The sequence below is a fragment of the Hyla sarda genome, chromosome 2, assembly GCF_029499605.1.
Source record: "Hyla sarda isolate aHylSar1 chromosome 2, aHylSar1.hap1, whole genome shotgun sequence".
Taxonomy (NCBI): domain Eukaryota; kingdom Metazoa; phylum Chordata; class Amphibia; order Anura; family Hylidae; genus Hyla; species Hyla sarda.
In genome coordinates this window covers 141,593,430-141,665,518 of record NC_079190.1, presented here as the reverse complement: position 1 = coordinate 141,665,518, position 72,089 = coordinate 141,593,430, and the positions used below count along the sequence as shown (strand labels likewise).

At 44.8% G+C, this 72,089-nt stretch overlaps 2 protein-coding genes across 2 annotated transcripts; one reads left to right on the top strand and one right to left on the bottom strand.

The window, feature by feature from the left end:
- Positions 1 to 11,774: 11,774 nt before the first annotated feature.
- BORA (BORA aurora kinase A activator) lies at positions 11,775 to 51,702 on the bottom strand. The gene is given in 14 exon segments (XM_056555500.1): positions 11,775 to 12,658; positions 13,034 to 13,190; positions 16,365 to 16,394; positions 16,396 to 16,497; positions 19,571 to 20,139; positions 21,354 to 21,507; positions 21,697 to 21,926; positions 26,935 to 26,991; positions 28,112 to 28,174; positions 29,511 to 29,592; positions 29,699 to 29,744; positions 31,846 to 31,952; positions 49,032 to 49,217; positions 51,683 to 51,702. Coding segments are annotated over 14 exon segments (1,857 nt in total). The 5' UTR covers positions 51,701 to 51,702; the 3' UTR covers positions 11,775 to 12,602.
- A 159-nt stretch (positions 51,703 to 51,861) lies between these two features.
- On the top strand, positions 51,862 to 65,028 carry MZT1 (mitotic spindle organizing protein 1). Its single transcript, XM_056555502.1, has 3 exons — positions 51,862 to 52,272; positions 57,857 to 58,002; positions 64,497 to 65,028. The coding sequence occupies exons 1-3, from the start codon at positions 52,053 to 52,055 to the stop codon at positions 64,518 to 64,520; spliced, it is 390 nt and encodes a 129-aa protein (XP_056411477.1). The 5' UTR covers positions 51,862 to 52,052; the 3' UTR covers positions 64,521 to 65,028.
- The last annotated feature ends 7,061 nt before the right edge of the window (positions 65,029 to 72,089 follow it).

Sequence of the window (72,089 nt, the reverse complement as noted above, 5' to 3'; positions counted from 1 at the left end):
GAAGGAAGAACACACCCTACCAGGGAGATTGTGCCAAGTGGGGAGGAGAGCAATGGCAGGACCCAAACGGCAGACGGTGGCTAGACAGGCTGTCGCCGAGCCATACATGATTGCATAAACCCCACCAACAGAGGAGAGTGCCAAGGCAGCATGAGCAGCAGTAAATAACCAAGAAACTGGAAGGAAGCCTGGCTGCAATAGTGGGCAGTAAGCTCACAGGCAGAGACAGAGAAAAGCTCTTCCGAATGCAAGAATTCAGCGAAAAACAAGGGCCCAGGCAGATACCCCACGTATATATTAGGAAGAGAGAGATAGCTCCATCTCTGCAGTAGAAAGTGCCCAGCAAAAAAGTCCCCCTAGTGGAGGGGAAAACAAGGGGTGGACGAGATGAAACTCAGGCACTGACCATGCCAAGCCCCCTGATCCCCATACCCCTGTAGAAGGGGGATTGTCAAAGTGCACCAGGCACTGTAGGAGCAGGGAAATGCCGCCCTACAGCAATAGGACAAAGCACTGGGTGGACGTAGCCCCAAAGAACTCTGCGAGAACATCGAGGAGCCAATTTGTGTCCCCAGAGGGCATCCTGGACACTGGAGCTGGGCAAAGATGCAAAGACAAATGCATGGAAGAAGCACGCGCACACACACGCAGCAACCAACAGCGTTGAAACCCTGGGCCAGATGGGAGCCAACAGAGCCAGTCTGGTCGTGTGTAAAGCAACGAGCAGGCACCTGAGCCGCCCTGCACAGGAATCCAGGAAGATACCTGGAGGCATTGGGGGGAGGGGACGCTGAACTGACTGCGATGCCCCACCAGGCTCCATGCCAGAACAAGAGGTGTTCAACCGCCACAGACTTGTGGAAACAAGATTACTGGAAGGCCCAAAGGCACACCCCACCAACAGAAGGGAAGATGGGCTCTACACTTGCAGAGGGACCGTAGCATGCGTAGGAACTGAGACATGGATACCTCATGATAGTAGTGGGGTACCAAGAGTGCTGACACGAAAGAAACCACAGACATCCAAAAGTCCGGCATTATGGAATACAGGCTCAGCACCCAACAATGTGTCACAACCATGCTCCTAGCAGACCAACGTGGCACTCTTAGAAAGGGGAACAGGGAGTGCTGCTGTTGCTGTGAAAGGCCAAGGAACCTGCAGGAAATGCACACACCCTATCTCCTAATGGACTTCACATGGAAAGGGAGTCACCGGGCTGCAGTCGCGGGAGCTGCAGGAAAGGGGGAGGTAACCTGGTGGATTAGAAACCATGCAGAAAGTCTGGCTATATGGCATAGGGACCATGGCCCCCGTGGGTCCTGCATTCAGAACCACACATTGGAAGTGGGTCACTAGCCTTCAGCCATGAGAGCAGCAGGCATGTAGAGAGGGACCCGGAAAAGCAGTGCAAACCAGTATGTGGTGCATTGTATAAGGCCTATGGAGCAACATGGGGTGACTCACTCAAAACTATACCCCAGTAGTGGGTTACCTGAACTTCCGTCCACGGAGTGGAAAGTGTATGGTAGTTGACCAGATGTAGATGTAAATCATGCAGATAACAGTCTGGCTGACTGGTATAGGATTCCCAAATGCACAGGATCACTCCTCCGAACCACCCCACAGAAAGTAGGGTACCGTATTGCGGCCGGGCTAACGGGCAACCTGGCGGTGTAGGAGACCCAGCAAATAAAAGACTGGCATCAGTCTGACTGACTGGCATCAGACCAGTGTTACTGCAGGGACCCTCATCCAGATTCCTCACACCAGCATTGAGGTATGGTAACCTGACCATGCCCACGGCAGCCCTAAGATGGGAGACTGACTACGGCAGAAACCATGCAGACAACAGTCTGGCTGAACAAGTACACTTCCAGGCAGTGGTTAAAATGAGGGGTGATAGGCGATCACTGTGCTATTCTGTCACACGTGAGAGGAGGCCTAGGAGCCATGGAGAGTATCCCCGTCGTCCTGTGAGAATGGAGGAGGCTGAGGAGCCGTAGATTGTATCCCCATCACCCCATATAGGGTCCAAAGAACACGCCAGGTCACTCCTTCGTACACCTCGCACAGCAGCAGGGTACCAAAACTCCAGCTGCAGATACATCAGCCTTGTGATCAGTGACAGTCGGTAGAGGAACCATGCAGACCACTGTCTGGCTTACTGGTATGGGTCCATAGTATACAACAGGTCACACCATCGGACACCTCGCACTAGTAGTGGGGTACAGGAATTCCAGCCACAGATGACTGGAGGAACCACACAGACCACTGTCTGCCTTACTGGTATGGGTCCACAGTAGACAACGGGTCACTCCTTTTGGATACCTCCCACTATCAGCAGGGTACCAGAATCCAGCCGCAGCAGCTTTGAGATGAGTGACAGGCAAGACTACTGTCTGGCATACTGATATCAGGTCCCCATCCCTGCCCACACAGACATTTCCACGGAGACCTCGCACTGGACATGGGGATCCGGAGCACTAGCCACGGATGCGGCAGCCTGTGGAGGACAGACATACTGAATGCACATGCCAAGAACACCCCCTTGATGGGTGACCAGTGGACATGACAGAGGGGGAACTGCAAAAGTGTCCTTAGCATCCGCCAGGAATGCAAATGCCCTTGCGAGGGCATTCAGCCAGTGCCATCCATGGTAGGGGGGCCAGAATATGGCAGAGCGCGTGACAGACATGGCACCGCACCCAGCCGCGGCGGGGAACAGAAATTGACCGTATTCCCAGAAACTTCCAAGGGATCGTGAAATCCCTGGCAACGACCCGCCATGGCGGATCGCATACGTTCCCAAACAGATTAAGAACAGCAGAAAATACATATGCCAGAGGCGTACCTCAACTGATTAAGTGAAATTTGCTATATCAGGTCCCGTACAAGGTGACGGAAGCAAGTAAAGCGGTCCCCATATTCAGTCCCTAGAACAGATATTAATCTGATAAGAACAGATATTACAGACCTGTAATAGCTATTGGATATCACAAGAGGAACCCTAGAAATTAAGGGCACAATTCAATTATTGACCACGAGAGGGCACCAAACGCCACCAAATGGTCTGAGTGACCAGTAGTTGAGAAGCTCTTTTTATTTTTTTAGTGTGGTAAACATGGCAGGAAGGAAGCATGGGGAGCAAGTCGCCCCACATGAACCCCTCAGTAAGATGGGCTAGAACGACCACAACATGAGCAGAAAGCATGCAGGCAGTCCTTGGAGCGGCAGCAGGATGAAACAGCGCGCTATAGAAGCGCCTGCTAAGCCTCCGCACGGCTCTGAGCCAGGAAACAAGAGCGGGCTAACTGGAAGAGCTCCCACCAGGCTGCTGCTTCGGGAGCTGAATAGGAGCAGCTCCGTCTGCAGAGCGCTGCCGACCCATGCAGCAAGAGAAGCTCCAAGGTAATATGAACAACCTTTGCAGCACGCAAACTTTGAGGAGGCGCATCCTGACCTCCCAGTTCGTGTACTGCCAGCTGAGCACCCCAGGTACGCACACCCGTCGGGTTTGCAGAGCAGACTCGGGCGCAGAGGTGAGGTAGTGGCTCCTGACACATGCTAGGAGCTAGGGTAGAGCCGGTGGGTCTATAGCAGACCAGTACACATGTAGGTGGCTCCGGCGCTGGCTTAGCGTGCGGAGCCACAGAAGGTGAAATGCTGGCGGCTCGGCGATGTGGCAAGGTGACTGCCAGAAAATGAAAACTTGCAGAAAGCTGGGGGAGAACATTGTAGTAGCTCCATCATAACCCCCACCCTAGTCTCTGAAAACCGGGGATGCAGCAGAAGCTGCCTGAATAAAATAGTGAGGGTAAACACCTCACTGCCCAGACCCCAAAAGCAGGGCTACTATTTCTTGTTCGTCGGGAGGGTGGTTAATGGGGGCATACTCATCCCTTGATGGCTTCAGCCACCATTAAAGGAGTAGTCCAGTGGTGAACAACTTATCCCCTATCCTAAGGATAGGGGATAAGTTGCAGATTGCGGGGGGTCCGACCGCTGGGGCCCCCCGCGATCTCCTGTACAGAGCCCAGACAGCCCATGCGAAGGGGGCGTGTCGACCACCGCACGAAGTGGCGGCCGACACGCCCCTCAATACAACTCTATGGCAGAGCCGGAGCGCTGCCTTCGGCAATCTCCGGCTCTGCCATAGCGATGTATTGAGGGGGCGTGTCTGCCACCGCTTCGTGCGCTGGTCGACACCCGCTATCTGGCCGGAGAGCCTGGCCCCCGTACAGAGAGATCGTGGGGGTGGGGGGCCCCAGCGGTCGTACCCCTGCGATCTGCGGTTGGACCCCTGGGATACGTTTTTCACCACTGGACTACCCCTTTAAGCCACGCTGCATCATGCCAGGCTGCCAATACAAGGAGAGCAGGGGCTGTGGGGGACCCGGACCCAGGGTACAACCCCAGGTGCTGGCCGTTGGCGATAAGGGGTTAACGGCCTAAAGTCTTATGTTCCGTGCCCCTTTGTCGCATGTAGATGATCAGGCAGCACCATGCTCCTGTCACCCAAACTAGAAAAATAAAAGGAAAAAGAACCTAAACAGACATCTTAACTAGAAAATAATAGACCAGGTCTCGGAGAGCTGTGTCTTGCCTCCTACTGACACTAGCTAAAACCCATTACCTCACTGCCAGTGGGTGGGTATATCTTAGAAGGGAGGAGCACTTTTTTTTCCCCTAGTGTCAGCACCTCCTATTGGCAAGAGCTTATACCTATCAGTATAAGTGTCCCCCAAAGAGCGACCGAGAAATTGGGTATTTTATGAAAAGTGCACTGCATAGAAACTGAAGCTGGTAAAAGTTACCCACAAATAATTTTTGGTTTCACCGTAGATTTGGTGGTAGCATGAGGACATAAGAGTTATGGCTATAAGAAGCAGGAGGAGGAAAAATCTTAAAGGGGTACTCTAATGGAAAAAAATAAATAAATTTCATATCAACTGGCTTCAGAAAGTTAAACAGATTTGTGAATTACTTCTAATAAGAAAATCATAATCCTTTCAGTACTTATCAGCTACTGTATACTACAGAGGAAGTTGAGTTGTTCTTTTCTGTCAGACCACAGTGCTCTCTGTTGACAACTCTGTGTTCCAGGAACTGTCCAAATCCCCATAGCAAACCTCTCCTGCTCCGGACAGTTCCTTACTTCGACAGAGGTGTCAGCAGAGAGCACTGTGGTCAGAATGAAAAGGACTACACAACCTTATATGGAGCATACAACAGCTGATAAAGGGGTACTCCAGAATTTAAGTGGAAAAATGAAAGGCACTGTTAAGACAGGGCGTACAGGTACTCCCTTAAGGATGCAGGGCATACTTGTACGCCCTGGTATAGTTACCGGCGTTTAAAACACACTTACAGTCTGAGCGTGCGTTAAGCCCAGTGGGACCCAGGGTTAATGTCGGGCATCACCGATCGGGCCGATGCCCGGCATTAACCCCTTAGACACCACGATCAAAGTTGATAGCTGCGTCTAAAATGAAAGTGAAACCACTAGCGATAAAAACTAAAGACCACGGCGCAAAAAAATAGCCCTCATATAGCCCTGTATGCGGAAAATTAAGTTATAGGGGTCAAAAGAGGAAAATATTAAACATTCTAATTTTGGTGTATGTATTTTTTTTAATTAGTAAAAAAATATAAAAAATAAAATAAAATAAAAATTTAATAAAAACCTACATAAATTGGGAATCCTTGTAACCGTATGAACTTAAAGATAAGGTGTCATTTTTACCGAAAAGTGTACTGTGTACAAACGGTAGCTACAAAGCTAAAAAGTTACAAAATTGTGTTTTTTTTATTTTACCCCACAAATAAAGTTTTTTTTTTGTTTCGCCACAGATTGTGTTAAAAAATAAGTGGTCATTACAAAGTAATGTTGGTGACGCAGAAAACAAGCCCTTTATGGGTCTGTCTGTGCAAAATTTAAAGAGTTATGAGTCCTTAAAGGAAATCTGTCAGTGTCACCTGCACTAACCTGTCGGTACCAACATGTAGTGCAGGTGACACTGATAACTGCTTACATTGTCCCGTTCCGTGCAGGGGATCTTCGGTAGTCTTCTATGTTAGTTTAAAGGGGTACTCCGGTGAAAACCTTTTTTCTTTTAAACCAACTGGTGGCAGAAAGTTAAACATATTTGTAAATTACTTCTATTAAAAAATCTTAATCCTTCCTGTACTTATTAGCTGCTGAATACTACAGAGGAAATTCTTTTCTTTTTGGAATGCTCTCTGATGACATCACAAGCACAGTTCTCTCTGCTGACGCTATTATAATAATAACGCATTATTTATTGTTGTCCTTAGTGGGATTTGAACCCAAGTCCCAAGCACTGCAAGGCAGCAGTGCTAACCACTGAACCACCATGCTGCCCTTAGCATATATCTGCTATGCATGGTTGCTAAAATGGACAGAGATGTCAGCAGAGAGCACTGTGGTCGTGATGCCATCAGTGTTCCAAAAAGAAAGGAATTTCCTCTGTAGCATTCAGCAGCTAATAAGTACTGGAAGGATTAAGATTTTTTTAATAGAAGTAATTTACAAATATATAAAGCAAAGAAGTGATATTCGGCACTGCTATTGTAGGCTCTGACGGGCAGTCGTGTATGACGCTTATACGGAGAAGTATAAATAGAGATGTGGTGGTGCTCTGATACTTGACAAAAAGTTCATATCTTCAAAAGGCAATGAAGGAATGGAATGAATCGGCAACTCACCAGTCTTCTCTTCTGAAAAAGTTCCTTTATTCAAGCATACTCACAGCATGAAATGCAAATAGGGAGAGGGATCGGTGCAGGGGGGGGTAAAATGTAGTAGGCGACAGATTCTGTTTCACTCGTTATACGAGCTTCATCCGGCCGGATGAAGCTCGTATAACGAGTGAAACAGAATCTGTCGCCTACATTTTACCCCCCCTGCACCGATCCCTCTCCCTATTTGCATTTCATGCTGTGAGTATGCTTGAATAAAGGAACTTTTTCAGAAGAGAAGACTGGTGAGTTGCCGATTCATTCCATTCCTTCATTGCCTTTTGAAGATAATTTACAAATATGTTCAATTTTCTGCCACCAGTTGATTTAAAAGAAAAAAGGTTTTCACCGGAGTACCCCTTTAAGCTCCAGGCCTGGCTTGGGGAACAGGTGGAGCTTGGTGACGTCTCTGCTGCTGTTCTCTAGCAGCGGGACCCAGCAGAGTACCAGTGGCTTGGGGCATGGGCAGAGCTTAGTGACATCACTGCTGCTGCTCTCTGCTGGGTCCCACTGCTAGAGAACAGCAGCAGAGACGTCACTAAGCTCGGCCCGTGCCCCAAGCCAGGCCCGGAGCTTAAGCTAACGGAGAAGATTACTGGAGATCCCCTGCACGCAACGGGACAAGGAAAGTACCTTTGTCATCAGTGTTACCTGCACTACCTGTCAGTACCGACAGGTTAGTGCATGTGACAATTGTGACAGATTTCCTTTAAAGGAAATCTGCAGCAAAAGATAACTTATCCCCTATCCACAGAATAGGGTATAAGTGATCGCGGGGGACCCGACTGCTGGGACCCCCACAATCTCCTGCAAGGGGCCATGGCTTTCTGCAGTGTGACATCGCGACTGACATGCCTCCTCCATGAAGTTCTATGGAGGAGGCAGTGTTCGTGCCTCCCCGCCTCTCCCATAGAAGTGAATGGGGAGGTGGTGTACCGTCGATCTCAGAAAGGTCGACGCTAGGCGCATTAGACACAGCGATCAGACACTTATGCCTTATCCTGTGGATAAGTTGTCTTTTGCTGCAGATGTCCTTTAAGGTAAAAATGGGCTGAGTCCTTAAGGTTTTAAGGGCATAAAACTCTAAACTGTAAACATTACAAAAGTAACTAGACAAACTGTCAAGAATAACAAAACAGCAGCTCAAAATAAAAATAACATTTATTATCAATAATCTTACATGGCTTTAACAATGATGCCTAAAACATATTTACACTGAAAGTGAAGCAGCAAGAGACTCAATTTTAAAAATTGTACAATGATTTATTTTTTATTTTATTTAGAAGTTGTAAAGAAGTTTTCTGGGACTTGTAAAGAAATAAATCGAATTATTAGTCTTATTCTGCCCCTAGTGGACACTATTTTAGGGTCTTGTGCTATGACCAGAACACAATGAGATCACTATATAAAAATATTCAGTGACAAAAGCTGCCCATATACAGGGTCTAGTGTGCATGAGGACAAGGGGAAAAGGCTGAAGACTTCTCTGGAAGCAGCTTCCCCCCCCCCCCCCCCTCAAGAACAAAAGGTTTACACTGTTGAAATTCAACATATCTGATCCATATCTGGGGCGCCATTGTCTTCCATACACCTTAGATGGTTGGCTGGCCCCACCAACATTTATCTGATGTGTATGACCAGCTCAAAGCCATTGGACCATATGTCAAAGATCTAATAACACTAACATGGGATGAAGGTGGGCAGACAGCAAAATCCTTAGAATTCCAGCTAATACAACCCCTCTTCCCTTTCAAGGCCCAGAAAACCCCTTGAAGTGTATTACAATAAATGATCAGTTCAGCAGCATTTGGCAGTATTACATAATGTACAATTCTTTCAAGTATCTTATTAGTCTTAATGGAACCAAAAACACTTCCTGTCTTGCCTGTAAACACAACTTACAAAACATTCTTAACAAAAAAAAAAAAAAATGTAAAAGTTTATTTTGAAGTAATGGGTCCTAATAGTAAATTAATATTAAGTATTTGTCCTGTTTTGGAAATAGAAATATTGCACATTTTACTATGCTGAGATATGGCGGTGATCTTCATACAACACATCAACGCTTCCATTATTCTATAGTAGGTTTAATGCAGTGTGTTCTGCTGGTGTTGAAAGGGTTTGTCCAGCCACATTTTATTTTTATTTTTTTAAACGAAATGTGCCCAGGCTGTCTGCTGTAACAATAAATAAAAAAAAAGCGCCTCTATTAACCTTCATAGCCTCTTCTGGCGGCACCCGAACCCCGGCACTTTACTACCTCAAGCTGCAGAATACAATTTGCCCCTCAGCTAGTGGCCGAGGCTGAACAAGGCTGTGACCAGTGACTGGCTGAGCAGCAATGTGATGTATTGTTTGCAACTTCACGAAGTGCGGCGCAGCGGAGACCAGGCACTGCAATAATTGAGGCTACGAGAAAGGTAAGTAGAGGCTTTTTTTTATTTTGTAATATACAAGAGCAGAGTTTGTGTGGCACTTCTGCAGGATATACAACAGTTCCACAAGTAATATTAGCATCTTAGGATAGGAAATGGTTATCGTCAACTGGAGGTGCAAGACTGTCCTATAACTTAGTTCATGCATGAAAAAAGACAAATAATGAAGACAGTCGGACCTACCACTCTGACCGAAATCTTCTTTATTCAAATGGCTTCAGGTACAGTCATAGCAGATGCAGGGGTGCATCCAGGGGACAGTAACCATTTCGCATGATGTACACGCTTTGTCAACAACTGTCTTCATTCTCTTTTTGTTTTAAATAGGCAGCCTGGGCGCATTTCTTAAAGCGCAACTGTCATGAGTTTTTAGCCCCCCAGACTACTACAATGTTGTTACAGATGTCCATACCTTTATGGGTTTTCCTCCTTTTACAACTTATAAAATACATTTATCCATCGGTCTGGCACAGTCGGATAGGCGTGGCTTGGGGTTCGCAAAGCCCCGCCGCCACCATGTCTATCCTCTCCTTTCTGTGCTGGGATCGCTGTGTAGCAAGACTCAGTGCATGCGCCCCTCCCTTCCTCTAGTACTGCACCTGCGCAGTGAGAGCATAGGCAGCAGGAGCAAGCACTCGCTCTGTCAATGCAGGGCGGTGGCGCGCGCATGTCAGGAGGGGCGCATGTGCTGTGGATGCGCCGTGTCTTACTACATAGCGATCCCAGTGCTGAAAGGAGATGATAGGTGTAGCGGCGGCGGGGCTTTGCGAACCCCAAGCCACGCCTATCCGACTGTGCCAGACCACTGGATAAATGTATTGTATAAGTTATACAAGAAGGAGGAAAACCCATAAAGGTTTGGCTACACTCATGTTATAGACATCTGTAACAACATTGTAGTAGTCTGGGGGGGCTAAAATCTCATGATAGTTGCGCTTTAAGCATTTGTTTTTTTGCTAGACAATACAAACAACTTGTGCTTGTCTGTTACAGAAAAACTATAAAACAATTCTTAGAAAGTGAAACAGTTTACAGTGCAACAGCACAATGTAACAGTACAACCTTCTGGGATCGGTCACAGCACAATGAGGACAGATGATACTCAGTGCTAACACCTACCTAAACTAGGATGCCACCTTTATTTAACATATACTTGAGAAAAGCTACTTTAGGAAAGGGTCAGATGTCCCACATTTGCAGTGTATTTTGCTGAAAAATTTCTGCTGCCGATTTTCCTACACATTGACTTCAAAGGGTAGGAAAATCAGCCGCAGAATATATGGAGCAAAATATGCTGCAAATACTGTACATATGACCTACCCTTAGAGTATGTACACACGGGTACGACTTCTGCGAGATTTACGCTGTGGAAAATCTGCGGGTTTGGCAAGGGAGAATTTCAGCAGATTTCTTTGACCTCAATGGGGAAAACTGAAAACTGGCAGAAGAGTTTGTCCGTGTGACCGTAGCATTAAGAATCTACCCCAGGGTACAGAATAAAGGAATTTCTATGGCTGATACAAATAGGTTTGCACCATCTGGCCAAAGAACAGCAAATAGAGATTAAGTACTTCACAGTATAAATCAATCTTACAGAATGTCTTAACCCCTTTCCGCAGGATAAGGGATAAGTGTCTAATCGCAGGGGGTTTGACTGCCAGGACCCCCATGATCTCCTGCACAACACCCGGCGCTATCCATGCAAGGATTGCTGTCGACCACTACATGAAGTGGCGGCCGATACGTCCCTCCATGTATCTCTAAGGGATAGCTGGAAATACAGCATTCAGGTATTTCCGGCTCCCCCATAGAGAAACATGGAGGGGTGTGTCGGCCACCTCTTCATGCGGTGGTCTACAGTAATCTGTGCACGGAACCCCCCCCCCCCCCCCCTCCGGAATCAGACCCTTACCCCTCTTATAGATAGGGGATAAGATGTTCTGCAAGCAGTACCCCTTCAAGCAGTGGTGGTTCATTTGTTTGAAAGTAGTAACCCTTTCCAAGCGCTCAGATTCCCTAAATAATTCATCCGAGAACTTTCCAGGGAATTAGAGCCCTGGAAAAAGGGAAACTACATCTAGACAAAACAAGTCAACCAGCACTGCTTGAGATTCAGATTTGCACTGTCAATGTGATCACTATCCAAATTTATCAAATCTGTCTGATGACAAAAAGTTCTAGGCCTATAACAACCAATCACAGTTCAGCTTTGATTTTACCAGGGCTTGTTAAATTATGAAAGATGTGCTATGATTTGTTGCCATGGTAAAACCAGACATATTTAATCGTTAAATCTGGGCCGTTATGTACACATGTGCAACTAACTGTTTTATTTCCTGATTAATCTAAGAGGATAGTTGAATCAGCTTTGCAGCAGGTCTTCATTTCCTACTTTGTTTTTACGGCTCCTATGCAGACCATAATTCTCCATGGTAACAAGACATTTACTATAGTGGTGGTCTCCAAACTGTGGACCTCCTGCTGTTGGAAAACCACAACTCCCAGCACGCCCGGACAGCCAGCGGCTGTCCGGGCATGCTGGGAGTTGTAGTTTTCCAACAGCTGGAGGTCCACAGTGTGGAGACCACTGTTCTATAGTGTAATCCTACAGTTTCATACCTTCTGTCATTTGTGCCAACATACATTTATACAGAAGTAGAGGGCATATAGGAGGGAATATGCCTGCAGGATCAGACCACACAGTTTGTTTCATGTCTGCACAAGAGCTGTAGAAACGAAAAATTTAGGATTTTTTTTTTGCTTCATTTTATACACCCCAAAAAAAAAAAAATATACCACCACCACCACCGAACGCAGCCTATACATTTTTACATTACCTGCAGTAGCCATTAAATGTACACAGGGCTGTCAGTATAACAAGAACAGCAGAAGGCCATGAACAGTGGCTCGTTCTTACAAAAGATGGACATCAGTATCCAGGTATGAGTTATGCTGGTAGATGCTTCTTGCCTCTAACGCATTTTAAGGAATGGCACAATTATGGGCATCTATTGTTTACCGCCAAGCACACCTCAATCATGGTGAAATAAGCAGACTAAGCAATGTGTTACCATCTACTGCCTCCTGTCGAGAAGCCCAGGATAAAAAGTAGTGTCTAGTGGTCAAAAGGGAATGATCAAAACGGGAACGCAAATGCTAGGACTAGAAGCAAGGTTAAAATCTACAACTGTAAACATAGCAGCAAGGTGTGCATACAGGAACTTGTCTGAAATAAAATATCTTAACCTCATTATCAAATCGATGCGGAAGAACAACAAATGGGGGCATCTCTTTAATAAATAAGTCTTTCGAGTAGTGGTCACACACCACATCTTCACATTTGGAGGTTCAGTATTCACAGAATTCTGGAACATAAGCCATTTGTCTTGTCAGAACCACAGGTATTGCTAAAAATGTGATACAGGTTTTCCATCCATGGGTTGCTGTGGACTCTGGAGACGTACTGAGGAAGAATTTAAATATAAAAGAATAAATAAATAAAGGTGAGTAGGCTTACACTTAATCATTACGCTACAGTATGCCAAAGGAAAAGTGGAGCAGTTGCCCACAGCAGCCAGATTGCTTCTTTTAGGGTGTATTCACACTGTATTCTGCGCAGATTTTATGCGCAAAATTTCCAGGTGTGTTCAGTCGTTCAGTTTACATTGAAATCTGCAGCAGAAAATCTGGGCAGAATATGTACGTGTGAATAGACCATTAGAGGTCTTTAGAAAAATAAATGATTGGTTGCTGTACACAAATGGTCGACTTTTCCTCTCCAGATTCTGATAAATCTCCCTCTATAGCTGAACGTCACAGGGGAGTAGTGTAGACATACCGTTCTTGTTTAATCTGTTATATAGTCGGTCACTGCTGAGTTTCCAGGTCCCAGAGTGAAGTGCAGGATGTGTTTTGTGAGTTTTAAGAGGACAGTCACGGTCTGGAGACTCTAGTTCTAGTAGTCTATGTCCTTTGACGTCCATTGTCAAAAAGTCCTTAAATGAATAGAAATGTACAATAAATATAACAGAAACAAGTAATTTGGTGAACAAAACCACCTTCCACCTAGAATGTTAAAGAAGTAGCAACAGGTATTATATTATGTACAACCAAATGCTAGAGGTAGGAGGGAAAACCAGCTCTAGTATTGTGCAGAGAATTGAAAGGGGTATTCCCATCTCCTTAACCATGCATGGCAGCATAGACTAATTTGAAATTGGCTTTATTTAGAAAACTTGTCTGGCCCTGTAGATATCTCTTATCTAAACTCTTGTTGATAACTGGTAGGCACGGATCCCATTCCCCAGCCCTGCTTTAGTAGCAGTGGTGACGTAACTCCCTGTGTAGTGGCTGGAGATCCCAAGTGCTCATTATCAGGCTCATCATGTCGGACAGTGTCAGGCATAGTACTTAAAGCGCAACTCAGGAAATCTGGGTGCAATAACCTGCACACAGCCTTTGTACTGTGTGCAGGTGGTGTGTACAATGTTTTTACCTAATATTTGCAGGCTTCCATGACCCCAAAAAATGATTTTGACAGCTATCACGCCCTCTCCCGTAGGCTTGCATTGAGGGGTGGAGCGTGACGTCATACGGGGGGGGCGGAGGAGTGATGTCACACGCCGTCGGCCCTGTGGTCGCCGGTAATCAGACCCGGAGCAAACACACTCTGGGGTCTGATTAGAAACGGGGTGCCGCGTGCAAGATCACGGGGATCCCCAGCGGCGGGACTCCCGCAATCAGGCATCTTATCCCCTATCCTTTGGATAGGGGATAAGATGTCTAACCACCGGAGTACCCCTTTAAGCTGTCAGATGACCAGCCCATCCACCAGCAATCCCAGAAGTGTGAGCTGGACAGCAGTAGCAGAGATCGACCAGATGAGAATAACCCTTTAAAGGATTACTATGAAAAAACTTTTCACCTGTAAGACAGACATGTTAACACTTGTGATCTTGTCTGGGTGTTCACATGCACACCTTTGTTATTGCACAATGTACACATACTTATTGCTATGCATAGGAGAACCAGTAGATTCATTTCTGGAGTCAATATTTATAGAACAAACAACTTTAAAACCTAGCATTAAAAAAAATAAAAAAATACCACCATTTCTGAAAAAAAAACACACGCACACAAAGATGAATTGTTTTCTGTGTTACTCTTAATAAGAAATTATATAACCCGCCCCCCCAAAAAAAAAATATATATATATATATATATATATATATATTATACACTGCTGAAAAAAAAAATTAAGGGAACACTTCAACAACACAATGTAACTAACTCAATCACACGTCTTTGAAATTACACTGTCCACTCCGGAAGCAACACTGATTGACAATCAATTTCACATGCTGTTGTGCAAATGGAACAGACAACAGGTGGAAATTATAGGCAATTAGCAAGACACTCCCAAGAAAAGGAGGGGTTCTGAAGATGGTGACCACAGACCACTTCTTAGTTCCTATGCTTCCTGGCTGATGTTTTGGTCTTTTTTGAATGCTGGCGGTGCTTTCACTCTAGTGGTAGCATGAGACAGTCTACAACCCACACAAGTGGCTCAGGTAGTGCAGCTCATCCAGGATGGATCAAGCTGTGGCAAGGTTTGCTGTGTATCAGCGTAGTATCCAGAGCATGGAGGCGCTACCAGGACACAGGCCAGTACATCAGGAGACGTGGAGGAGGCTGTAGAAAGGCAACAACCCAACAGCAGGACCGCTACCTCTGCCTTTGTGCAAGGAGAAGCACTGCCAGAGCCCTGCAAAGTGACCTCCAGCAGGCCACAAATGTGCATGTGTTCATTCAAACGGTCAGAAACAGACTCCATGAGGGTGGTATAAGGGCACGACATCCACAGGTGTGGGTTGTGCTGACAGCCCAACACCATGCAGGACCTTTGGCATTTGCAAGAGAACACTAAGATTGGCAAATTCGCCACTGCACCCCTTGTTCTTCACAGATGAAAGCAGGTTCACACTGAGTGACAGACGTGACAGTCTGGAGACGCAGTGAAGAACTTCTCCTGCCTGCAACATCCTCCAGCATGACCGGTGCGGCGGTGGGTCAGTAATGTGAGGGGTGGCATTTCTTTGAGTTGGCAGGACGTACAGCCCTCTATGTGCTTGCCAGAGGTTGCACAACTGCCATTAAGGTACCAAGATGAGATCCTCAGATCCCTTGTGAGACCATATGCTGGTGCGGTTGGCCCTGGATTCCTCCTAATCCAAGACAATGCTAGACCTCATGTGGCTGGAGTGTGTCAGCAGTTCCTGCAAGAGGAAGGCATTGATGCTAAGGACTGGCACACCCGTTCCCCAGACCTGAATCCTATTGAGCACATCTGGGACATCATGTCTTGCTCCATCCAACAACGCTACGTTGCACCACAGACTGTCCAGGAGTTGGCGGATGCTTTAGTCCAGGTCTGGGAGGACATCCCTCAGGAGACCATCCCCCACCTCATCATGCCCAGGCATTGTAGGGAGGTCATATGGACATGTGGAAGCCACACACACTACTAAGCCTCATTTTGACTTGTTTTAAGGACATTACATCAGAGTTGGATCAGCCTGTAGTGTGGTTTTCCACTTTGATTTTGAGTGTGACTCCATATCCAGACCTCCATGGGTGAATACATTTGATTTCCATTGATAGTGTGTGTGATTTTGTTGTCAGCACATTCAATTATGTAAAGACAATAGTATTTCATACGATTAATTCATTCAGATCTAGGATGTGTTATCTTAGTGTTCCCTTTATTTTTTTGAGCAGACTAAAGAAAAACCAAAAATACAAAACACAAGTTGAATGGGCCTTATGTCATAATCTTAGCAAAATTTTTGTCCACAGAAGATGTATTTTCAGTATATAGGATGCACTAGGTTGTGGTATCCTTGGAGCGAAGCCCTAGTGCACCATTACTGCCCACTTAACATGCTGAGAAGTATAACAAGATTTATAAAAACCTGTCCAGAGGATAAATTGCTGAGTTGCCCATTCAACCAAATTCCTCTGAAAAATAAAAGAAGCTGATTGGTTGCTATGGGCAACTCAGCAATTTATTCTGTGGACAGGTTTTAATAAATCTCCCCCATTATCTATATTTAATAAATTAATGTATGATAAAAGTGAACATAAAAAAAATGCCAGCATGAGACACATACCTTTGTTTTTATATGTTGAGATCCATTCTGAGTTTTCACAAGCTTGAGCATCATTTTCCTTGTAAACTCCATCCGTGCCAATTCCATCCATCAAACTGGAGACACATGTTTGTGTTGTGTAACCACTGTCCACCTTTATATGAACACACATAGAAAAATTAGGGCATTAAAAGTGTACAGGTTGTTATCTACTAGGGATCGAACGATTATCGGTATGGCCGATATTATCGTCCGATAATCCAAATTTTGGGGATTATCGGTATCGGCAATTACCTTGCCGATAAGCCGATAATGACGCCCCCCCCCCCGGGGGCATTCCGGGTGAAGAGTGAACCGGTCCGGGCTGTCCTTCTCCCACGGTCTTCTTCTCCACTCCGGGCAGGCTCCGGCCTAGTACGCTGCATAGACGCCGCTACGCCGCAACGTAAGGTGCGTCGCTGCGCACGGGCGTCACTGCGCAGCGGCGTCTATGCAGCGTACTAGGCCGGAGCCTGCCCGGAGTGGAGAAGATGACAGCCGGAGAAGAAGAACAGCCCAGACCGGTTCACCCTCCACCCGGAACGCCGCCGGACACTACAGGAACGATGGATGGATGGCCCGGACCACCCTGACAGGTAGGGGGAGAGAAGCTGGTGGTGGCGGCGGCGGCCTATGGCACCACAAAAGCCACTGCAGTGCATTGATTTAAAGCGCCCGCTTTAAATCAATGCTCTGCAGCGGTGTCGAGGGGGGATAAATAGCCGATAACTTATACCGGAATATTGGTATAAGTTATCGGCCCTAACCTCCACCGATTATCGGTATCGGCCCTACAAAACCAATATCGGTCGATCCCTATTATCTACATGCACTATGTATGCAGAATTGTTCAATAGTTACAGCAGACATCATCTAGAATAAAATAATAAGCTAGCAGCAAAGACTGACAACTGCATCTCTTGCTATGCACTAATAAACTAGTGATTATAAGGAGGATCTACAAGTGCTGGACACCAATGCAGAGATTTTCTACCACTGCAGACATGGAGATGTTTCCCCCCCCCCCCCCCCCCCCCGCACAAGCACCTACATTTCATTCCTTAGTGCAGGAATTAAATGGCCTCTGCTGTGCCACACTTCCCTTCATTCAAAAGCCTGTGAGATCTGTAATATTAATAAAATCACTATATACAACAAATAACTCGTCACCCCAGAAAGACAGCTCTGAAGTCTCTTGCTCGCTAGGTGTCGCACTTCTGTGAACTGATGTTCACTACCTGTTAAGCTCAGTATGTCTCTAGTGACCGATAGATTAGAACAGAACACAAGGGCGGGGGGCTTAGCAAGTGCTCTGTGCAGAAGAGAGTGGGAAAGCCTGGGCTGTGTACCTGGAAGATGACCCTCACTATTTCTGAAATAAATCAAGGCTTTCCTCATTATTTACCACCTATAAACTTCATACCACCTTCCCTCATCTTTTACCACCTTATTAGCTTGTCAGCAGCAGTTCAGTGATTAGTGTAACCCTCCCCTTGCTTAGCCAGTGTGCTAACCCTTACCTTGCTATATCACCCCCCCCCTCCCCATGCTCTCTTTAGTATGGTATAAAACATCCTAGAGTGCTGCCTGTTTAGTCCAGTGTTCTTTTACCTGTCCTAAATCATAAAATGAAGCATGTGCTGTGCCGGACAATATAAATGAAGTCCTGTGTGTACTACTGACAAACAGACCAGCTCTGGTCACAACTAGTTAAGGGGGTTATCCACCATAAGGTGATTTTAGTATGTACCTGGCAGACAGTAATGGACATGCTTAGGAAGGATCTGCGCTTGTCTTGAGGCTAAATGGCTGTCATGAGATTACCATAACACTGTGGCTAGCTTTTTGTGAACTGGTATTTCCTGTTTGACTTTTTTTTTTTTTTTACTACAAATCCCACAATTCCAAACATCAGCCACCCCACCCACTGAAACATAAATGAGCTGCATCCATTCAAAAGATAAACACCTACATAAGAGACTATACCTCTAAGAGGTAAGTAATGTGCAAAATAGAAGCACCACCAAAAATACAGAAAAAATTATGCACAGATAAATAACTAAACAATAGATGAGAGAAAGTTAACAAAATCTTTATTGAAGTATATCATTAATTAAAAGACGATAGCATAAATACAGAATAAAAACAAGGCACCAGAAAATACTGCAGATGGGTAGGTGAGGACTGGAACTAAGTATAGAAAGGTACTGATTATAGATATAAATGCGAGGTCACAGGGCAATAAAAGTATGAGTCAGAGGTGGAGACGCACCAAAATGGCTGCTAAACGCAAGCACAAGGGCAGGGAAAGAGTAAACACAAAGAATCAAACCCAGGGACCAGAGAGAACAAGTATGCCAGACCTTACCTACCAACCCCAACGATCGTTTCACCACTAAATGGCTTCCTCAGGGGCTTCCTCTGGTGCCTTGTTTTTATTCTGTATTTATGCTATCGTCTTTTAATTAATGATATACTTCAATAAAGATTTTGTTAACTTTCTCTCATCTATTGTTTAGTTATTTTTCTGTGCATAATTTTTTCTGTATTTTTGGTGGTGATCCATTCAAAAGACCTGTGGTTTTAAATCAGGGTGCCTACAGCTGTTGCATTATTTGCAGATTGATCTCTCTCCCACCAAGCAATCCCTCCACCCATTGAAGCAGACAGGCTCCCTGTCATCAGCTGACTAGTGAGTGAGGAATCGGCCGCATTGCAACCTGGGAAAAATCTGAGACAACAGTAATTTTGTATGCTGTTAAAAATAAATATTGGGATGAAAATCACATAAGTATTGTGAGAAAACCGTCACACACAGGCACTATATTATGAACAACACTAACTTTACAGCCCCTGTAGCATAGTCAAATAAGAAAAAATAATCCTGGAATACTCCTTTAAATCAAGAGGATAAAAATATATATATCTGTGTACCATGGAGGAGGCTCCCGAGATCTCAATAGCAGTGAACTAAAATTCCTTTAGTCACTTCTCTTAAATGGACACTTTCACTCCAAAAAACTTGACATGCCATAGCAAGATTTAAAGTTTTGATCAGCGCTAGGACATGTCAATTTTTCCTTCTTTTTACACATTACACATAAGGGTTAATATAACAAGACTATACAGTTTGTTTTTTTTATAAATCTTTTGAAATGGCAGGTACACTTAAATGGCATTAAGATTACCTGGATGCTGCTGTTGTCACAAGGAATTACACTACTCTCCGCTAAAGGAGACATGCACATGTGAGACGTCTCAACACTAAATGTATTACAAGTCATGAAACTCGTCATTGGAGTGTTATTTCCTGCCGCATCCTTAACCCAAATATGATCATCTTCACTCTCCGCAGGATCCACCATTTCCACAGTATCATTCTCTTTTCGTTCCTCTGTAGCTTGAACCATCATCTGCTGCGTGCACAGCTTAGGAGATAAACTTTCCACAGAGTCTATGATGTGAGCAGTGGGGGAGAAAGTATCCATGTTCTGAAGTTGTAACACAATACTGCCTTTAGGTAAGGACAAGGGTGTGGGTGGAGAGTTTTCCTTCTCTTCCAAACGTTCAATGGTAAATGGTATCTGAAAAAGGGAAGTCCTATACTGTGCACTCTCCCTGCAGGACTTTGCCTTAATCTGAAATACACTTCTGATGGGAGAGCAGCCTTCAATTAAAGGACTTGCAGTGCAAGAGTTAACCATGGACTTTGAAGCAGAAAGAGCCTCTGGTGATGGGAAAGACAGCTTCTTCTGTTCTGTAAACATAGATTTGTGCATGACATTAAAAAGGTGTATACTCGAAAGAACAGTGTAAACAATTTAAAACAAGATGCTTTCTGGTTTAAAAAAATAAAATTAAAAATTAAGAAGAAAAAAACTTGTAGTATGTTGCAAATAAAATTTGGATGTTTTCTCATACAGATACTAAAGTTAATTGCTGACGAAGATTACTGTACATAATATTATAAAAGTGGAATATAATTCTACAGGTCTTGAAGACTTCTTACCCAGAGCTGAGATCATTAACATGTATGCAGGAATGAAAACCTGCATTTTACATGGGCTAATATTTCTGCTATTTTGGGTAAATGTATTAGAAATGTGATTGTATTAGAAATGTGGGTAGTAAATGTTTGGCAGAAATTTAGTTTAGGTACATTTATAAAGTACCTAAGCAGTGGTACAAAGTTTTTCTGTGATGCTGCCAAGATATTACTTTTGGATAGCTATAAAAAGATTTCTTAAAAGGAGAAGTATCATACGGAAAACTCCTTTGGATAGGGGATAAGTTTTAGATCACAAGGGGTGGGGGTGTCCAACCACTGGGACCCCCACAATCTCCTGCACGATACCCCAGTACTCCGCAAGAAGCAACGGTCGCCATGCTCCCTTTATGTATCTCTGTGGGAGAGCTGGAGATGGCTCTCCCATACAGATACATGGAGGGGGCGTGTCACCCGCCTTTGTGCAGGGTCGACGTGCCCCGTTCCCAGGGAGAACCGGGTCCCAGCAGTAGGACCCCCGCGATCTACAACTTATCCCCCATTCCTTGGATAGGGGATAAGTTTTTCTGCATGATAGTACTCCTCATTGTCTGCTTATATAGTACAGAAAAAGGCTTTTTCCGAATTTACATGTTTGTGTGTATGCCTTGTGCTTACCTGTTTTAGCTTATGTGGCAGGCATTAGAATGAAACCATGCCTATTTCATAACAGAAATTTTTCTTCATGCTGCCTATATTACCCATGAATCCTCTGGCTTTGCAGAGAGTGGGGTGGTGCTATTCACCTAATGAGACCAACTAGCTAGACTCTAGCAACCAGCAGCCTAAACTGCTGAGATTCAAGTGGGTTGATGTCAATTACCACTACATGCAGTTTAGATGTGTTTTTGTATTGAGTTTTTCTTTAGAGCACTGCAGGACTAACGATTGTCAGTGTGCATTATATGGGCGACCCTCTACCTCACCTGCCATTGGAGTTCGTCCCAGTGCAGAAGAGATAGGAGAGAATGCTGGTGACATCTCTCTCATAGGTGATTTTTCAAAGAATGTAGGACTCTCTATACTCCCCAAGCTATATGCTCTTCTTCCACCCTGGATTGGGCTTGAAGAAAACTGACCCTATTTTAGAAAAGAAAGAAGAGAAGGTCTTAGTACATTGAACAGGTTTACAACATTTTCAGTATACATCGTGCTACAGAAACAATCAAAGTAAACCTATGTTTACTGGCCAACACGTGCTAAAAAAACCCTGACCCCTATAACAACAAAAGTTCAATGGATGCATTGTATTTTATAATAGACCATTACCGAACTAGGTGTCTGCATAGGACTCCTACAACGGACCGGAGACAAATCAATCGAGCAAAGAACGCCTAGAGAAGCTGGAGGGGCTTCGTAAGATCCTGGCGCAGGAGAGCTTGGGGATGAACACTCTGATCCATTGAACTGTCCATCCAGAAACAATTTTCTTCTAAGAGATGAGGAGCTCAAGTTCTCCTGTGACTGATCTGCATTTTCCTCTGTCCGAAAATATTCACCTTTAACCAGATAAAAAAAAAAAAAAAAAAAACACAGATACAGCATATTGGATTAACCTGATAACCCTAAAAAATACACACACACACACACAGATATTTAATATATCTTTAAAAAAATAAAAAATAAAAGTGTTCATGAAATCTATTTGGATGGGGACTTGTGGCCTTTCCTGGCCTGTCTTTTAGTGAATACCTGCATTTCCCATGAAACATCTTTTCTTAAAGCTGTGCGTTGCTTTATTAACTTTTTTAAATGTATGAGCACATTGGTAAAAACTGCATTTGTATGTCCCTACATTGTCCAGCTATCCAATAAGAGCTGACTGTGCCAGCGTAGGGACATCCACCAACTGACACACAGTTGGCACTTTATTAATATATTTCTAGTAAGAGTTAGCAGGTCAGTGACAACACAGAGCTGTAAGAAAAGTTGTTCCAGAACTTATATCACAGGGAATGGATCTATTGACTAAAAACAGAGCAAAAAAAAAAAAAAAAAAAAAAAAAAAAAAAAGGAGATTAACACTTACCGTAAAATCTCTCTCTCGAAGGATCCATTGGGGGACACAGACCGTGGGTGTAGCTTGCTGTCTCTAGGAGGTGTGACACTATGGTAATAAAAAAAGTCAGCTCCTCCCAGCAGGATATACCCGCCTTCAGGCTCTGAGGTAATTAGTTTAAGCTCTAGAGCAATAGGAGGTGAACATCAGGTCAAGAAGACCCAAAACTGTTCGAGAAGCAGAAGAAAAAAACTTAACTGAACACACCCTCGGACAGAGAACCAAAAGGAAAAATCCCAAAAAAGGGCAGGAGCTGTGTCCCCCAATGGATCCTTCGAGAAAGATTTTACGGTAAGTGTTAAAAAATCTCCTTTTCTCTATCGGCTCCATTGGGGGACACAGACCGTGGGACGTACCAAAGCAGTCCCTTGGGTGGACAGATAAGTAATCAGGCAGACGGCCGATCCACTGCCGCCTGCAACACTTTACGCCCCAGACTAGCATCAGCTGATGCGAAAGTATGAACTCGGTAAAACCTCGAGAAAGTGTGCAAAGACAACCAGGTAGCCGCCTGCAAATCTGCTAGGCCGAGGCTCTATTCTGGAGAACCCAGAGATGCCCCGACAGAATGAGTGGAATGAGCCACAACCTTGAAAGGAGGAATCCTCCCCTTGCAGCGATAGGCTTCCGAAACAGCGGACCGAATCCACCTAGAAATGGTGGCCTTGGAAGCAGGTTGTCCCTTGCGACGACCTTCCATAAAGACAAAAAAGGAATCACACTGACGAAATTAAGAGAGATGGAAGGATAAGCTCGGACAGCCAGGACTACATCCAGCTTGTGTAGTAGGTGCTCCTTAGGATGAGAGGGAGCAGGACAAAAGGACGGGGGAACAATGTCCTCATTGAGATGAAAGGCCGAGACCACCTTGGGCAAAAAGGAAGGATCTGGCCAGAAAACGACCTTGTCCTGATGGATCACCAGAATCGGAGAACGGCAGGAAAGAGCTGCCCAGTTCAGACACCCTCCGATGGAGGTGATAGCCACAAGAAACGCCACTTTCCAAGAAAGGAGGCGGAGAGACACCTCTCTAAGGGGCTCCAAGGGTGCACCCTGGAGGGCACTCAGAACCAATTTCAAGTCCCAAGGGGGAGAGGAGGACCGATAAGGAGGAACAGCGTGCGCTACTCCTTGAAGGAAGGTCCGGACATGAGAATTAGAAGCCAGAGGCCGCTGGAAAAGAATAGCAAGGCCGAAACCTGACCTTTAAGGGAACTGAGAGACAACCCCAGTTCCAACCCCGACTGCAAAAAGGAGAGAAGACGGGAAACCGAGAAGGATCCTGGAGAGAAGCCTGAGCCGCACACCAACGAAGATAAGACCGCCAAGAACGTTGGTAAATTCTTGCGGAGGAGGGCTTACGAGCCTTGAGCAAGGTGTGAATGACTGGAAAGAGAACCCGCGGCCCTCTGAACCACAGTCTCAACCGCCACGCTGTCGAATGTAGAGACTGTAAAATGGGGTGGCAAAGAGGACCCTGAGCGAGTAGGTCCGGGCGGAGAGTAAGGCGCAGGGAAGTGTCCGTCCAGAAGCCTGACTACGTCGGTGTACCTTCGGGGCCAATCTGGAGCTACCAGAATGGCGGGGGACATCCTCTGCTTTGATCTTCCTCAGCACCCTGGGAAGGAGCGGAAGAGGAGGGAACCCCGCCCAAGAAACCACTAGGGCATCCACGGCAGATCCTGAGGGTCCTGGGACTTTGACATCAACGGAGGGATCAAGCGATTGAGCCGGAACGCGAAGAGGAATGCCCCAGAGGTCGCAGAGCTGCACGAAGACCTCCGGATGAAGGGACCACTCGCCGGGGTTGGGTGAGGACCGACTGAGTAAGTCCCCTTCCAGTGGAGCACTCCCGGAATGTGAATCGCGGAGATGGCCGGAACCTTGTTCCCCGTCCAAGTGAGAATCTTTGTCACCTCGGCCATGGCTGCCGAGCCGTCCTGTCGATTTATGTACGCCACGGATGTGGCGTTATCTGACAGAACGCGGACAGGACGGGGCTGAAGACGGAACTCCCAATGAATAAGAAAAGAAGAATCGCCCGCAATTCCAATATGTTTATCGGAAGAAGGGTCTCCAGGGGAGACCAGAGTCCCTGAACCGTCCAATCCCGGAACATGCCACCTCAGCCCGACAGGCTGCCATCCGTTGTAACCACCTGCCAGAGAAGGGGAAGAAACGACCGCCTTTGGAGGAGAAGAAGGGAGCAGAGACCCCAGAACAAAGACTGACGGACCCTGCGAGGAGAACAATCTGACGATCGATGGATATGAGGAGACCTGTCCCATCGAGAGAGAATCGCCAGATGAAGGGGGGCGGTAATGAAACTGGGCAAAGGGTATGGCCTCCATAGTTGCCACCATCCGACCCAGGACCTCCATACAAGTACGGATGGAGACCGATACCTGGGACCGAAGGGAGCGGACCCCGACCGGAGCGCCAGACGTCTGTCCCGGAAGACCAATTCGGGCAGAGGCTGTGAACAAAGTCCGGAAAGGTTAGAGACTGGGTAGGACAAAGGACTGACTTGTCCCGGTTGATCATCCAACCAAAGCGAGTCAGAGTGTGGAGAGTGACGTCCAGATTCTCCAGAGTCTGGGCTCCGGTTGGAGCCTGATGAGAAGGTCGTCAGGTAGGTGTCACAGAGATTCCCCTTGACCGTAACAGGCCCATCACTGGTGCCAGGATTTTGTAAAGACCCAAGGCTAGACCAAGGGGGAGGACTACAAATTGAAAGTACCCTTCTGGAACTGCAAAGTGGAGGTACCGATGATGGCCCGGAAATAATGACACAAGGAGGTAGGCATAGCCATAGAGAGGAGACCTGTCCCATGAACTTTCTCCCCTAGACTGCGTCCCCTGTTAGCTGCAGAGAAAACCCGCTCCTGCAGTCAGAGATACTGAATAGGCCAGCCAATAGGAAGGGAGGGGCGTGCCAGAAGCAAGGCACACGGTAACAGGCCCCTTCACATAGAAAAATCGTGCCCACTGCGCTGATTGGATGCTGCTTCGCGCCCCTGAGAGCTCCAGTCCAGTGGGCAGAGCTACAGACTGCCGAAGAAGAACCGTCATGGCGCCCGCTCCTTGTCCTGAGCGCCATGTCTAGTCCGCATAGCGCTCGGGGGAATAGGGCCGGCAGCCTAAACGCCGGCAAAAGTGAAAGTAAGCCGGCGCTGAAGCGCCCGGCTCGTAGCAGCGCCACGGCTGTCTGCCGCAAAAAAGGCTTTGAGAGAAAACTAAAGTAAGCCGGCGCTGAGAGCGCCCGGCCCCAAACAGCGCCGCGGCTGACAGACTCAATAAGGAGCTGGGGTAGTAGAACCACACACACACCCCACCACACACACACACACCATAGTAAAGAGCCCCAAAACACATGCCCTACATGCCCCCTTAGGTGCCACTGCTCCCGCAATAAAAAAAAATGCAGCCCCTGTATAAACCAGCCCATAAACTGAAGGTGGGCTAAAAACAGGGGGGTCTCCAGAGGTTGCGAGCTCCGTACCTATGGAGAAAAGGGGGAAAAGTACTTACCTCAGTCAGAAAAACTTACCTAATGGAGTCTTCAGCCAGCTTATGGTCCCTGCATCACGCCTAGCTGCTATAGCGCGAGCGAGGCGAGCAGAGACATAGGGGGACCCATGAGGTACCACCCAGGCGCTGGCCGTTGGCGAGGGGGGGGGTAACAGCGCATATACGCAATGTCTGTGCCCCCTTACTCGCAATGGGGAAACGGCGAACCGCAGTCCCTGAGTCCCCACCTGAAAACAGAAAAGAAAAAGGAATAAAAAAACTAACACGTCCTATACTAGGAAAACAAAAAACAGAAGACCTGGTCTGGAGCAAACCAGACACATCCACCTCCTTAGACACCAAGCTTAAACTGATTACCTCAGAGCCTGAAGGCGGGTATATCCTGCTGGGAGGAGCCAACTTTTTATTACCATAGTGTCACACCTCTAGAGACAGCAGCATACACCCACGGTCTGTGTCCCCCAATGGAACCGATAGAGAAACAGGCAGTTCCTAATGATCAAAAAATTACCACATTGTGCAATAGCTGTTAATCACGAAGCAATGATGAAGGAAGAAAACTGCCTGGAGACAAAGTCAGGACGGTCGGAAGTTTCAGAACATTTGTGCAGAGTGATGCAGTGGCACTGAGATTGCGTGCATTAGTGCATGTACATAGTTCTTTTTAATGTACATATAATACTGATGTAGGGTAGACCTATGCCCAATGTGAACGTCGGTCGAGCAAATCAGTGTTTGTTTAAGGAGCCTTTTACACAGCTTCAATAATTGTACGGCCTGGGCTGCACAAGCCATGATTTACATGGGGCATTAGACAAAAATTGCCCTGTGTAAAAAGGCTTTTTTGGGGTGGAGGGTTAGTGGCTGAAAATGTAATAAGTTCCCTTTACGCACACATCTATTTACAACTTACTTACCTAGAACTTTTTCAATGTCAAAGTCAGCTGGTAATGATAACTGTGTTTGGCATGCAACTACATAAAACAAATAAAAATAAAATACAATTAGAAAATATATACAAATGTTTTATTTTTCGATCTCCTAATTACCCATAAATTGTCGCTGTTTCAAACAACTTTTTATGCGGTTACAAAAAAATTTGTAAACAACAATTTACCAGAAATTACTCCTTCCCCCTGAAAAACAACTCTAAAGTCTTGAGCACCAGGCATCTCACCTTCCCTGCAGTCTGCTGACTACTGCCTTATGTCAGGGAAATTCTGTCTCTAAAAAAAGCTAGATCAGGACAAATTAAAGAAAAAATAGTGTGGGGCTTAGCATGTGCTATGTGCAAAGGGGAGTGGGAAAAGCCTAGGCTCTGTACCTGCAAGCTGCTTCTCCAGATCCACACCATTTCTAATAGGTAGATGTGAAATGGGGGGGGGGGGGGGGAGGGGAGAGAGAATGTGACAAGGGGGGGGGGGGAGAGAGAATGTGACAAGGGGGGGAGAGAGAATGTGACAAGGGGGGGAGAGAGAATGTGACAAGGGGGGGAGGGGGGGAAGAGAGAATGTGACAAGGGGGGGGGGGGGAGAGAGAATGTGATGGGGGAATGTGACGGAGGGACGGGTGAGATGAGATAAGGGGGAATATGTGATTATGTGATGGGAGAAGAAGAATGTGACCACGAGGGGAGAATGAGACGGGGGGGGGGGGGGAATGAAATAAAATGGAGGAGATGTGAAATGGTGGTGGGCATCAAATGAGTGGATAGTTGTAAAATGGAGGAGATTGGACATGAAATGGGGGGGGGGGGGGGGGGTTTCACCATTTATTCATGCTATCGCATCTCATATCGAAATCACAATATTTAGACCCATAATCGCAATCGCACATTTTCTCCATATTGTGCAGCCCTAGTCTAAGCATATTTCGTTTCATATAGTGCATCAGTTTAGACCTATTTATCTTCATGGGAATAGACCATGCTCACATGCTTTTTCCCCTTTGCATCAAACAATTGACTCTTTCTAAGCCATGCCCACTTGTCAAGCAAAGTGCAGAAAGACAAAAAAAATACGTCCAACACAAAATGTGGTGCATTTGCTTCAGTAAATCAGGGCCATAGTCTGCTGAGATACATATCCTGATTACCTGTACTTTTCCCAGGGGTTACAACTTGCTCTCTTGCAAGAGGAGACTCATTTATATCAACACCTACAAAACACAATAAATGTAATTAACATTGAATCAGAAAATAAAATTTAAAAATAATTACAAATGGAAGATGGATAAAGAAAAACCCTACTGTTTAACCCCGTAATGACGCAGCAAATTAAGCATTCTCATATTTTCCTCCTCATCTTTTAAAATCCATAACTCTTCCAATGTTTCAGACATTTTTCATCTAGTGCGCTTGCTGTGTGTGGAACATCACTTGTTTTACCACAAAATGTATGGTGAAGCCAAAAAAAAAAAATTATTTGTGGGGCAAAATTTGAAAACAAAACGCATTATGCAACTTTTAGGGGGGGGGGGGGTGGGGGGGGGTCGCACTTTTCGGTAAAATGACATTTATTCATTCTGTAGGCCCATACAGAATAAAGATTAAATTTACAGGTTTTGTTTTATTTTGCTAGTGAAAATAAAATATATATATATATATATAACACTTTTTGTAAGAAAATTAGTAGGCTTAAAATTGTCCCATTCTGACCCCTTGAGGGCTCAATTTTTGCGCTGTGATCTGTAGTTTTTAATGGTACCACTTTTGTTTTTAATGGACTTTTTGATCACTTTTTATGGATTTTTTTCCTGCTATATGAAGTGACCAAAAATGCACAATTCTGGGCTTTGGTATTTTATGTTTACGCACTTTACTGTGCAGTTTAATTAACATTGTATTTTAAAGGAGAACAGTAGTGCAATATAACTTATCCCCTATCAGAAGGATAGGGGATAAGTTATAGATTGCAGCGGGTCCAACCGCTGGGACCCCACGCAATCTCCTTTACAGCATGAGGCGACAGCCAACACCTCCATGTATCCCATAGAGATACATGGAGGGGGTGTGTCTGCCGTGACTTCCTTCTGGGGATAACACGGCGATGGAGGGGGGGTCCAGCGGTCGGACTCCCCGCGATCTATAACTTATCCCCTATCCTTCACAAATTTTTAATCGGTCATGGTTTGAGTGTTCAGATCCGCTTCACTCCCCGACTTGCTGCTCTTGCAAAAGACATGCTCTACAGTAATTCTATAAAGCTCATCTATCCAACAACCAGATCCTGACCAATCAAAACCTTTCACACATCTGTATGACATACAAACATTTTAAAGTGACAGTTAAATTGAATGTGGGGACTTTCTAGACCCTTGTACATCAACCTGTGTCTACCAATACATATACAGACTGCTAAGAACAGAATCTGCAGAGGGGAAAATATGAATTAGACTTTATTTAGGCAATTCCAGTACTTCACAATCTAAAGCTCCACTTTATCCTTTTAACTTGTGATGCATCAAACAATACTCCGCTTGTAAGAAAGCTTACATTTTGTGGAATGAAACTGAGCAGCTTGCTTTCCTTCATGTTGTGTCCATGGCGATGGAACAATTGTCCTTTTGGTGAAAAACTAAAACCATAGAAGGAAATAATCATCATCAGCCATGTAAATAATAGAAATAGTCTACTGGGATAAGAGTGTTTGTTCCATCTAAATGTACATTTCAACTAGTTACCTCTTCAATAGCCTTTTGTCTTCTCTCTTCTATTTCTTTGTCTAGCCTAAAAAAAAAAAAAATCATAATCTAAGTCAGAATGGTACAACCTTATTAAGAGTATTACAGGTAGAGATGAGCGAAGCTACAGTGATTCGATTCCTCACGAACTTCTCGGCTCGTCAGTTGCTGACTTTAGCCTGCATAAATTAGTTCAGCTTTCAGGTGCTACGGTGGGCTGGAAAAGGTGGATACAGTCCTAGGAGAGCCTCCAGCAACTGCCGAGCCGAGAAGTTTGTGACGAAGCGAATCACTGTAACTTCGCTCATCTCTAATTAAGGCTTACCCTGTTTTACAGATTATCTATACACAATGAAGGCAAGTCATGCCAGGATAAAAACGGTGCATCATAGAAATATTTTGGCAGCATTAAAGTGTACCTGTCATATACAAAAAAAAATTTATATAATGCAGATGATGCCATTATATGTATATTTGTAATATACATTGGTTAAAAAAAAAATGTGTATATTTGTCCCTGCCTGTGTCTCTGTGAGGAGATCAAATACAGGAAGTGTGGGAGGACAAGCAGGGGGCCCTGTGCAGCGAGGACAAGCAGGGGGCCCTGTGACATGCTATGGGCTCACACATCAGGATGATTGACAAGCAGGAGCCTGCACAGAGCCCTGCTTGTTCCGCCTACACTTCATGTATTTGGACTCCTCACAGAGACACACAAGTAATAGCTGCAGGGACAGTATTTTTTTTTTTCACCCACAAATATACAAATTTAATCAATGTATATTACAAATATACATATAGAATTATCTACATTATATAAAGTTTTACTTTTTTTACAACAGGTTTTAACGAATTTAAGTGATTGCAATAGAACTACCGTATTTTTCGTCCTATAGGACGCACCGGCGTATAAGACGCACCCAATTTATAGGTGCAAAATCTAAAAAATAATTTTGAACCCAATAGGGGTCTTCAACCTGCGGACCTCCAGATGTTGCAAAACTACAATTCCCAGCATGCCCGGACAGCCGTTGGCTGTTCGGACATGCTGGGAGTTGTAGTTTTGCAACATCTGGAGGTCCGCAGATTGGAAGACCACTGCATAGGAGGTAATACTTGCGTGTCCCGCCGCTCCGGACCAGTCACCGCTGCCCTGGATGTCGCTCCATCGCTGTCGCTCCGGAACATCTCTGCTGCCGGCCGGCCATCCTTGCTCTCTGTCGCCGCCATCACGTCGTTACTCACGCAGCCGCCGACGTGATGACGAGGAAGGAGAGCGCCGGCATACAGGGGATCCCTGAACGGAGAAGACACCGAGGAGGCAGGTAAGGTCCCCCCCGGTGTCCTGTAAGCACTAACCCGGCTATTCAGTCGGGCTGTTCGGACCGCCGCGGTGAAATTGCGGCGGTCCCGAACAGCTCGACTGAACAGCCGGGTTAGTGTCACTTTCCCTTCATACGTGGGGGTCAGCTTTGATCGCCGCATCTGAAGGGTTAATACAGGGCATCACCGCGATCGGTGATGTCCTGTATTAGCCGTGGGTCCCAGCCGTTGATGGCCGCAGGGACCGCCGCGATAGGGGTGTATTCGCCGTATAAGACGCACCGACTTTTCCCCCCCAGTTTTGGGGAAGAAAAAGTGCGTCTTATACGGTGAAAAATACGGTATATTAAGGATTCTGACTCGTAAACCCAAGTGTCCCAGATGCAGATTGACAACCCATGATTCTTGCCACTCTTTTACTCTCCCTGTACTCTACACATCTTCAGGAGTCCCATTTGAGATCATGGGGTTCCAGCTGTCAGACTGCCACACCCTTCCCCAACCATGATCCTTTCAGATAGGGGATAAGTTATCCGTGTTGGCAAACACCTTTAGGGTCTATTCACATGTACAGTATTCTGCACAGATTTAATGATCAGGATTTCAAGCTGTGTTCAGTTGACATTGAAATCTGCAGCAGAAAATCCCGTGCATCAAATATGCACAGAATACTGTACGTGTGCATAGACCATTAAAGTCACAACAGTGTACCAGAATTGGCCATACTTAAAATTCACCCTTTAATACTTCTAGGAGATGGATGTTAGGTAAGCAAGAATAGCAACTGGTCTGCCATTTTATTGTTCAGCACTTTAACAGCTTACTTGGCATGGCTTAAATACAAGGCTTGTCGATGAACGTCCTCAGGGTCAATGTCAACAGGGTTTATTGCTGCGAGCTGATCAATTGACCATCTGAACTGTCGTGGAGTCTAAAAGATAAAACAGAGCTATAAAATACAAAGCATTTTAAACCAACAATCCAAAAAACAGTAGTAAATAATGGTTAAAGGCCTTGCCTAAATAAGACAACCTCTTTCCCAAAGAACTTCTAAGGCATGTGGAAGTATTTAAAGGACAACTGTAGTGGTACACATTTATATATGCCCGGGCCTCAAAAAACAAAATAAACTTGTACATAACTTCCTACATGCCCCCGTTGGTCCGGCACAGGCCTCACGATCCGGCAGTGCTAACCTCCTTCCACTTCCGGACGGTGATAGGCTGAGCCCACTATCATGTAAGGAGCTCTGGCCGGCTTCTTAAATGACAGTGGGCTCAGCCTATCACCGTCCGGGGTGGGACATCGCTTCGGCCGGTGATACGCCGACATCTCTGCGGCGTCCCCGTCCCCAGGAAGTGGAAGGAGGTTAGCACTGCCGGACCGTGAGGCCTGTGCCGGACCAACGGGGGCATGTAGGAAGTTATGTACAAGTTTATTTTGTTTATTTTTGAGGCTCGGGCACGGGAATATATAAAAGTGTTCCACTACAGTTGTCCTTTAAGCATGAATGGGATAAACTTCTATTTATCCTAATTAAAAAAAAATAATAATTATATTATCTGCATACACACACACACACACACACACACACTGGTCAAAAAAAATATAAAGGGAACACTTAACCCCTTAAGGACACATGACGTACTGGAACGTCATGTGTCCACTCCCGATCTATAACGTGGGGACATGGCATGCCGGGACCCGTGGCTAATAGCGCGCGGCACTGATCGCTGTGCCGCGCGCTATTAACCCTTTAGATGCGGCGTTCAAAGTTGAACACCGCGTCTAAAGTGAAACCGAAAGCATGCCGGTTAGCTCAGTGGGCTGTTTGGGATAGCCACGGCGAAATCGCGGCATCCTGAACAGCTTACAGGACAGCGGGAGGGCCCCTACCTGCCTCCTCGCTGTCCGATTGCCGAATGACTGCTCAGCGCCTGAGATCCAGGCATGAGCAGTCAAGCGGCAGAATCATCGATCACTGGTTTCTTATGAGAAACCAGTGATCAATGATAAAGATCAGTGTGTGCAGTGTTATAGGTCCCTATGGGAGCTATAACACTGCAAAAAAAAAAAAAGTGAAAAAAAGTGAATAAATATTATTTAACCCCTTCCCTATTAAAAGTTTGAATCACCCCCCTTTTCCCATAAAAAAAAATAAAAAAAAATGTATAAATAAAAATAAACATGTGGTATCGCCGCGTGCGGAAATGTCCGCATTATAAAAATATATAGTTAATTAAACCGCACGGTCAATGGCGTGCGTGCAAAAAAAATTCCAAAGTCCAAAATAGTGCATTTTTGGTCACTTTTTATATCATGAAAAAATGAATAAAAAGCGATCAATAAGTCCTATCAATGCAAAAATGAAACTTATTAATTTTCCTGCATGAAGTTATGATTTTTTTCCAGAAGTACGACAAAATCAAACCTATATAAGTAGGGTATCATTTTAACCGTATGGACCTACAGAATAAAGATAAGGTGTCATTTTTACCGAAAAATGTACTACGTAGAAACGGAAGCCCCCAAAAGAAACAAAACAGCGTTTGTTTTTCAATTTTGTCGCAGAATGATTTTTTTTTCCGTTTCACCGTAGATTTTTGGGCACAATGACTGACGTCATTACAAAGTAGAATTGGTGGCGCAAAAAAAAAGCCATAATATGGATTTTTAGGTGAAAAATTGAAAGAGTTATGATTTTTTAAAAGGCAAGGAGCAAAAAACGAAGATGCAAAAACGGAAAAACCCCCGGTGCTTAAGGGGTTAACCTGTACGCCCTCCGCCCACTTCCTTCCGTCATAGCGAGCCCGGCCTGGTGGCTAATAGCGGTGCTGCACGCCATTAACCCTTTAGACAGGGCATTCAAAGTTGAATGCTGCATCTAAAATGAAAGTAACTGCTCCCGGCTAGCTCAGTGGGCTGTTCGGGATAGCCGCGGCGAAATTGCGGCATCCCGAACAGCCGTTGGACAGCAGGAGGGTCCCCTACCTTCCTCCGCGCTGTCCGATCGCTGACTGACTGCTCAGTGCCTGAGATCCAGGCACGACCAGTCAAGCGGCATAATCATTGATTAATGGGATAAACCATTGATCAATGTAAAAGATCAGTGTGTGCAGTGTTCTATAACACTGCAAAAAAAAAAATAAAAAATAAAAAAAAAAAGTGAAGATCATTTAACCCCTTCCCTAATAAAAGTCTGAATCACCCCCTTTTTAAAAAAACAAAAACAAACAGTAAATAAAAAAACAAACATATGTGGTATCGCCGCGTGCAGAAATTTCCGAATTATAAAAATATATTGTTAATTAAACCGCACTGTCAATGAAGTACGCGCAAAAAAATTCCTAAATAGCATATTTTTGGTAAAAAATTAAAAGCTATCAAAAAAGTCCAATCAATTCAAAAATGGTACCGCTAAAAACTTCAGATCATGGCGCAAAAAATGAGCCCTCATGCTGCCCCATACACAGAATAAAAAAGTTATAGGGGTCAGAAGATGATAATTTTAAACATAAAATTTTCCTGCATGTAGTTATGATTTTTCCAGAAGTACGACAAAATCAAACCTATATAAGTATGGTATCATTTTAATCGTATGGACCTACAGAATAAAGATAAGGTGTCATTTTTTTTTTACCGAAAAATGTACTGTGTAGAAACGGAAGCCCCCAAAAGTTACAAAATTGCATTTTTTCTCTTCAATTTTGTCACACAATGATTTTTTTCCCCATTTCGCCATAGATATAAATAAGCCATCATATGTATTTTTAGGTGCAAAATTGAAAGAGTTATGATTTTTAAAAGTTAAGGAGGAAAAAAACGAAAGTGCAAAAACGGAAAAACATTCAATGTAACTCCAAGTCAATCACACTTCTGTGAAATCACACTGTCCACTCAGGAAGCAACACTGATCAATCAACTTCACATGCTGTTGTGCAAATGGAACAGACAACAGGTGGAAATTATAGGTAATTAGCAAGACACCCCAATAAAGGAGTGATTCTGCAGGTGGTGACCACATACCACTTATCAGTTCCTATGCTTCCTGGCTGACGTTTTGGTCACTTTCTAATGCTGATCGTGCTTTCACTCTAGTGGTAGCATGAGACGGAGTCTACAACCCACACAAGTGGCTCAGGTAGTGCAGCTCATCCAGGATGGCACATCAATGCGAGCTGTGGCAAGAAGGTTTGCTGTGTCTGTCAGGGTAGTGTCCAGAGCATGGAGGCGCTACCAGGAGACAGGCCAGTACATCAGGAGACGTGGAGGAGGCCGTAGGAGGGCAACAATCCTGGACCACTACCTCTGCCTTTGTGCCAGGAGGAGCACTGCCAGAGCCCTGCAAAATGACCTCCAGCAGGCCAGAAATGTGAATGTGTCCACTCAAACGGTCAGAAACAGACTCCATGAGGGTGGTATGAGGGCCCGACGTCCACAGGTGGGGGTTGAACTTACAGCCCAACACCATGCAGGACATTTAGCATTTGCTAGAGAACACCAAGATTGGCAAATTTGCCACTGGCACCCTGTGCTCTTCACAGATTAAAGCAGCTTCACACTGAGCACATGCTACAGACGTGGCTGGAGACGCCGTGGAGAACGTTCTGCTACCTGCAACATCCTCCAGCATGACCAGTTTGGCGGTGGGTCAGTAATGATGTGGGGTGGCATTTCTTTGGGGGCCGCACAGCCCTCCATGTGCTTGCCAGAGATTGCCTGGCTGCCATTGGGTACCGAGATGACATCCTCAAACCCCTTGTGAGACCATATGCTGGTGCAGTTGGCCCTCCTAATGCAAGACAATGCTAGACCACATGTGGCTGGAGTGCGTCAGCAAGAGGAAGACATTGATGCTATGGACTGGCCCGCCCGTTCCCCAGACCTGAATCCGATTGAGCACATCTGGGACATCATGTCTCGTTCCATCCAACAACGCCATGTTGCGCCACAGATTGTCGAGGAGTTGGCGGATGCCAACTCATCAGGAGCATGCCCAGGCATTGTAGGGAAGTCATACGGGCATGTGGAGGACACACACAAGCTACTGAGCTTCATTTTGACTTATTTTAAAAGGACATTACATCAAAGTTGGATCAGCCTGTAGTGTGGTTTTCCCCTTTGATTTGGAGTGTGACTCCATATCCAGACCTCCATGGGTTGATAAATTTGATTTCCATTGATAATTTTTGTGTGATTTTTTTTGTCAGCACATTCAACTATGTAAAGACGAAAGTATTTCATACGATTAGTTCATTCAGATCTAGGATGTTTTATCTTAGTGTTCCCTTTATTTTTTAGCAGTGTGTGTGTATGTATATATAAAACAGACGATGGGCTTGAGATGAGCGAACTTACAGTAAATTCGATTTGTCACGAACTTCTCGGCTCGGCAGTTGATGACTTATCCTGCGTAAATTAGTTCAGCCTTCAGGTGCTCCGGTGGGCTGGAAAAGGTGGATACATTCCTAGGAAAGAGTCTCCTAGGACTGTATCCACCTTTTGCAGCCCACGGGAGCACCTGAAAGCTGAACTAATTTACGCAGGAAAAGACCTCAACTGCCGAGCCGAGAAGTTTGTGACGAATCGAATTTACTGTAAGTTCGCTCATCTCTAGTCAGGTCCTGTATATAGATTGAAACTATCCAACTCTCTGAGAAAGCTAGTTCCAAGCCATGTCCTGTTGAAGGATTGGAAATAGGTCCCAGTGAGAAATATATTTCCAATCTAGTCAAAGACCTTTATATCTCTATTTCAAATGTACATAAAATCTGCAGCAGACCCACTGAAGACAAAGGGCAGCAACATAATTCACTTGCGAAAATTCTGCAGTGTGAGATTGTGTAAGCGTGAGTTTACCCGAACTCTTTCACAGGAATAGGAACTAGGCGTATCAATGAAATTTAGCTCCTATTTAGTTAAAAGACCTTAAAAGGGGTATTCCAGGATTTTTTTTTATTTGATTATGCTACAGAGGCTGTAAAGTTAGTGTTGCTCATAATACAGGGTGGGCCATTTATATGGATACACCTTAATAAAATGGGAATGGTTGGTGATATTAACTTCATGTTTGTGGCACATTAGTATATGTGAGGGGGGAAACTTTTCAAGATGGGTGGTGACCATGGTGGCCATTTTGAAGTCGGCCATTTTGAATCCAACTTTTTTTTTTTCAATAGGAACAGGGTCATGATGTGACACATCAAACATATTGGGAGTTTCTCAAGAAAAACAAGGATGTGGTTGGTTTTAATGTACCGTATATACTCGAGTATAAGCCGAGTTTTTCAGCACGATTTTTCGTGCTGAAAACACCCCCCTCGGCTTATACTCGAGTGAACTCCCCCACCCGCAGTGGTCTTCAACCTGCGGACTTCCAGAGGTTTCAAAACTACAACTCCCAGCAAGCCCGGGCAGCCATCGGCTGTCCGGGCTTGCTGGGAGTTGTAGTTTTGAAACCTCCGGAGGTCCGCAGGTTGAAGACCACTGCGGCCTTCAACATCATCCAGCCCCCTCTCACCCCCTTTAGTTCTGAGTACTCACCTCCGCTCGGCGCTGGTCCGGTCCTGCAGGGCTGTCCGGTAAGGAGGTGGTCCGGTGAGGAGGTGGTCCGGGCTGCTATCTTCACCGGGGAGGCCTCTTCTAAGCGCTTCGGGCCCGGCCTCAGAATAGTCACGTTGCCTTGACAACGACGCAGATACGTCGTTGTCAAGGCAACGGCTCTATTCCGGGCCGGAAGCGCGGAGAAGAGGCGTCCCCGGTGAAGATAGCAGCCCGGACCACCTCCTCACCGGACCACCTCCTTACCGGACAGCCCTGCAGGACCGGACCAGCGCCGAGCGGAGGTGAGTACTCAGAACTAAAGGGGGTGAGAGGGGGCTGGATGATGTTGAAGGCCGCAGTGGTCTTCAACCTGCGGACCTCCGGAGGTTTCAAAACTACAACTCCCAGCAAGCCCAGACAGCCGATGGCTGCCCGGGCTTGCTGGGAGTTGTAGTTTTGAAACCTCTGGAGGTCCGCATGTTGAAGGCCGCAGTGGTCTTCAACCTGCGGACCTCCGGAGGTTTCAAAACTACAACTCCCAGCAAGCCCGGACAGCCGATGGCTGCCCGGGCTTGCTGGGAGTTGTAGTTTTGAAACCTCTGGAGGTCCGCAGGTTGAAGACCACTGAGGGCGAATGATGAGAAGAGGATGATGAAGGGGGGGGGGGGGGTGTGGGGATGATGAAGGGGGGTGGGGATGATGAAGGGGGGGTGGGAGGGATGATTACAAGGGGATGATGAAGGGGGGATGTGTGGGATGATAAGGGGATGTGTGGGATGATGACAAGGGGATGATGAAGGGGGGATGTGTGGGATGATGACAAGGGGATGATGAAGGGGGGATGTGTGGGATAAGGGGATGTGTGGGATGATGACAAGGGGATGATGAAGGGGGGATGTGTGGGATGATGACAAGGGGATGATGAAGGGGGGATGTGTGGGATGATAAGGGGATGTGTGGGATGATGACAAGGGGATGATGACAAGGGGATGATGAAGGGGGGATGTGTGGGACGATGACAAGGGGATGATGAGGATGTTAATGACGGGTCTGGATGATGACAGGGGGGGATGAGGTATTTCCCACCCTAGGCTTATACTCGAGTCAATAACTTTTCCTGGGATTTTGGGTTGAAATTAGGGGTCTCGGCTTATACTCGGGTCGGCTTATACTCGAGTATATACGGTAGCTTTATTCTTTCATGAGTTATTTACAAGTTTCTCTTTGTTTACAGCCAGTGACATGTCGTCGAGGTTAACACGCGAGGAGCGGATAGAAATTGTGTTGATGTCTGGTGAACGCAGTAACCAGGTCATTGCAACAGATTTCAATGCAAGACACCCTACGAGACCACCCATCTCCCATGCTACAGTTAGCAAACTGCTTGCTAAGTTTTGTGAAACTGCTTCAGTGTTGGATTTGCCAAAATGTGGACGCATGAAATCTGTCACTAATGAAGAAACATCAGTGGCTGTCCTAGCTTCATTCAGCAAGAGCCCACAGCGTAGCACTCGCCGCATGTGACTGGAGAGTGGCATTAGTCAAACATCCCTTCGGCAGATATTAGCTACTCACAAATGGCACCCTTACAAACTCCAGCTACTGCAGCATCTCAACGAGGATGACCCAGATCGGCGCACTGAATTTGCAGAATGGGCAAAACAAAAATTGGAACAGGACCCTCAGTTTACGCAGAAGATTTTGTTCAGTGATGAGGCAAACTTTTATGTGAATGGTGAAGTTAACAAACAAAACCACCGCTATTGGTCTAACACTAACCCACATTGGATAGATCCCTCCAAGACTGTTGGAACACAAAAATTTATGGTATGGTGGGGTATATGGGGTACAAAGATAGTGGAGCCATTCTTCATCAATGGAAACCTCAAGGCCACTGGATATGCGAAATGGCTACATGATGATGTGTTTCCCTCTTTATGCACTGAAGCTGGCACGTTCCCTGAGTTTTTCCAGCAAGATGGTGCACCACCACATTATGGGTGTCAGGTCCGAGCATTCTAGATGAAACGTTTCCTGGAAAGTGGATTGGTCGTCGTTGGCCAGTTGAACGGCCCCCAAGACTTTTATCTTTATGGTAATCTGAAGGCAAGTGTCTATGCTGTGAAGATACAAGATGTGCAGCACTTGAAACTATGGATACTGGAAGCCTGTGCTAGCATTTCTCCTGCGGTGTTGCTATCAGTGTGTGAAGAGTGGGAGAAGAGGGTTGCATTGACAATCCAACACAATGGGCAGCACATTGCACACATTTTATAAGTGGTCAGAAACTTGTAAATAACTCATGAAAGAATAAACTTACGTTAAAACCAAGCACATCATTGTTTTTCTTGTGAAATTCCCAATAAGTTTGATGTGTCACATGACCCTCTTCCTATTGAACAAACAAAAGTTGGATTCAAAATGCCTTACTTCAAAATGGCCACCATCCGTCTTGAAAAGTTTCCCCCCCTCACATATACTAATGTGCCACAAACAGGAAGTTAATATCTCCAACCATTCCCATTTTATTAAGGTGTATCCATATAAATGGCCCACCCTGTATAGTGTCTGTACCTGTGTGTGATGGTTTTCTCACAATTCTTCTGTGATTTTCACCCCACAATTTATTTTTACCAGCATACAAAATGACTGTGATTTTTCCCAGGTTGCAATGCGGCCGAGACCTGACCTCACTAGTCAGCTGATGACACGGAGCCTGTCTGCTTCAATGGGTGGAGGGATCGCTTGGTGGGAGAGAGATCAATCTGCAACAGCTGTAGGCACCCTGATTGAAAACCACAGGTCTTTTTAATGGATGCAGCTCATTTATGTTTCAATGGGTGGGGTGGCTGATGTGTGGGAGGGAGGGAAATGGAATTATGGGATTTGTAGGCAAAAGAGGAAAACAAACAGGAAATACCAGTTCACAAAAAGCTAGCCACAGCTTTATGGTAATCTCAAAATATAGCCATTTACCCTCAAGACAAGCGCAGATCCTTCCTAAGCATGTCCATTACTGTCTGCCAGGTACGTACTAAAATCACCTAATGGTGGATAACCCCTTTAAAACCTCCATCTAAACTTAAACTCTAACCTCTTTACAGGGATTAAAACTAAATGGCTCATAGTGAGAAATCTAGTTGCTATCCAGCAATAGGACAGCAGTCACATGGTGTTCTAATGTTACAAGGGTCCTTCTACTGGGTAGGAACTAGCTGCTTCCATTTCAGTGGATACCACTGGTTATCACATGACCAAAGTATAGTAATGAATAGATGCAGCTGGGCTGTAACAGGGTGCTGATGGACCAGTGTTGGTGAGTGTGCATCATATGGGCACAAGAAAAAAATACCCCGCTTCTATATGTACTGCAAATTGAACCTTAGCTATAGTCTAATCCTGACGCTCATTTCTGGTCGGACTTAGGGTGCAGTCATGTTATGTTTTGGGCATATGGCTACCGTTTCTAGCAGGGACGTTTTAAAACCGTCCGCTGCTGTATCCCTGCCGCATGCTATTCATTTAAACCCTTAAGGACCAGGGGTTTTCCATTTTTTTTTTACACTTACATTTTTTCCTCCTTACCTTTAAAAAAAAAAAATTAAAAAAAAAATCATAACTTTTGCACCTAAAAATCCATATGATGGCTTATTTTATTGGGCCACCAATTCTACTTTGTAATGACATCAGTTATTTTACCAAAAAATCTACGACGAAACGGAAAAAATATATAATTGTGCGACAAAAGTGAAGAAAAACTGTTTTTTTTTTTTACATTTTTGGGGGATTCCGTTTCTACGCAGTACATTTTTTGGTAAAAATGATACCTTCTCTTTATTCTTTAGGTCCATACGATTAAAATGATACGCTACTTATATAGGTTTGATTATTTGTACTTCTGGAAAAAAAAAATCATAACTACATGCAGTAAAATTTATACGTTTAACCCCTTAAGGACCAGGCCATTTTATACCTTAAGGACCGGAGCGTTTTTTGCAATTCTGACCACTGTCACTTTAAACATTAATAACTCTGGAATACTTTTAGTTATCATTCTGATTCCGAGATTGTTTTTTCGTGACATATTCTACTTTAACTTAGTGGTAAAATTTTATGGTAACTTGCATCCTTTCTTGGTTAAAAATCCCAAAATTTGATGAAAAAAATTAAAATTTTGCATTTTTCTAACTTTGAAGCTCTCTGCTTGTAAGGAAAATGGATATTCAAAATATATTTTTTTTGGGTTCACATATGCAATATGTCTACTTTATGTTTGCATCATAAAATTTATGAGTTTTTACTTTTCGAAGACACCAGAGGGCTTCAAAGTTCAGTAGCAATTTTGAAATTTTTCACAAAATTTTCAAACTCACTATTTTTCAGGGACCAGTTCAGTTTTGAAGTGGATTTGAAGGGTCTTCATATTAGAAATACCCCATAAAAGACCCCATTATAAAAACTACACCCCCTAAAGTATTCAAAAAAACATTCCGTAAGTGTATTAACCCTTTAGGTGTTTCACAGGAATAGCAGCAAAGTGAAGGAGAAAATTCAAAATCTTCATTTTTTACACTCGCATGTTCTTGTATACCCAATTTTTGAATTTTTGCAAGGGATAAAAAGGAGAAAATTTTTACTTGTATTTGAAACCCAATTTCTCTCGAGTAAGCACATACCTCATATGTCTATGTTAATTGTTCGGCGGGCGCAGTAGAGGGCTCAGAAAAGAATGGAGCGACAAATGGTTTTTGGGGGGCATGCCGCATTTAGGAAGCCCCTATGGTGCCAGGACAGCAAAAAAAAAAAAAACACATGGCATACCATTTTGGAAACTAGACCCCTCAGGGAACGTAACAAGGGGTAAAGTGAACCTTAATACCCTACAGGTGATTCACGACTTTTGCATATGTAAAAAAAATATATATTTTTTTTTATCTAAAATGCTTGGTTTCCCAAAAATTTTACATTTTTAAAAAGGGTAATAGCAGAAAATACCCCCCAAAATTTGAAGCCCAATTTCTCCCGATACAGAAAACACCTCGCATGGGGGTGAAAAGTGCTCTGCTGGTGCACTACAGGTCTCAGAAGAGAAGGAGTCACATTTGGCTTTTTGAAAGCAAATTTTGCTCTGGGGGCATGCCGCATTTAGGAAGCCCCTATGGTGCCTGAACAGCAAAAAAAAAAACACATGGCATACCATTTTGGAAACTAGACCCCTCGGGGAACGTAACAAGGGGTAATGTGAACCTTAATACCCTACAGGTGTTTCACGACTTTTGCATATGTAAAAAAATATATATTTTTTTTACCTAAAATGCTTGGTTTCCCAAAATTTTTACAATTTTAAAAAGGGTAATAGCAGAAAATACCCCCCAAAATTTGAAGCCCAATTTCTCCCGAGTACGGCGATACCCCATATGTGGCCCTAAACTTTTTCCTTGAAATACGACAGGGCTCCAAAGTGAGAGCGCCATGCGCATTTGAGGCCTAAATTAAGGATTGCATAGGGGTGGACATAGGGGTATTCTACGCCAGTGATTCCCAAACAGGGTGCCTCCAGCTGTTGTAAAACTCCCAGCATGCCTGGACAGTCAACGGCTATCTGGCAATACTGGGAGTAGTTGTTTTGCAACAGCTGGAGGCTCCGTTTTGGAAACAGTGGCGTACCAGACGTTTTTCATTTTTATTGGGGAGGGGAGGGGGGCTGTGTAGGGGTATGTGTATATGTAGTGTTTTTTACTTTTTATTTTATTTTGTGTTAGTGTAGTGTTTTTAGGGTACAGTCACACGGGCGGGGGTTCACAGTAGTTTCTCGCTGGCAGTTTGAGCTACGGCAGAAAATTTGACGCAGCTCAAACTTGCAGCCGGATACTTACTGTAATCCTCCGCCCATGTGAGTGTACCCTGTACGTTCACATTGGGGGGGGGAACATCCAGCTGTTGCAAAACTACAACTCCCAGCATGTACGGTCTATCAGTGCATGCTGGGAGTTGTAGTTTTGCAACCGCTGGAGGCTCCGTTTTGGAAACGGTGGCGTACCAGACGTTTTTCATTTTTATTGGGGAGGGGAGGGGGGCTGTGTAGGGGTATGTGTATATGTAGTGTTTTTTACTTTTTATTTTATTGTGTGTTAGTGTAGTGTAGTGTTTTTAGGGTACAGTCACACGGGCGGGGGGTTCACAGTAGTTTCTCGCTGGCAGTTTGAGCTGCGGCAGAAATTTTGCCGCACCTCAAACTTGCAGCCGGATACTAACTGTAATCCTCCGCCCATGTGAGTGTACCCTGTACGTTCACATTGGGGGGGGGGGGGGAACATCCAGCTGTTGCAAAACTACAACTCCCAGCATGTACGGTCTATCAGTGCATGCTGGGAGTTGTAGTTTTGCAACAGCTGGAGGCACACTAGTTGTGAAACACCGAGTTTGGTAACAAACTCAGTGTTTTGCAACCAGTGTGCCTTCAGCTGTTGCAAAAGCTACAACCCCCAGCATGTACGGACAGCGGAAGGGCATGCTGGGTCTTGTAGTTATGCAACAGCTGGAGGCATACTACTTTGGCTGGGGATGCTGGGGATTGTAGTTATGCAACAGCTGGAGACACACTGGTTTACTACTTAACTCAGTGTGCCTTCAGCTGTTGCAAAACTACAACTCTCAGCAGTCACCGACAGCCAACGGGCATGCTGGGAGTTGTAGTTATGCAACCACCAGATGCACCACTACAACTCCCAGCATGCACTTTAGCTGATTGTGCAAGCTGGGAGTTGTAGTTACACAACAGCTGAAGGTACACTTTTCCATAGAAAGAATGTGCCTCCAGCTGTTGCAAAACTACAAGTCCCAGCATGCCCATAAGGGCATGCTGGGAGTTGTGGTGGTCTGCCTCCTGCTGTTGCATAACTACAGCTCCCAGCATGCCCTTTTTGCATGCTGGGAGCTGTTGCTAAGCAACAGCAGGAGGCTGTCACTCACCTCCAACGATCCTCGCCGCACAGGTCAGTCCCTCGTCGTCGCTGCCGCCGCAGCTGCTCCTGGGGCCCCGATCCCAACAGGGGCGCCGGGGATCGGGGTCCCCAGCACCCGGGGTGCACGTCCCGCACCCGCTCACGTCCTCCGGAAGAGGGGCGGAGCGGGTTGCGGGAGTGACACCCGCAGCAGGCGCCCTGATTGGTCGGCCGGTAATCCGGCCGACGAATCAGGGCGATCGTGAGGTGGCACCAGTGCCACCTCACCCCTGCTGGCTCTGGCTGATCGGGGCCGTCTCTGACGGCCCCGATCAGCCAATAATTCCGGGTCACCGGGTCACTGGAGACCCGATTGACCCGGAATCCGCCGCAGATCGCTGGACTGAATTGTCCAGCGATCTGCGGCCATCGCCGACATGGGGGGTCATAATGACCCCCCTGGGCGATATGCCCCGATGCCTGCTGAACGATTTCAGCAGGCATCGGGGACCGGCTCCGCTCCAGATGGTTGCGGGGGGCCGGTAAAACACATGACGTTCTCATACGTCATGTGTCCTTAAGGACTCGGAAATGGAGACGTATGAGAACGTCATGTGTCCTTAAGGGGTTAAAATTGTCCTCTTCTGACCCCTATAACTTTTTAATTTTTCCGCGTATGGGGCGGTATGAGGGCTCATTTTTTGCGCTGTTATCTGAAGTTTTTAGCGGTACCATTTTTGTATTGATCGGACTTTAATCAATTTTTATTCATTTTTCATGATATAAAAAGTGACCTAAAACACGCTATTTTTGGACTTTGTAATTTTTTTGCGCCATTGACTGTGCGGTTTAACTAACAATATATTTTTTTATAATTCGGACATTTCCGCACGCGGCGATACCACATGTTTATTTTTATTTACAGTTTTTTTTTTAAATGGGAAAAGGGGGGTGATTCAAACTTTTTAAGGAAGGGGTTAAATGATCTTTATTAACTTTTTTTTTGCAGTGTTATAGCTCCCATAGGGGGCTATAACACTGCACACACTGATCTTTTACATTGATCAATGGTTTCTCATAGGAACCATTGATCAATAGAATGAACAGAAAAGGTGAATGAACAGAAAAGGTGGTGGAGTCTGTCTGTATGTAAGAAGTGGTATGAAAGTCAGTGTGAACGATGCCATAGTGTGTGATGATTTTGAGGAGGTGGAATCATTGTGGGTAGAATTACAAAAGGAGGGAAATACTGAAAAAATTATATTTGGGGTAATCTACAGACCCCCTAATATCACTGAAGAGATAGAAGTTTGGCTTCATAAACAAATAGAGAGGGCCGCCCGGGCAGGTACAGTGGTAATAATGGGAGATTTTAACTATCTAGATATAGATTGGGGTCCGGGGTTGGCTAAAACTACAAAGGGGAGAAAATTCCTAAATTTATTGCAGGATAATTTTATGGGCCAGTTTGTGGAGGACCCAACAAGAAGTGATGCCTTGTTGGATCTGATCATTTCCAATAACGCAGAGCTGGTTGGTAATGTAACTGTGAGGGAAAACCTTGGTAATAGCGACCACAATATAGTTACTTTTGACTTAAAATGTAGAAAACAAAGACAGGCGGGGAAGGCAAAAACATATAACTTTAAAAAGGCAAATTTCCCTGGGCTGAGGGCTGCACTACAGGACATAGACTGGGGGGAGGTGTTCTCAAATACTGATACAGAAGGTAAATGGGACATCTTTAAATCAACTCTAAATAACTATACAGCTAAATATATACCAAAGGGGAACAAATATAAACGATTAAAACTAAATCCTACATGGCTGACACATGATGTTAAAAGAGCAATAAACAACAAAAAAATAGCCTTCAAAAAATACAAATCTGATGGGTCAGCTATAACATTTAAACAGTACAAAGAGCTTAATAAAATCTGTAAAAATGTAATAAAAACAGCAAAAATTCAAAACGAGAGAGACAGGTGGCCAAAGAAAGCAAAACTAATCCTAAATATTTTTTTAGATATATAAATGCAAAAAAACCAAGGACAGAGCATGTAGGACCCCTTAATAATGACAATGGGGAGGTTGTCACAGGCGATCAAGAGAAGGCGGAGCTACTGAATGGGTTCTTTAGTTCAGTATACACTATGGAAGAAGGAGCTGACATTGGCCAGGTCAGTGCTGGTAACACATCATGTAATGTACTGAACTGGCTTAATGTAGAGATGGTACAAGGTAAGTTAAGTGATATAAATGTAAGCAAATCCCCAGGACCGGATGGACTACACCCAAGAGTTCTTAGAGAGGTAAGTTCAGTAATATCTGTACCCCTGTTCATGATATTTAGAGATTCTCTGGTGTCTGGTATTGTGCCAAGGGACTGGCGCAAGGCGAATGTGGTGCCAATCTTCAAAAAGGGCTCTAGGTCTTTCCCAGGAAACTATAGACCGGTAAGTTTAACGTGCATTGTGGGTAAATTGTTTGAAGGACTTATAAGGGATTACATACAGGAATACATAGGGGATGATTGTATTATAAGTGATAGCCAGCATGGGTTTACTAAGGATAGAAGTTGTCAAACCAATCTAATTTGCTTTTATGAAGAGGTGAGTAGAAGCCTTGACAGAGGAATGGCTGTGGATATAGTGTTTCTGGATTTTGCTAAAGCATTTGATACTGTCCCTCATAGACGTCTGACAGGTAAGTTAAGGTCTTTGGGTTTGGAAATTTTAGTTTGTAACTGGATTGAACACTGGATCATGGATCGTACCCAGAGAGTGGTGGTCAATGATTCGTACTCTGATTGGTCCCCGGTTATTAGTGGTGTACCCCAAGGTTCAGTACTGGGCCCGCTGTTGTTTAATTTATTTATCAATGATATAGAGGTTGGTATTAACAGCTCTGTTTCTATCTTTGCAGATGACACCAAGCTTTGTAGCACGGTACAGTCTATAGAGGAGGTGTATAGATTACAAGATGACTTGGATAGACTAAGTGTCTGGGCATCCACTTGGCAAATGAGGTTCAATGTGGATAAATGTAAAGTTATGCATCTGGGTACTAATAACCTGCATGCATCGTATGTCTTAGGGGGGATTAAACTGGCAGAGTCACTGGTAGAGAAGGATCTGGGTGTACTTGTAGATCACAGACTACAGAATAGCATGCAATGTCAGGCTGCTGCTTCCAAAGCCGGCAGGATATTGTCATGTATCAAAAGAGGCATGGACTCAAGGGACAGGGACATAATACTCCCCCTTTATAAAGCATTGGTACGGCCTCACCTGGAATATGCTGTTCAGTTTTGGGCACCTGTCCATAAAAGGGACATTGCGGAGTTGGAAAGGGTGCAGAGACGCGCAACTAAACTAATATGGGGCATGGAACATCTTAGCTATGAGGAGCGATTAAAGGAGTTACAATTGTTTAGTCTTGAGAAGAGACGTTTAAGGGGGGGATATGATAAACGTATATAAGTATATAAATGGCCCATACAAAAAATATGGAGAAAAACGGTTCCAGGTTAAACCCCCCCAAAGGACGAGGGGGCACTCCCTCCGTCTGGAGAAGAAAAAGTTTAGTCTCAAGGGGCGACATGCCTTCTTTACCGTGAGGACTGTGAATTTATGGAACGGTCTACCTCAGGAACTGGTCACAGCAGGAACAATTAACAGCTTTAAAACAGGATTAGATACATTCATGGAACAAAATAACATTAATGCTTATGAAGGAATATAAAATCCCATCCCTTCCCCAATATCGCGCCACACCCCTACCCCTTAATTCCCTGGTTGAACTTGATGGACATATGTCTTTTTTCGACCATACTAACTATGTAACTATATGATTCTGCCACTTGACTGCTCATGCCTGGATCTCAGGCACTGAGCAGTCATTCGGCGATCGGACACCAGGAGGCAAGGTAGGGATCCTCCTGCTGTGTCACAGCTGTTCGGGATGCTGCAATTTCACCGTGGCCATCCCAAACAGCCCCCTGAGCTAACCGGCATAGTTTTACTTTCACTTTAGACACGGCATTCAACTTTCAACGCTGCATCTAAAGGTTTAATAGCGCGGCGATCAATGCCGCGTGCTATTAGCCACGGGGCCCGGCCGTTGTTAACGGGTCAACGGCCGGGCCCAACCCACTATGACACGGGCCACGCGTTATAGAAAGGGAAAGGACACAGGACGTACCGGTACGTCCTTGGTCGTTAACAGGTTAAATGAGCTGGCCGGAGTCAGATTTTTACTCATTGTTACACCGTATCAGTTTCATTGCCGGACTGAAAACCACAGCAGATCATGATTTTCAGTCTGGCAACAAAACCAGATATGATGCAAAAATGAGCTGACCGGAATTACAGTTTGACTCTGTCAAACTCATTTAAATGAATGGGACGCGGCGTGGGTCCCGCAGGGATAAGTCAGTGGCTGGTTTTAAAGTTTCCCTGACGAATGCCCAAAACATAGCGTGAATGTAGTGTTACATGCAGTCCTATCTATATACCACTTACTGCGGAAGACTTCGTAGGCTTGAACACTGTTGGGCTGGAGACAAATGGCTCATGTAAGCTGCAATAGTCATTTGGACTCTCAAAGGGATTGAGGACATGGACGCGGCCTGGAGTCTCCGGGGTCAGCTGAGCCCGCACATCACCCATCTCAAAAAAGGCACCGATACTATGAGCAGGAATGTGAACCTACAAGAGAAGGCAGAGAGCAGCCATTACCACACGTGAACCTACAAGAGAAGGCAGAGAGCAGCCATTACCACACGTGAACCTACAAGAGACGGCAGAGAGCAGCCATTACCACACGTGAACCTACAAGAGAAGGCAGAGAGCAGCCATTACCACACGTGAACCTACAAGAGAAGGCAGAGAGCAGCCATTACCACACGTGAACCTACAAGAGAAGGCAGAGAGCAGCCATTACCACACGTGAACCTACAAGAGAAGGCAGAGAGCAGCCATTACCACACGTGAACCTACAAGAGAAGGCAGAGAGCAGCCACTACCACACGTGAACCTACAGGAGAAGGCAGAGAGCAGCCATTACCACACGTGAACCTACAAGAGAAGGCAGAGAGCAGCCATTACCACACGTGAACCTACAAGAGATGGCAGAGAGCAGCCACTACCACACGTGAACCTACAGGAGAAGGCAGAGAGCAGCCACTACTACACGTGAACCTACAGGAGAAGGCAGAGAGCAGCCACTACTACACGTGAACCAACAAGAGAAGGCAGAGAGCAGCCACTACCACACGTGAACCTACAGGAGAAGGCAGAGAGCAGCCACTACCACACGTGAACCTACAGGAGACGGCAGAGAGCAGCCACTACCACACGTGAACCTACAAGAGAAGGCAGAGAGCAGCCATTACCACACGTGAACCTACAGGAGAAGGCAGAGAGCAGCCATTACCACACGTGAACCTACAAGAGAAGGCAGAGAGCAGCTATTACCACACGTGAACCTACAAGAGATGGCAGAGAGCAGCCACTACCACACGTGAACCTACAGGAGAAGGCAGAGAGCAGCCACTACTACACGTGAACCTACAGGAGAAGGCAGAGAGCAGCCACTACTACACGTGAACCAACAAGAGAAGGCAGAGAGCAGCCACTACCACACGTGAACCTACAAGAGATGGCAGAGAGCAGCCATTACCACACGTGAACCTACAGGAGAAGGCAGAGAGCAGCCATTACCACACGTGAACCTACAAGAGAAGGCAGAGAGCAGCCATTACCACACGTGAACCTACAAGAGAAGGCAGAGAGCAGCTATTACCACACGTGAACCTACAAGAGATGGCAGAGAGCAGCCATTACCACACGTGAACCTACAAGAGAAGGCAGAGAGCAGCCATTACCACACGTGAACCTACAAGAGAAGGCAGAGAGCAGCTATTACCACACGTGAACCTACAAGAGATGGCAGAGAGCAGCCATTACCACACGTGAACCTACAAGAGAAGGCAGAGAGCAGCCACTACCACACGTGAACCTACAGGAGAAGGCAGAGAGCAGCCACTACTACACGTCAATCTACAGGAGAAGGCAGAGAGCAGCCACTACTACACGTGAACCTACAGGAGAAGGCAGAGAGCAGCCACTACTACACGTGAACCTACAAGAGAAGGCAGAGAGCAGCCATTACCACACGTGAACCTACAGGAGAAGGCAGAGAGCAGCCACTACCACACGTGAACCTACAGGAGAAGGCAGAGAGCAGCCACTACCACACGTGAACCTACAAGAGATGGCAGAGAGCAGCCATTACCACACGTGAACCTACAGGAGAAGGCAGAGAGCAGCCATTACCACACATGAACCTACAGGAGAAGGCAGAGAGCAGCCACTACTACACGTGAACCTACAGAAGAAAAAAGGAAAAGTAGAGCAGCCATTATCACACAAGATCAGCAGGACTGATAACCTTGGGGAAAAAAAAAACAGGGGAAGAACAAGTGTAGAGTAAGGCTGCATTCACATCTCGTTTTGTACATACGGGCGCCGGATCCGGCTGGGGCAAACCGGCGCTCCCGTACTCCAGCCGGATCAGCCCGTGACTCCATTTACTTTAATGAGCCGACCGGAGTCAAACGGTGACTCCGCGGTCAGCTCAGTTTTGACCCGTATGCGGTTTCCTGACCGGACCTAAAACCGTAGTAGATCCGGTTTGCCCCAGCCGGATCCAGCACCTGTATGTACAAAACGAGATGTGAATGCAGCCCAAGACTGATGCAGCGGCCCGCAGCAACCAAATTGTTTATTTTTAAAAAAGATCTGTAAAAATTAAAGAAGCAATCTGATTGGTTGCCATGGGCAGCTGCACCACTCTACTCTACACAGGTTTTATTAAATCGCCCAAACAGTCACTGGTTTATGTATTGTATGAAAGGTTTTCTTCAGATGTGCCATGAGAAGAGAAGCATGTTAATGAGCATGCTGGGAGTTGTAGTTTTACACCATCTGGAGGTCTATAGTTTGGGGACCACACATGCAGGGTCACTCACTGCCCCCATTTTACCATGTTCAGAGTGGTCTTACATCCTGGTTGCCACCTAGAACCAGGCTCCATGTCCCTTCTCATTCATACCAATACACAGCACTATTGATCTCCAAGTCCCAGCACACAATAGCAGTGTTATTCCTACTTGTTTAGCCTGAACCATTACTATGTATGTTACGGGCTATCCTTCCGCCCTCCCCTTATACTGCTGGACATTACAGGCTCACTTCTATAGAATACAGTGCACGGGTATCCGCTCCCCGCAACACACCGTCCAGACCGAGCCTTTCACCGCCGTTTCCTCGTCCCTCCCGCTCCTCACCCCGCCGTCGCTCCTCTCAGCTCTTGCTCACACTCTCTACTACGGTTCCTCGTTTACAGCCAATCACAATCGCGATGTTGAAGTATCGACCAATCACAGAGCTCGGAAGGGGCGGAGTCTTGAAGGTAAGAGCGTTGACCAGTGAGCTGAGTTCCGCCGAGCAAATTCGAATGTAACCCCGCCCCCGGTCGCTATGGAAACACTAGAGTTAAAACGGGTTCTTCCTTCCTGGGAAGTTCTAAATGAGAATGTCAGCACTGGAGTCCTAGCCCCGCCCCCTGTGGGCGGTCCCTTAGCATCGGCGCGCTCACCCCATCGACCCCAACGTCTGACAGCACATCCGGTCACCGGGCGGCTAGTCACCATGGCGAGCGCTCCGGTCAGCGTCAGCGCTATGAGGGAGACGATGGACGGTGAGAGATGACATAGGATAGTGCTGGGAATGCAGCTTTACAGCGCATGGACTCCTTTCCTATACTCTGCTTATTTGTTAGGCTGTGTGAAAGGCTATAAGGGATTGTCCGTTTTGACAATTTATTTTTCATTTTTTTTATAATAGCTGGTACTATGATCAGGTGTCCTACTCCAGGGACCCCACAGGATCATGGATCTCTGGCAGGATTTATGGCAGTGCTGCAAAGCTGTAACTCACAATGCTTTGATAGCACAAACCTGGGGATGGACCCCAACAATCACAAGATAAAAAGAATGCTCCAGGTTTACCCTTTAAAGGGTAGGGTATAAATGCCTGATAGGGTATAAATGCCAAAGGATAGGGTATAAATGCCTGATCGCGGGAGTCATGCCACCTCCCGTAGGCTTGCAATGAGGGGCGGAGCATGACATCACACAGGGGTGGAGGGGTGATGTCACACGCCGCCGGCCTTGTGGTCGTCGGTAATCAGACCCGAAGCGAACACGCTCCGGGGACTGATTACAAACGGGGTGCCGCATGATCCCGGGGGTCCCCAGCGGCCGGACTCCCACGATCAGGCATCTTATCCCCTATCCTTTAGGGATAAGTCTAAATCCTTTGATAAATGTCCCCCAGTGTTCTGGACACTGAAGGGCCCCCTAGTGGTAAGGCTGCTTTCACACTATAAAAATTCATCCGTTACAAACGTCTGTCAGAAAACAAAGAAACACAGACATAGAAACATAGAATGTGTCGGCAGATAAGAACCATTTGGCCCATCTAGTCTGCCCAATAATCTGAATCCTATCAATAGTCCCTGGCCCTATCTTATATGAAGGATAGCCTTATGCTTATCCCATGCATGCTTAAACTCCTTCACTGTATTTGCAGCGACCACTTCTGCAGGAAGGCTATTCCATGCATCCACTACTCTCTCAGTAAAGTAATACTTCCTGATATTACTGCAGAAACCTTTGTCCCTCTAACTTAAAACTATGTCCTCTTGTGGTAGTTTTTTCTTCTTTTAAATATTCTCTCCTGCTTTACCGTGTTGATTCCCTTTATGTATTTAAAAGTCTCTATCATATCCCCTCTGTCTCTTCTTTCTTCTATACATGTTAAGGTCCTTTAACCTTTCCTGGTAAGTTTTATCCTGCAATCCATGTACTAGTTTAGTAGCTCTTCTCTGAACTCTCTCTAGAGTATCTATATCCTTCTGGACATACGGTCTCCAGTATTGCGCACAATACTCCAAGTGAGGTCTCACCAGTGTTCTGTACAGCGGCATGAGCACTTCTCTCTTTCTACTGCTTATACCTCTCCCTATACATCCAAGCATTCTGCTAGTGTTTCCTGCTGCTCTATTACATTGTCTGCCTACCTTTAAGTCTTCTGAAATAATTACTCCTAAATCCCTTTCCTCAGATACTGAGGTCAGGACTGTGTCAAATATTCTATTAGGGATGTACCGATACTGGTATTGGTATCGGGGCCGATACTAGCCATTTACATGGTATCGGGGACTCATTTAATGTCCCCGATACCATGTCCAATACCTGCTGCCGCTCTGCTGCCCCGTTCTCCGGTCCTCCCGTCTACTTCATAGTGTTCCATGGAGGAGCATGTGACACACGTCACTCCACCTACTCCCCTGCGCCCAGCGTAACGCTACGGAGGAAGCGGAGTGACGTATATGTCACATGCTCCTCCATAGGACACCATGATATGGAAGAACGGGGCAATGGAGCGGTAGCACCCGACGGAGGACAGCCGCAGGTGAGCTGTGTGCTTCTAATGTCTAAAGGGAGGGGGGCTCCTGCTGCTGTCTAAAGGGGGGGGGGCCTGCTGCGGCTGTCTAAAGGGGGGGGTCCCTGCTGCTGCTGTCTAAAGGGGGGGCGGCCTGCTGCTGTCTAAAGGGGGGGCGGCCTGCTGCTGCTGTCTAAGGGGGGGGGGCCTGCTGCTGTCTAAACGGGGGGGGGGCCCTTCTGCTTTTTTAACCGGGAAGGGGGGGGGGGGGCCCTGCTGCTGCTGTCTAAACGTGGGGGGGGGGGGGGGGGCTGCTGCTGTCTAAACGGGGAGGGGCCCCTGCTACTGTCTAAATGGGGGGGGGGGCCCTGCTGCTTTCTAAATGGGGGGGGGGGGGCCTGCTGCTTTCTAAATGGGGGGGGGGGGGCCTGCTGCTTTCTAAATGGGGGGGGGGGGGGGCCCTGCTGCTGTCTAAACGGGGGGGGGGGGGCCCTGCTGCTGTCTAAACGGGGGTGGGGCCCTGCTGCTGTCTAAACGGGGGTGGGGCCCTGCTGCTGTCTAAACGGGGGTGGGGCCCTGCTGCTGTCTAAACGGGGGTGGGGCCCTGCTGCTGTCTAAAAGGGGGTGGGGCCCTGCTGCTGCTGTCTAAACGGGGGTGGAGCCCTGCTGCTGCTGTCTAAACGGGGGTGGGGCCCTGCTGCTGTCTAAACGGGGGTGGAGCCCTGCTGCTGTCTAAATGGGGGGGGCTGCTGCTTTCTAAACGGGGGTGCCCCTGCTGCTGTCTACAAGGGGGGCCTGCAGTCTATAGGGGGGGGGGGGTTGCTGTCTAAACAAGGGGGTGCTGCTACTTATGACTGCCGGGGGGCTGCTGCTAATGTCTGCAAGGGGATACTACCTACTATTAAAGACAATCTTACAACAGAGTCACCTCCACTAACTTGAATTTATAGGTAGATGCAGGTGACCCGGTTTCTACCGCTGCTCACCATGTGTACATAGGTCTCACCGCCAATGCAAATTCCCTGTTCTGTCCAATGGAGAAGAGAGAAATTTTGGCTCATGCTACAGCACCCGCCTCCATTGTACACAACAAGGACCCACATATCATACGGTAAGCAGCGCCAGAAACTGGGTCACCCTGCTGTCAGATTCCCTTTAAAATAAAAGTACTCGTACTTTGTATCGGCGAGTACTAGAACTAAAGTATCGGTACTCGTACTCGGTCTTAAAAAAATGGTATCGGGACATCCCTATATTCTATATTCTGCCCGAGGGTTTTTATGCCCCAGGTGCATTATCTTGCACTTATCCACATTACATTTCAGAGTTCTGACCATTCTTCTAGTTTTCCTAAATCCATTTCCATTTGGCGTATCCCTCCAGGAATATCAGCCCTGTTACATATCTTTGTGTCATCAGCAAAAAGACATACCTTACCATCAAGACCTTCTGTAATATAACTAATGAAGGTATTTAACAAAATTGGTCCCAGTACAGATCCCTGAGGTATCCCACTGGTGACAAGACCCTTGTTAAACGGCCGTTAAACAATCCCATTCAAGTCTATGGGATTTTTTTATTACCCGTTATGAACCGTTATAGTCCGTCATGAATAACAGCTGTTATTTGTGACGGGAGAAATAATGCACTAATTTTTCTTCCGTCACAAGAAACGGGTAAATTAACGGCCGTTATTTTTAACATTGTAATCTATGTTAAAGGGACGAGCCTTTATGTCATCTGTTTCCACCTGGTTTATAATATCCGTTATTACTTCTGAGCATGCTCTGAAGAGGTGACCTCAGCAAACTCCTGCAGTGCTGAGGGAGGACTACTACTCCCATCATGGAACAGACTTGTTTCCATGATGTGAGTAGTAATTCCCTAGCTGCGGGAGTCTGCAGACAGCTGGGGAGGCTACATTAGTGTTTGTACTACTACCCCCATCATGGAACAGTCTGTTCCATGATGGGGGTTGTAGAATAGGGGCTGAGGGATTGATCGCACCAGGTCTCCCTTCTGAGACCCGATGCGATCTGACGTTAAAGGGGTATTCCGGGCAAAATCATCTTATCCTAGAATCATCATATATATATCTTGCCCCCACAGCGCTTTTAATATACATATGTCCCCCTGCTACTCCCAATGTTCATTTCTAAATCCCCCGCTGAGAGCGCTGATTGGCTCCTCAGTACCGACCATCCAGGGCTCCCTTCGGGGGAATCAAAAATGAAAGTTAAAACACACCTTACATTGCAGGGTTGCGGAGCTTACCGCCCGCTCCTCTGCTTAATATCCTCAGATCGCAGAAGTGAGACCCGGTGCGATCAATCCCTCAGCCCCTGTACTACAACCCCCATCATGGAACACTGTTCCATGATGATGGTGGTAGTAGTACAAACACTAATGTAGCCTCCCCAGCTGTCTGCAGACTCCCGCAGCCAGGGACTTACTACTCCCATAATGGAAACAAGTCTGTTCCATGATGGGAGTAGTAGTAGTCCCGGCTGTGGGAGTCTGTAGGCAGAAGTGTTCGGCCATACATGAGGGATAACGGGTCTTAAAGGGGTTGTTCGCTGCCCTGACTTTCGGAGCTCCGCTCACAGCGTCCGGAAGTTCATTACTCCGAACGCTGTGTGCGTGCTTCCGTGTTCGCGGCCGCTGGGCGTGACATCACGCCCGTCCCCTCAACGAAAGTCTATGGGAAGGGGGCGCGACCGCTGTCACGCCCCCTTCCCATAGACTTTGGTAGAGGGGGCGGGCGAGACGTCACAAGGGGGCGGGCAAGGGGCCGGCCGTGACGTCACGCCCGGCGGCCATGAACACGGAAGCACGCACACAGCGCACAACCCCAGCGCAAAATTAGGGCAGCACACAACCCCTTTAATGGATGAATATCTATTCATCCGTGAGCACCCGTTCATCCGTTATTATACATCCGTTTTCGTGCAGAAAACTCAGTGTGAAAGCAGCCTAAGAAGTATGGAGCGTTATTTCACCCAAAAATATACACCTTATTTTTTTTTCTTTTAACCTAGTGTATACATCAGCTATGTTTACATCAGCTTTAGGAGCTCTATTTACTGATTCTGCTCAAATGGCAGGACTTAAGCGTAGAAATAAATCCTGCATGTCAAGTTTTTTTGTCTGGTGAAATAATGCAAAATAATGGACATATGACAGAACCCCGACTGCCCCTATTCAAAGTGAGTGGGACCTGTTGGTGTCCCTTGGTGTCTGGTGTCACAGCCTCCATCCAAGCCCTGTTATCAGCGTGTATAACGGAGCTCCCTAATGCTGATGCAAACATAGCCTTACACATGTTTCCCAACCAGGGTGCCTCCAGCTGTTGCAAAACTACAACTCCCAGCATGCCAAAGGCTGTCCAGACATGCTGGGAACTGTAGTTTTGCAACAGTTTGAGACACTATTTGGAAAACATTGTGGTTTGCTGTCATAGACTTTGTCCTGTTTCATCAGCTCCGGTTTCTCCTTTGTCACTAACCAGTCCTTTCTGCGGATGAGCGGGACAAACCTCTACTAACCCTGGCCTTTGGAGAGTGACGCTGCAGGGTAGACCCAGAAGCTGAGCACTTTTACGGTTGTCCTGCTGCAATACAATTGCGGAGGCTATATCTGTAAGTCGGAACGCCACTGCAGCTCCACGAACTGACAATCCACAGGCACAATCCGGTTGTGGTGTCGGTACACCTAGGAATGTGTCACGCTACTCTAGTGTTCCGCAGCATGCCGGTTACAAAAACATACTGTATGAACAATGAGAAAAACATTAATCATCCCATAGCTAACATGATCATGTATGTGTTTTCTGACAGTGCTGCTAGAAATTTCCAGACTGCTGAACACAGGTTTGGACATGGAGACTTTGTCAATTTGTGTCAGACTGTGCGAGCAAGGAATCAATCCAGAGGCGTTGTCATCCGTTATCAAAGAGCTGCGTAGAGCGACCGAAGCGTTAAAGGCAAGTGACTTCTTATACAGAAGACAGTAAAGGTCTAAAATATAACTAATGTAAAAGCCACGAGTCACCTTAATGGTATAAATATAATCGCATCCCATCTCCAGGCGTTCTCTCCCATCCACAGGACAGGTGATCAGCTGATCGTGGACGTCAACCAGTATGTATCGCATGAATGCAGGAAAATTGTTCCCTCAAAAGCTCAATGTTTGGCAATGCTCAGAAGCACCATAGAGACAGAATGATGGAGCACTGAGCACTCAAAGGCAGTTCTCTCTGTGCATTAACCCCTTAAGGACGGAGGCTTTTCAGTTTTTGCATTTTTTGTTTTTTCCTCATCACCTTCTAAAAATAACAATTTCAATTTTGCACTTAAAAATTCATATGATGGCTTATTTTTTGCGCCACCAATTCTACTCTGTAATGACATCAGTCATTTTACCCCAAAATCTACGGCGAAACAGAAAAAAAAATCATTGTGCGACAAAATGGAAGAAAAACGCAATTTTGTAACTTTTGGGAGCTTCCTTTTCTAGGCAGTAAATTTTTTGGTAAAAATGACACCTTATCTTTATTCCGTAGGTCCATACGGTTAAAATGATACCCTACTTATATAGGTTTGATTTTGTCGTACTTCTAAAAAAAAATCATAACTACATGCAGGAAAATGTATACGTTTAAAATTGTCCTATTCTGACCCCTATAACTTATTTTATTTTTCCACGTATGGGACGGTATGAAGGCTCATTTTTTGCGCTGTGATTTGAAGTTTTTATCAGTACCATTTTTGTTTTGATCGGAATTTTTGATCGCTTTCTATAAATTTTTTATGGTATAAAGTGACCAAAAATACGCTATTTTGGACGTTGGAATTTTTTTGCGCGTACGCCATTGACCGTGCGGTTTAATTAACAAAATATTTTTTTAGTTTGAACATTTACGCACACGGCAACACCAACCTGCTGAGCACACATCATACCTCAGGAGACTCTTATGGACGTTTATAAATGTCCATATGCGTTATGGGGTTAAAGGGGTACTCCTGGGAGAAAAATAAATAAATATATATATATATATATATATATATATATATATATATATATATATATTATTTTTTTTTAAATCAACTGGTGCCAGAAAGTTAAACAGATTTGTAAATTACTTCTATTAAAAAATCATAATCCTGCCAGTACTTATAAGCTTCTGTATGCTCCACAGGAAGTTCTTTTTTGTTTTTGAATTTCCTTTCTGTCTGACCACAGTGCTCTCTGCTGACACCTCTGTCCATTTTAGGAACTATCCGGAGAAGGATAAAATCCTCATAGCATACCTATACTGCTCTGGACAGTTCCTAAAATTGACAGAGGTGCCAGCGGAGAGCCCTGTGACTGTGGTCAGGCAGAAAGGAAATAAAAAAATAAAAGAACTTCCTGTGGAGCATACAGAAGCTTATAAGTACTAGAGGGATTAAGATATTTTAACCCTTTAGGGACTCAGCCCATTTTTCCAATTCTGACCGCTGTCACTTTATATATTAATAACTTTGGGATGCTTTTACCTTTTATTCTGATTCAGACAATGTTTATTCGTGACATATTCTACTTTAACATAGTGGTAAATTTTCATCGTTACTTGCATCATTTCTTGGTGAAAAATCCCCAAATTTAATGAAAATTTAGCATTTTTTTTAACTTTGGAACTCTCTGCTTGTAAGGAAAATAGATATCCCAAATACATTATACATTGATTCACAAATACAATATGTCTACTTTATGTTGGCATCATAAAGTTTACATCATAAAGTTTACTTTTTGAAGACATTAGAGGGCTTCAAAGTATAGCAGCAATTTTCCAAATTTTCACCACAATTTCAAAATCTGAATTTTTCAGGGACCAGTTAAGTTTGAAGTGGATTTGAGGGGCCTTTCTGTGAGAAATACCCCATTATAGAAACTAAACCCCTCAAAGTATTCATTATGTGAATGTGATGTGTGGCCATCCCTATTCTGTTACCTCAAATGCGCACCCCACTCAGGTGGGGAGAGAGCGCTGCACATTTGAGGCAACTGCAAACCCCCAATGGGTTTGACTCTGTGTCCCATGACCCATTTTTTGGGCTGGAAAAAAAAAGATATTATCAGGGGTATTAGGAAATTAGTTTTTTGTTTGGGGGGGGGGGGGGGGGGGTGTTTGGTTTTGAAATTTGGAAGACCATGTACTCTGGACTGGTACATTGGAGTCGAATTCTGGGGAATTAAAATCAGGGAAAAGGATTAAAATGTAGTGCTCCATGGAAGTGTGATACTCCCTGAAGCAGTCTTTAATGCAGAGGCCCGGATGATCAGGGCAAGTGTCACACTGAGTGTTGGTGTCCTTCCGAATCCCCCTCCTGTGACACACTCTGCATTTTTTCTGGGATCGTCCCTTCTTTCCAGTGAGGGGGACCTCACCTGGAAAGTGTTGGCCGGGGACGAACCGGAGAACCAAAGTTCCAGAGGTGCTCTGACCTGCTCCTTGGCAGTCACCAAAGATGAGGGCCTTTAGAACTTCCTCATGGAACTCCAGGAATGTCCCTGTGTTGCCAGCATGCTGGGACAGTACAAAAGAGTTATACATGGCAACCTGTACCATGTACACTGCAACTTTTTTGTACCATGTCCGTGTTTTCCGCATGGCATTATACTGCTTGAGGACTTGATCAGAAAGATCAACTCCCCCCATATACTGATTGTAGTCCAGAATACAATCAGGCTTGAGGACCGGTCCCACGGTCCAAAATAAACTCTCACCTTCCTACGTTCCCCCGTTGCTCCGGTAACTGCCTCACGCTGAGGATGGGAACGTCACAGAGCCGTCAGCCTATCACTGGCCGCAGCGATGTCCCACCTTGGCCGGTCATAGGCTGAGCGCACCGTTATGTAAGGAGCCGGCCGGCTTCTTACGTGACAGTGCGCTCAGCCTATCGCAGGCCTAACATGGGAGTCAATGGGAACCGTAAAACAGTTTTTTACTTTGCACAGTTTTTTACTTGGAATTTCAATCAAACAAGTAAAACTTTATTCATAATGGAGTGAAAAGTTTAAAACATACTTTTTTTTTTTTTTTTTTTTTGTATGTCCGGTTGCATCCGCTTTTAATTTTTTTTAAACCGTATACAGGTTAAAATTTGTACACACGTTTTGATACAGTTTAGTCCGGTTTTGAGGAATCCGCTTTTCATTCAAAACTTGATACGGAAAGTGTATTTCAAAAACGTGATGTGAACCCAGCCTAAGCCTTATTATGAGGAAACAGGATTCAGAATTTATCAGTAAAACTATCAAACTATAGCAGTATGATATGCTGTGTGGCTCAGGTGACAAAACCCTATAATATGAAGGTGTGTTCACATATGTTCTGATGGCCACAAGGTATAATATACATTGATCAGCCAGAACATTATTCCTATTATCATGTAGATATGTTGCCATAATAGCTCCGAACCATCAATGAACTCTCCAAGATCTCTGAAGGAAAAGCACTCCAGACTTTTGTTGTCCTTAAATTAACCTAATGGTTCCAAAGTATCATCACTCCTCACTGAGAGAGCCGGGGTCCCAGTGTTCGGACCCCCACAATCGGCTACTTATCGCCAGAATTCTCCTTTAAACTTGTTTTTTCTAGCATACCCCACAAAAGCTCAATGAGATTAGGATCTCGGAAATTTGGAGAGTAAGTCAACACCTTCAATTTTTTTGTCATTTTTCTTGAATCATTCATAGAAACATAGATTGTTGGCAGAAAAAGACCATCTGGTCCATCTAGTCTGCCCTCATGTTATTTCGTTTATTTTTAGGTTTTAATTTTCAGGTTTTAATTTAGTTATTGTGGATTTACAACCAAATCTGCTGTAAGTTTGTTCCAGATATCTGCTATTCTTAAATATTTTCTCATGTTGCTTCTGATCTTTCCCCCATCTAAGCTCAGACTATGCCCTCTTGTTCTTCTGTTCAGGTCCTTATTATAACCCTCCCCTCCTATACCTTATTTAACCCTTTAACATACTTAAAGGTTTTAATCTTGCTCCCAACCCCCTTTCCCTTCTTTCCTCCTGACTATACAAATAGAGTTCCTTAAGTCTTTCTTGTTAAAGGGTTACTCCACTGCTCAGCGTTTGGAACAAAACGTTCCGAACACTTAGAGCCGATGCCGGGAGCTCATGACGTCATAGCCCCGCTTCTCATGATGGCGTCACGCCCCACCCCATCAATGCAAGTCTATGGGGGGGGGTGACAGCCGTCTTAACGCTGTTCCAAACGCTGAGCAGCGGAGTACCCCTTTAAGTTTTATACGAAAGACCTTCTATCACTTTTGTAGCCTGTCTTTGGACCTGTTCTATTTTTTCAATATATTTATGTAGTTGAGATCTCCAGAACTGGACAGAGTATTCCAGTTGTGGTCTCACTAGGATTCCCCTGTAACACTGGTCACTCACTTTTGAAAAAACATTTTTTTTCCCCTAAATCATTCTCTTCTGAAGTATTTGCCAACATAGAACTCCTAAAATATTACTGGATAGAGGTTTCTTCTGTCCAAGTGCATTTTGTTATATTTTCTAATCTATCAGCTCTTTGTGGGGAACCGTATCAAAGGCTTTGCTGAATGCAGATAGGAGATAATCCATGGCACCACCTTTTAGGGTACATTCAGACGGACTGATCCACAGCATATTTTATGCTGCGGATCCGCCACCAGAGGACCACTACAGGGTGCCTTTTAGATGTGCCTGCTTGGAGCGGCAATACTCCGCAACAAGCAGACACACTGCGATGTGCGGGTCGCCGCCCGCATGCGCAGTATACTCGCACATCACGGCTGCTCTCGGCCTAGCTTAGGGAGCAGGGGAAGTGGCTGCGATGTGGGCGAGTACACCGCACATGCGCGGCAACTCGCACATCGGGGCAGTGTGTCTGCTCATAGCAGTGTATTGCCGCTCCGAGCAGACATATCTAAAGGCACCTTGTTGGGATCCTTCAGTGGCGCATCTGCAGCATAAAATACGCTGTGGATCTGCTCGTCTGAATATACCCTTATCCAGGATTTGTGATACATATGCCACAGTTTCAGGATATTTCCCAGAGTTTCAATCTGGTGGACATGAGGAAGGCACTAGTTTTTGCCGAAACACATTGGGGGAGATTTAGCAAAGCCTGTGGAGAGGAAAAGTTGACCAATTGCCAATAACAACCAAACGGATTGCTTCTTTATTTTTAAAAAGGCCTCTGAAAAATAAAAGAAGCAATCTGATTGGTTGCTATGGGCAATTGGTCAACTTTTCCTTTCCACAGAATTTGATAAATTTCCCCCCACTGTCCTTTTGATACAAATAATAAAGCTGATTTTTCCTGTGCATCACTCGTGGTCATTCATATCCTGAATGTCCAGCAGCACCCCATTCAGACCCCATTTCTCTTTGGTTGCTACCCATTATCTTCTATAGGATTGGAGCAAAACCACACCATATCGGGAACACCTCACAAGAGCCACCATGTTTGAGATGCTCAGACAGAGTGGATTTGCTGTTATGTCCAACCAGTGTATATACAAATAATGCTTGCAGGTTACAGCTAGGTTGACATTTCTTTAGCTCTAGAGACACTAAAACATATTGACCTGTGTGTGAGCAAAGCCCTCTATCTCCACTCTTTAGAAAAGTATCTGTAGAGCAGGCCATACTGTAGGCAGCGCCAAGGTTTGATGGTAGTAAAATGAATCCTACTGTGTGAGAGATGATCCTCCAAGAAGGTTTCAGATCAGATCACAGGACTCCCCAAAATTAACGGTCATCAGGAATATGTCACTGAGCATGCCCACAACACCCTCTTCTATAGAGGTCATCTCCAGACTGCAGGTTGCTGTGGTCCATGTGGCTTCTGTAAAGCATATCTCTGAATGCTGTTAATAGAAGCTCAGGCAAAATTGTTGTCCCATATGTATAGGAAATTTGATTTTTGTACGCTATCATCAAAAAGTATAAGCAGATCAGAAAAAATGTGATCTGGTAATACCCTTTAGAAAATAGTAGATAGAAAATATAAAAAATTGTATTTCATTAGTTTAAAGGGGTACTCCACTTCCCCAGCGTTCTGAACATTTTGTTCCAAACGCTGGGTGCGGGCTGCAGGGGTTGTGACGTCACGGCCATGCCTCTTCATTGCAAGTCGATGTAAGGGGGAGTGGCAGCTGCCACGCCCCCTTCCTTCGACTTGCAATGAAGGGGCGTGACCGTGACGTCACGACCCCCGCACCCAGTGATACAAGTTTTTTTTTTCTAATATCAAGTTTTTCCAAGCCTTTTTCAGCTCAATAATCAATATAAAGCAAGGATGGTAAGATGTTTTTTCCATTAGTTAACTAAATATAACATTTGTTATTTTATGTCTTAATTTTGACATTACTGCCATTTTTATTGAAATTACTCATCAATATCTTTCTTCCTTCTTTGCATTCTTCATCAGGCTTCAGAAAATGCACCGAGCTAATCGTATGGGGTAAAGAAAAAATAAACATGATGACTTTTCTGAGTGGATGACATTATACAAGAAGTATATTCTGGATTTCCTCCTGTGTACGCTGCACTATGTTCAGTCTGTTTACATTGTTAGGCCTCAGTCTTCTTCCTGTTACACACTCGTATGATGTTTTATATTGTGAAGAAGCTTTCAGGAAAACTTTTTGTTGGCAGATATTTAGACTGAAGCATACTTCAGCTTTAGGTTGGGTTCACACTTAGTATTTTCGCTCAGTTGCAGTAGTAACATGAACAACTTAATTTCTTCCAATTGTTTCTTTAAGAAGTAAAATTGCTGCCATATGTGCGTCAAAATAAATTTTACATAATGGTTTTGACACAGCATTAAGTAAACCCCATCGTATGAACCCAGCCTAAAAATGGTGCTCTTAACTATAGTAATGATGTGTGTGAGCCTGGATCGTGTGCCACAATTGCGTTAAATTATTGTTTCAACTTATGATTTAAAAAAATCCAAACATATGTGCCTGTATATAGGATTTGTGTAATAAATGTTTTTGATGCATAAAATTTCAGTTTTTCATACACGAAGTGTAAATGTTTTTTAAATAATAATATACCATTATAGGACTGGAGTATAAAGTAAATAATTTACACAGGAAAAAAAGGTACATCATGAGTCAGGTGAGGGGAATATGGGGGTAGGTCTGCGTCATAACCGGCAGAGATGCCCACTGACATCCGTCAGTAATGACAGACATCTGAGATCATTCCGAAGGCTGTCATTTAACTGGTTAAATGCCGTGATCAATACTGAGATCTGCATTTGGAAATTAAATGCTGGTAATTCCTTTTGTCACTCCCCCTTTCCCACTTTTCAAATAAACCACTGTAATAAAGTAAAAAGATATAAATGAACAAACATATTGTGGGAGATTTATCAAAACCTGTCCAGAGGAAAAGTTGCCTATAGCAACCAATCAGCTCGCTTCTTTCATAGTTAACAAGGCCTCTGTAAAATGAAAGAAGAAACTGATTGGTCGCTATGAGCTTCTGGGCAACTTTTCTTTTGCACAGGTTTTGATAAATCTCCCCCATTTAGTATTGCCTTGTGTATAATTGTCCGAACTGCATGGTCAATGGTGTAAATGTAATAAAAATTCTAAACGCTGAAATTTCTGATTTTTCTGGTCACATCACATCCAAGAATTTTTTTTTATAAAGTGATTAAAAAAAACTGCACAAAAGTGGCATTTCTGAGCGGTCCTTGCGCCGGTATGTTATGCTGGTGTTCCTCTGTTAGGAATGTCGGCAGAGATTTTACGTGCGTACATTCCCCATGTGTGAACATAGCATAACACAGCTCTGTAAATTGAATACAGAAATAATAGGGTGAGAACATAGCAATGAATGGGAATTGGGCTAACAGATTTGGAATTAAGCTAAACAAAAGTCTCAGGCAGGAGGTAGGGAAAAAAAATTGGGAAGATTAAATCCAAATGGGATCATGATGGTATCAATACAGAGACAAGCCAGTGGGAAGCGTTTTTTCGAAATAGCAGATATTTGTCAATCAATGCTGATTTTAAGATCAATCCTTTTTAAAGTATTAAATAAATTGTATTTTCCCATAAGCTTGGCTAGGATTAAATATAGAGCAAACTCAAATTTCTGCCACGTTACATGGGATTGTGCCGCCGCTATTGGGCTGAAATCCTACAGAGTTTACAAGAAAAGAGAATATTAAAGAATTTGGCCTCATTATCCTTCTTTCAGTTTATCTTGGGAGAAGACTGGAGGGGGGAGAGGAAGTGGTGCCGGACAATATCAAATTTATTTGCTTGTGCTAAAAAAAAAAAAAAAAAAATTATATATACCCTGTTTCAAATTATGCAAATTCTATTTAAATGTCACAAAGATTAAATATTTTGTTTTCAGTTTAACTCATGGATGGCATTGTGTTTCAGGGCTCTTATGATCACTGAAAGTAATCTCTGACGCCTGTGATAATTAGATTGCCAGGTGAGCCCAATTACTAAGGGCATGTTCCCACTTGGCGTATACGCAGCATATTTCGCACTGCGCAAAATCTGCAGAAGCAGCGGGAAATACTGCGTATCCCTCGCTCACCATTCACACAGGGCTTTCCGGTGGCAGCCCTATGTGTGCAGTGAGTTTTGGAGGCGGGGAAGTGTCAGCGTGACACTGACGTGCCGCTCCGCCTCCAAAACTCACTACACACATAGGGCTGCCAACGGAAAGCCCGGTGTGAATGGTGAGCGAGGGATACGCAGCGTATTTCAAGCTGCTTCTGCAGATTTTGTGCAGTGCAAAATACGCTGAGTATACGCCAAGTGGGAACATGCCCTAAAGGTGGGTGTTCCACATTATTAACCCCTTAAGGACCCAGCCAATTTTCAGTGTAGGACCCGGCCATTTTTTGCACATCTGATGCTCTGTCACTTTAAGCATTAATAACTCTGGGATGCTTTTACCTTTCATTCTGATTCAGAGAGTTTTTTCGTGACACATTCTACTTTGTTAGTGGTAAAATTTTGTCGATACTTGCATAATTTCTTGGTGAAAAATTCAAAAATTTGATGAAAAAATTGAAAATGTTGCATTTTTTTTTAACTTTGAAGCTCTCTGCTTGTAAGGAAAATGAATATTCCAAATTATATATTGATTCACTTATACAATATGTTTGCATCAAAAAGTTGACTTGTTTTTACTTTTGGAAGACATCAGAGGGCTTCAATAGCAGCAATTTTCCAATTTTTCACAAAAGGTTAATCTAAATTTTTCAGGGACCAGTTCAGTTTTGAAGTGGATTTGAAGGGCCTTCTTATTAGAAATACCCCATAAATGACCCCCATTATAAAAACTGCACCCCTTAAAGTATTCAAAATGACACTCAAAAGGTTTGTTAACCCTTTAGGGGTTTCACAGGAATAGCAGCAAATTGAAGGAGAAAATTCAAAATCTTAATTTTTTACACTGGCATGTTCTTGTAGACCCAGTTATTGAATTTTTACAAGGGGTAAAATCAGAGAATTCTTCCTAAAATGTGTAACCCAATTTCTCGAGTAAGGAAATACCAAAATTCCCACAGGCGTTCAGGTACGTCCTGGGTCCTTAAGTACCAGGGTTTCAGGACGTACCCGTACGTCCTGGGTCCTTAACAGGTTAAAGGGGTACTCCGGTGGAAAACTTTTATATTTTTTAAATGAACTGGTGCCAGAAAGTTAAAGGGGTACTCCGGTGCTAAGATATCTTATCCAAAAGAAAAGGGGTTAAGATGCCTGATTGCGGGGATCCCGCCGCTGGGGACCCCCGTGATCTTCCACGCCGCACCCTGTTAGAATTAGCCCCTGGAGCGCGCTCGCTCCGGGTCTGATTACTGGCAATCACGGGGACGGAGAATAGTGATGTCACTCCTCCGCCCCCTTGTGACGTCGCCCTCAGCCCCCTCAATGCAAGCCTATGGGAGGGGGCTGATTCTAACAGGGATCTGCGTGGAAGATCACGGGGGTCCCCAGCGGCGGGAACCCCGCGATCAGGCATCTTATCCCCTATCCTTTGGATAGGGGATAAGATGTCTTAGTGCCGGAGTACCCCTTTAAACAGATTTGTAAATTACTTCTATTAAAAAAAATCTTAATCCTTTCAGTACTTTTTAGCAGCTGTTTGCTACAGAGGAAAATCTTAAATTTTTTTTGGGTTGTCCACAGTGCTCTCTGCTGACACTGATGCCTGTATCAAGAACTGTCTAGAGCAGGAGAAAATCCCCATAGCAAACCTATGCTGCTGTGGACAGTTCCTGACACGGACAAAGGTGTCAGCAGAGAGCACTGTGGACAACACAAAAAAGAAATTCAAAAAGTAAAGAATTTCCTCTGTAGCATACAGCTGCTAAAAATACTTTAAAGGATTGAGATTAAGATTTTTTAATAGAAGTAATTTACAAATCTGTTTAACTTTCTGGCCCCAGTTCATTTAAAAAAAAGTTTTCCACCGGAGTACCCCTTTAAGCAGAGCACCATTTTCAAGCAATATGGGGAAGAAAAACGATCTCTCTGCTGCCTAAAAGAGTGAAATAGTTCAATGCCTTGGACGAGATATGAAAACCTAAGTTTTTGTGAAATATCTAAAGTGTGATCATAGCACTATTAAGAGATTTGTGGCTGATTCAGAGCACAGACTGGTTTGTGCAGATAAAGGCACATTGAGAAAGATTTCTGCCAGATCCATGCATTGTATCAAGAGAGCAGCTGCTAAAATATCATTACATAGCATCAAACATTTGAAGCTGCTGGTGCATGTTTATTGTGAATGTTTTGGGTACATTTACACGGGCGGGGGTTTACAGTTAGTTTCCTGCTTCAAGTTTGAGTTGTGGCAAATTTTCCAATGCAGCTCAAACTCCTAGCGGAAAACTCGCCGTAAACTCCCGCCCGTGGAAATGTACCCTAAAAACAGTACACTACCTAAACACAAAATAAATGGTAAAACACTACTTATACACACCCTTACACGGTCCCCACCTCCCCCCCCCCCCCCAATAAAAATGAAAAACGTTTCATACAGCAGTGTTTCTGAAATGGAGCCTCCAGCTGTTGCAAAACAACAACTCCCAGCATTGCCGGACAGCCACTGACTGTCCAGGCATGCTGGGAGTTTAGCAACAGCTGGATGCACCTTGTTTGGGAATCACTGGCGTAGAATATTTTTGGTAGCGGAGGCAATTGTAACGCTTGCATCCAGGTCCACCCCTATGCAATCCCTAATTTAGTCCTCAAATGCGCATGGCGCTCTCACTTTGGAGCCCTGTTGTATTTCAAGGAAACAGTTTAGGGCCACATATGTGGTATTTCCTTATTTGAGAGAAATTGCGTTACAAATTTTTGGGGCTTTTTCTCCTTTTACACTTTTATGAAAAGGAAAAGTTGGGGTCTACACCAGCCTGTTACATTGTTACCATGTACATTAGAGGCCTAAACTGGTGATTTGCACAGGGGTGGCTGATTTTACAGCAGTTCTGACCAAAGGCAAAAAAATGCCCACATGTGACCCCATTTTGGAAACTACACACCTCACAAAACGTAACAAGGGATGCAGTGAGCCTTCACACCACAGGTGTTTGACAAATTTTTGTTAAAGTTGGATGTGAAAATGAAAAAAAAATTTCACTAAAATGCTGGTGTTACCCAAAATTTTTGATTTTCTCAAGGGAAAAAGCTCCCCAAAATTTGTAACCCCATTTCTTCTGAGTATGGAAATATCCTATATGTGGATGTAAAGTGCTCTGCGGACACACTACAATGCTCAGAAAAGAAGGAGCTCCATTGGGCTTTTGGAGAGAGAATTTGTCCGGAATTGAAGGCCATGTGTGTTTACAAAGCCCCATGGAGCCAGAACAGTGGACCCCCTACATGTGACCCTTTTGGAAACTCCACACCTCAAGGAATGCAATAAGGGGTGCAGTGAGCATTTACACCCCACAGGTGTCTGACAGATTTTTGGAACAGTGATCTGTGAAAATGAAACATTTTATTTTTCATTTGCACAGACCACTGTACATTCCTAACAAATTCTCTCTCCAAAAGCCCAATGGCGTTCTTTCTCTTCTGAGCATTGTAGTTTGCCCGCAGAGCACTTTACATCCACATATGGGGTATTTCCATACTCAGAAGAAATTTTGGGGGGATTTTTCTACTATTACCCCTTGTGAAAATTTTGGGTTAACACCAGCATTTTAGTGGAAAAAATCAAATTTTTCATTTTCACGTCCAACTTTAGTGAAAATTCGTCAAACACCTGTGGGGTGTTGAGGCTCACTGTACCACTTGTTACGTTCCCTGAGGGGTGTAGTTTCCAAAATAGTTTGCCATGTGTTTTTTTTTTTTTTTTTTTTGCTGTTTTGGCACCATAGGGGCTTCCTAAATGCGACATGTCCCCCAAAAACCATTTCAGCAAAATTTGGTTTCCAAAAGCCAAATGTGACTCCCTCTCTTCTGAGCATTGTAGTGTGCCAGCAGAGCACTTGACATCCACACTTGGGGTATTTCCATACTCAGAAAAAATGGGGTTACAAATTTTGGGGCACATTTTCTCCTATTACCCCTTGTAAAAATGTAAAATTTGGGGAAAAAACTGCATTTTAGTGCAAAAATTTTTTTTTCATTTACACATACAAATTTAACAAAAGGACGTCAAACAGCTGTGGGGTGTTAAGGCTCACTGTACCCCTTGTTACTTTCCTTGAGGGGTGTAGTTTCCAAAATAGTATGCCATGTGGGATTTTTTTGCTGTACTGGCAGCATAGGGGCTTCCTAAATGCGACTTGCCCCCGAAAACCATTTCAGCAAAATTCGCTTTCCAAAATTCCATTATCGCTTCTTCTCTTCTGAGCCCTCTAGTGTGCTCGCAGAACACTTTACATCCACATATTAGGTATTTCCTTACTCAAGAGAAATTGGGTTACAAATTTTGGGAGGCTTTTTCTCCTTTTACCCCTTAAAAAATGAAAAAAAAAGGGTCTACAAGACCATGTTAGTGTAAAAAATTGAGATTTTGAGTTTTCTCCTCCTTATTGCTGCTATTCTATTCTTATTGCTGCTATCCTATGAAACGCCTAAAGTGTTAACAAACTTTCTGAATGTCATTTTGAATACATTGAGGGGTGCAGTTTTCATATAGGGGGCCATTATGGGGTATTTCTAACATAAAGACCCTCAAATTCACTTCAAAACTAAAATGGTCCCTGAAAAATTCTGATTTTGACATTTTCATGAAAAATTACAAAATTGCTGCTAAACTTTGAAGCCCTCTAATGTCTTCAAAAAGTAAAAACATGTCAACTTTATGATGCAAACATAAAGTAGACATATTGGCCCTCATTTACTTAGAAAATCGGGTTGTAAGTCTATCTTGCTTTCTTACCCGACTGCTTTTTTCCCCTGGTATTTATTATTATGTCGCATCCTGTTTGTCGCACTGGGTTTTGTTGGTTTTGGTTTCCAACTCCTCTGAGTTGTCGGGAAAAAATCCACAACAATTCAACAAATTCGGTTTGGAAACCTTTATAAATACGTGGGAAAGCTCAGAAATGTCGGGTTACGCCCCTTTTTCGGGTTTGGGAGAATCCACATTGGGTCCGTCGAGAAAAAATGTTGCATCGTGTCGCAGACTGGGGCACGATGTCTGCGACATGTCGCAGACAAAGATGCGCCAAAAAAAACGACAAAACAAGTCGGGTTTAGAATAGTAAATGAGGGCCATTGTATATGTGAATCAATATATAATTTATATGACATGTCCGTTTTCCTTACAAGCAGAGAGCTTCAAAGTTAGAAAAATGCAAAATTTTCTAATTTTTCATGAAATTTTGGAATTTTTAAGAAATGATGCAAGTAGAATATGTCACGTAAAAACGTTCTCGGAATCAAATTCATAAGTTAAAGCATCCCAGAGTTATTAATGCTTAAAGTGACAGTGGTCAGATTTGCAAAAAATGCTCTGGTCCTTAAGGGGTTAATTAACTATATATATTTTTATAGTTTGGACATTTACACATGCA

Coding starts and splice junctions, on each gene's coding strand:
- MZT1 (XM_056555502.1), top strand. CDS start 52,053: ATGGAAACACTAGAGTTAAAACGGGTTCTTCCTTCCTGGGAAGTTCTA. Junction 52,273..57,856: donor TATGAGGGAGACGATGGACG/GTGAGAGATGAC, acceptor GTTTTCTGACAG/TGCTGCTAGAAATTTCCAGA. Junction 58,003..64,496: donor GAGCGACCGAAGCGTTAAAG/GCAAGTGACTTC, acceptor ATTCTTCATCAG/GCTTCAGAAAATGCACCGAG.